The sequence below is a fragment of the Gossypium raimondii genome, chromosome 9 (genome assembly GCF_025698545.1).
Source record: "Gossypium raimondii isolate GPD5lz chromosome 9, ASM2569854v1, whole genome shotgun sequence".
NCBI lineage: Eukaryota > Viridiplantae > Streptophyta > Magnoliopsida > Malvales > Malvaceae > Gossypium > Gossypium raimondii.
The window spans coordinates 37,658,831-37,720,808 of NC_068573.1; the positions used below are offsets into that span (position 1 = coordinate 37,658,831).

Below are 61,978 nucleotides of genomic sequence, written 5' to 3' on the forward strand. Positions count from 1 at the left end.
TGTAAGACCATATTTGGGATATGGCATTGTACGAGTTTTATATGATTTCCGTATGATCTTAACAATTCTGAATGTGAATTTGAGTTGACTGGTTCAGGTATGTGTTAAGTTATATGTTCATGCAATATTAAGGTAAGTTTAGTACTTAATGTGATAATATGCAATTATATGAGTTAGTTAAATGTTTATGTGTTTGAGATTTATTTGAATTCCACCTAGTTGATTGAATTATAAATATCATTAAGATGATTGAGAAAGAGGTTAGTACGAGACGATACAGGTACGTACAGAACCTATTCGAGTATTTAATAGAGAAATATAATGAAATGGTATTTGATCATGTTTTAATACATGAAAAAGGTTTGTTGTAAGTGTATATATGGTGATATATGTACAATTAGTTGAATTGTATGTATTTGATGTATTGAATTATTCACTTACTTCATGATAGAGCTCATAGCGAGTAGGGCAAAAGAGTCAAGTTTTAAATTTAGACATTTTGTATGCTAAAAGTGAAGAGAAAGTGAAGAAACCAAAAGTAGCAGAGGCTATGAAAACAAAATCCCTACTTCGCCACGAGAGGTGTTAAACTTCAAAGAAGCACTAAGAGGGTTGTGATTGATAGTAACCCTAAAGGCATCATCATTGACTGGCATTGGGGGTTGGTAATAAACTAAAAAGAGACAAACTTATAGTAGGAGTAATGGCAATAGGAACAGCACTGTCAGATGCTTCATCGCGATCACTTTTCCTCTTTCGACGAAGCTCTCCCCCAGGGTTGCCTTCCTTCTCACTGCTTAAAATAATGTTCGCAATGCTTGCATTTGTTTTATGTTTCTTTATATTGCCTTTGCCAATATTTGTACCAAAAGGACCCTCTTGCAAAATTTTCATATAAGAACACACGTCCATGTATTGGTCAATTTCCTTAGACAGGCTAGTGAATTCTTCAAAACTGTCTTCGGTACCTTGAGTTATGCTTGCACCACTAAAAAATTGTATGTCAGCACCAATAGTTGGCATAAGAGGGTTCGAATAACACTCGATGTTTGGTGGAGGTTGCAAAGACCATGAACGGGGTTTTAGTTTACAAAAAGTAAATAAAAATCTCTTAGGCTCATCTTTTTTCCCCTGCAGTATAAGAGCCAACTCATCAGTTGCTTTGTTCGGCCATGCGAACTATATAGGAACAAGGCTAATGGTATTTTCCCCAGCATCCGCACCAGCTTATCTCCATCCATTAGAACTCAAACTCAATAGGCAATATCAAAAGATATTCCTCACAGTCAATGTCTCCTCTAAATCAAGCATGCCACCCTGGCGAAGTCTGTAATGCTGCTCCCAGCCTTCTTCTATTATAATGTCTCGCCTCCTCATACATATATTATTATTTGGTAGCAACCACTGAGTAGGGAAAAAGAAACCACCGTTGAGCTTGTATTTAACTCGTATATATTTACACCAATTAAGACGGAGATTGGTACACTTATTAGAGACAATGGATTTCACATTCTTGCGAGGAGTGAAGCAATAAAGACCTATTAAGCCCCATTAATTGTGAGCCCTTAACAGATATAAAATCTAAAACACAGCGAGCAATAGTACTTCGTTGTGTCGACTAGCCTCAATGAAGTATGCCATGGCTAGCCACCAAGAAAAGTCAGATGGTTGGTCGGGAGCTATCCTATAGTCATCAATGAGATGACAAAAGAAGGGATGGAGGGGTAAATGGGACCCTGCTTTAAGTACGTGTAGAGGAAGTAGGAAACTGTTGTCGCTGGTGTCGCTCAAGCGATATGCCCCTTCGGGAATTGAGAAATCATACACGAAATTCAGAGTTCAAATCCCTCGCACAACTAAAATTCGATTCATCTTTTCTAGTTTTGTCATAGAAACATACTCTTGAGCTTCTACCACATTCCTTACTCCCTCGTGTCAAAGAAGGGTTCTCTAAGATAAAACAACCACTATCTCTGGTTCTTGCCATGATTTACCAACGAAAATAGAAAAAAAATTAGAAAGTGAAAGAAATTTTAAAAGATTACCTTTAAAATTGTGCTTCTTGTCTGTTACTCTTCTTCGAAACTTTTGAATCAAAATACTGTGATTTCTAGGGCTTTGTTAACCCTTTTTAAAGGGTTTCTCTACAGGTTTAAGCGGTTCAAGTACCCAAGAATAAAAGCATAAATAACAAATAGCTATATCCTCTCCAACACGTGGCGAACCCCGTGACATTCGATGAAGCATAAAACGTGATTGGTAAGTTCTATTCATCTCAACCAGAGTCACTTTATGACTCTCCCTTTTAATCAAATAGGGGACAAATTATTAGGATAGTTACCATCTGTTAAGATAGTTACCACCATTGGCCCAAAATCTATTTGGGTTTGGGCCGGCAACCCACAAGAATACGTGTTAAATTCCTTTTAATCAAATAGGGGACAAATTATTAGGATAGTTACCATCTGTTAAGATAGTTACCACCATTGGCCCAAAATCTATTTGGGTTTGGGCCGGCAACCCACAAGAATACGTGTTAAATTTAGAGTAGAGTACGTGTCTGTATGTATGGAGCCTACTTAACATATCATCTCAATGAACAGTACCCATTTCATATAAATAGGAAAACATAGAGAAAAAAATACCTCAACAACAACAACAATTATTATTATTATTATAACAACAATTGTTATTATTATTATTATTATTATTATTATTTTATTATTATTATTATTATTATTATTACTATTCGGCAAAGTCATTTATTAATACAAATTTAAAAGTTACAGAATCCAAAACGCCACCAGTATTAAAGCTGGAGTGACAAACACAACTTTAATATTAGAAGCGTTGGCATATATTAGAAGCTTCGCCACGCTGCAGTTGTTGAAGAAGATGTTTTTCTTCCATTTTCCCTGGGAAAAATATAAAATGTATTCCAACACAAAACTTCAAGTGCCGACTGACTTCATCACAGCCTATATGAACTCTTAATTGCTTCATACTAGTTCAAATTCAGTGCAAGGCAACCTTTAAATTTCTTAAATTTTTGAATTTTTTTTTAAATTTTAAAAAGAATTAAATTCTTTTGGATTTCTAAAATAATATTTAAATATTGGAAACTTCTTTACTTTTTTTAATTATTTTAATTTTACATTTTCTAATTTCTTTTTAATTTTCAACAGCTTTTTTCATTCTTTTTGAAATTATAGATTTTCTTGTTACTTTTTTTTTAAATTATTTTTGACATGACATTTAAAATAAACTAATGTCATATCAACAATAAAATATCAAGGGTCAATTTATTTCAAATAAAAGAGTATGAGCTAAATTGAATAAATATGTAAAGTTGAAAGTCATTTTTATTATTATGTCGTACATATAACACCAAAATAGGCATTGACCCATGCAATTTAACGAAGGGGCTATTTTTATCTTTCATTTAATGTATAAGAACCAAGTTGCTCCTTTTTTTAAAAAGAGGAATCAAAATGTAATTTGGGGTATAGTATAGGGGGCTTCTATAGTAAACTTAAAAAATACTTTTTTATTTATTTATAAAAAGCCTACTTCTATCTATAGATTCTTTCAAACTCTTAAGTCGAAAGAAAATATTTAAGTGTACTTGAATCCACGTATTACTTGTTGTTGCAAAGCAAAGATGCGAACAATACAAATTTATATAGTCAATTATCTATATCTATATCTATATATTAATATTTAATTTTTTTATTTAGCTGGTGTCATGAGTTAATTAAATATCTACATAATTGAAAAATTCTAAAAATTGTTTTTTTTTAAAATAATTTATATAAAACCGCTAAAAGAAACTAGCTGAAAATGCAATATCAGGTATCAATAAAGAAGGCTTGACCAATGCGATGTTCTTTTTTTTTTTTACTGAATGTGATGTTAATTTTAAAGGTAAATATATATGAATTTGGATAATTTTTGGACTACCACTTAATCTAATATATTAATAATGCATTTCTTCAATTCTTTATATTACCAAATATTTCAAGTGGGAGGAGTTAATTTGCAAGCAAAACGAAATTTATTTTCTTTAAAAAAGTTAAGGATAAAAAAAAGATTCTAATAATGAAATTGGTAGAAATTAAAGATAATACAAATTTATAACTATAATTTTAAAATTTTAGAATAAATTTCAAAGTAGAAGACACCAAAACAACTACCCTTAATCTTAAATTCGCCCTTCTATACTAAAAATAAAAATGAAAACATTTAAAAATTTTGAACATTTAGGTTATAAAATTTGTTAAAATTTAAAATATTAAAATAAATAAATAGAATCTACATTAGGTGAAATGTTACAAATTTTATAGAAAAATCTATAAACTTTTGAAAATGAGTAGAGTTGTAGGTGTTGGCTGGTACTAAGAAAAGGAAGAATATTGTTTAATGCTTAACTAAACAATAGGATCAAAGGGTTTATAAGTAAAAGAGGTGTATGAATTTGTATAATTCAATTGGTGGACCCTTGATTAGGCTATTGGACCATTAAAACATTTGGATATCTCTTTCTCCAAATTCGCCTTGCAACCCAAACTCAGCTCCACCCATTTCTTTAATTATTTATTATCCCACAACAATATCCATTTCTAATATTAAATAAATATTTGTATTTTACTTCAATTAAATTAAATGTGTTAAATTTATATTTAATTTAGTTATATATCGACATTGATACAATTTTATTAAATTAGATTTATGTAAAGTAAATTAGTTACTATCATTTGGAAGGTTTTAATAATAATAAAAAAGTAATTGATTAAAATATAAAAGTGAAAAAATTAATGGAAGAAACAAAACAAAAGAATTCATCTCAAAGCTAATCGCCTTAGCATCATAATGTTAAGGCACTAAGAATTTTATAACATCTCATATTCAAGTTTCACATGTGCAAACCATATTTGGTCCATATGTATATTGGTTTAGGCATGGAGACATTTCGGTTATCAATCTAATCATGCTTTATAATAATTAATTCTAGTTGTAGTTATTTAGATGCATTCTTTGTAATTGCATTTATGATTGTACTTGTTTTCTTTTCATGAAAAAATAATTTCACTACGTCAAACTAAGAACGCATACCAATAGCAAAGAGGACAAAAACTAAGTCTCAAGTTAACAGGCTTACCCCATACACCCGATACTAACATCCTCTACTTTCATTGGCAAGATTAAACATAGCATCATGGTTTAAAATAGAGGAAATATTGGAAGGAGAACTTTCCCATTCAGAGTGGGTCGCATAAGATAAGGTGAACTGTCACAATTCGTTGTAGCAGATTAACCGAGTTTTCATACTTAAAGAGCTTGAATATAGGCAATTTTATTATGTTTTATATAGTTTTTCAATTATAGTTTTCGATTAATAAAAAGTGTGACTTGAGTCGTTTATATTACCTTAAGGGCCAAAGTAGGTCTAAGGGATGGCTAACATGTTTGGTGAGTGTGCATGACAACACTCGGAGGCATGAAAACACGAGACTAGTTGCCATGTTGTAACACAGAAGTTCGACATAGAAACATAGTAAGCAGAATACCAAAATAGCAAGACTGCCTTCAGTGTCGCGACATAGCCAAAGGATGTTGCGACACAGCCTTGAATTTAAGCCTGAGCCAAGTAAACTGCCTTTAGTGTCGTGACACAAGACAGAGGATGTCATGACACCGACCCTATACATGAAAAATTAAAGAGTTGAGAGTGTTTTGGTCCGCACAATAAACTTTAATGTAAAAACGTCAGCCGAACTAGGGCTAGGGACGACGGCCAACCCTAAAGCTATAAATAAGCCTCATAAAACACTTCAAAATCATCTCTTCTGTATCTTAGAACTTTTCTTTCAGTTTAGGTTTTAGTTTTTAGTTTCTTTTGTACATAGGATTTCTTTTCAATTTTATTTTCATTCATGTTCTTCGGAGAATTTGACTTGTGGATTCAACAAATTCTTTTGTAGATTTCTGCATTTCAATATCAATACAATTCAAGATTACTCTTAAACTTTTACTCTTGACTTATTCTTCATGTTTATTTTCTTTATAAAGTTTATATCGTTTATGAGATCCATGAGGAACTAGTCCTTTTATTGAGGATTAGCAAGTGGACGTGGGAGTATTTAATTTTTATGTAGAGATTCTTAGCTGATCAGCTGGTTGAGATAGGAAAAACATAAACCTTAAGGTCTGGCAACCTTTAGAAGTCATCTACGTAGGAATTAACCTAAAATTGGTATTGTTTATCTGTGAACCCCTTACCTCAATCCGGTCTAGACTGTGAGGTTGAGAGATAAATAGTTCTTTTCGACTCATTACTTTAGTGGAAGATCTAGATATCCTACTAGGTTAGTGACTAGTTGATTGAATAGAACCCGACATAGGAATTAGTTATGACCATCGAAGCGAGTTAGTCTCTTATGCTTAGATTTGATTGAATTGATAATTTAGTTTTTCCTTTTTATTCTTTTATGCAGTTTGTTTATTTTCTTTATAAAGTAATTTCACTTCAATTTATAAAGTAATTAAAATACTAATTCGATCTATTAACGTCTAAGTTATTATTAATTTAGTACTCGCCTCCCTTGAGTATGATCCTTGGAGTACTTACCTACTTTGTTGTAAAAACTATGTTACAACCTAACCCATATACTTGCAGAAACCACCTAACTTTCATATTTGGTTGCAGGAAACTTACTCTAAACGTTAGCACGGCCGAAGGCAGCCAAGTTGTCGGCGTCGTTGCTGGGGAGGTAACGTTATTGAATTAGTTTTCATTTTTGCGTCTAATAGTTTTTATTTTTATTTACTAACATTTTTATTTTTCTTTGAGATTTTAGTGTTTGACTCGCAGTAGGGGCACACCTATAGAGTCACCCACTAATCTAAAAATAATAATTCGTAAAAACGATCGATAGTAGTAACAGCAAGAATAAATGCAAAATAACCCACCTGTTGCGGGCAACCCACCATGAGAAAACCCACTGTTCGACGAACCTAACGAAGTTAACATACAAGATTTACCACCACCACCATTGCAATTACTGTTAAACCCATCAATAGCATGAGAAGAAAGAACATTAAGAGACTATGCGCTACAAAACCTGGACATGGTATAGTGCAGTATTGCAAGGTCAACATCACGACAAATAACTTTAAAATTAAACCGGTCATGATCCAAATAATCCAACTTACGGTCTCTTCCAATTTAGTCCTCGTATTATCTCAATTTTTCAGGTATTTAGAAATCCAGGTGTTACACGAGCCATTTCTTAAATGGCTTTGTTCTTTCTTTCCACTAAACCATTCTATTAGTGTGTCTTAGGAGTTAAAAACTCATGTCTCATGCCCTCTTCATCATAAAAAGTTGAGAAATCCTCATTCCAAAACTCTTTGCCTTGACCACTTATGCTTACAATATTCTCAATCAGCTACCCCTTTTCATTCATAAGCTTTTTGTATAGCTTTCTAAACCAACCAAAAGTTTCAGATTTTTCTCAAAAGAATCTTACCCATATATATATTGAGTAATTATCCTCACACACTAGTATATAACGCTTGCCCCTAAGCTCTTTATCTTCATTATACCACTCAAGTCCATATGAAGCAATTCTTATAGAATAATGGTTTAAATAAGTTGTAATTGTGAATGAGACTCCTTCTATAATTTTCCTTTTAAACAGACACAACACACTTTGAGGATGGCTACTTTTAACTTAGGCATTCCCCTCCGGACATTATAACGAACAAGGTGTTGAAGGCCTTTGTAATGGATATGCCTCAACTTCTCATGCCAAAGTTCAAGTTTTGAGATTTTTTTTTTTACATTAAGAAGGTTGTATTACCCTACAATAGTTGTCTAAGGTTTGTACCTCTTCCATCACATAGTGATTTAGTTTTGTAGTTACCAAACACTTACCCTTAGTAAAATTGGCAAGCATGCCTTGACCACACAATTAGTCGATACTCAAAAAATTGGCTTTTAGGCTCTCAACCAAGAAAACATCTTCAGCTTGGCATTCCTAGAACATTGAGAATTCATTTTCTTAGTATCTAACCTTCATTCATATCTCTAAAAGTAACCTAGCCTTCATTATTTTCTTTAAATTCAAATAAGTAAGATTTGTTACCAATTATGTGGTAAGAGCATCCATTATCAAAGTGCCAAACATGATCCACAATAGTCTTCAGGTATTGATAAGCTACGAGCATACACCTCTAGTCTTTTTTCCTCCAAATAATTTTTGTCTTCGGCCTCAAGAAGTGTCAACGATAGTTGGCACTAGTCTTGGAATTGCTTGTTTCAGCCTCAAATCATGTAGCATATTGGCTTAAAGTGACTAGGTAGTCCACAATAATGAAAAATAATCATGTGATTGGAATTCATCTTTTTATCAACATAGATCAAAATAAGCTTTCCTTGAATATTTACCATGATCTACTATGTTTGTATCTTTAACAAGAACAATTGGACTCCAACCATAGCTTTTCTTTTCTTTTCAAATCTTTCCAAGCCACCTTTTCAATGACTTCTTCTACCAACAACAAGAATTTTATCTAAATTTCCGCTACTTGTATTAAACTTTTCAAGCATGGACTGCATTGAAATAAGATCTTTTTCCAAAGTCTCTAGTCGAGCAATTTTATCATCAAGACGTGAATTTTTCCCCCATCAACTTGGTCAGTTTTAGATTTCTTTCCTTTAAACTTGTGTCATCATCTACAAGTTTAGCATTGACATTGCAAACCTACTTTCATTTTTCCAACATTGTCTTATAAGTCTCAGCACCTGACTCTTCTTTAGAATCATTATCAATTTTAGAGTCAATTGAAATAGGAGCATTGATTTTTGTTGTGGAAGCCACATAATTGCTAGCATGCTCTTAATTAGAATCTAAACTACTTAAATAATCCTAATTACTCCAAGTTACAAACAGTGATTTCTTCTTTTGCTTTAAGGTGTTACCACACTCAACCTATATTTGGCCAAAACTATGACATTCATGACATTGAATACTCTTTTTCTTCTTCTTGGTAGTCTCCTCATTGATCATAACACCTTTGTCTTTTTACTTTAGAGAATTTTTTTACAGCATCAAACTTTTTATTTTTCTTGGAATGCTTTTTGAATGCTTTGTTAAGGTTCTAAGCCACCATAGCTATCAGCTATTGCAATTCTTCAATGGAAATGGTACTGTCAATTGGAATTACTCTTGTCCCTTGTCAGAGAATATTGTACTTGTTAGAAAAATTGATTTAGAAAACAATATTTTTAGAAACAGTGAAAGTTTATTTATTTTTCTTAAAAATAAGCCATTGTGATATTTATAGTAATAAACTTTAACCAAAATTATACTTGTGCTTTGTGTGAAGGCGGTCTGTGTCATTTCTTGACTTTCAACCGATCGATCTTCTCCACTATCCTCGAACCCCGAATCACTTTGAGTGTGGGCTCAAACGAATAGAACCAATGCACATAGTGAAAACTTTATTTAGCTTTCAGTAGGAAAGTTAATTCTCTCAACAAACTGAAAACTACGAGTATTCTTGCAAAAAATAGAATTTATTTTTTAAAATAAATTTCCATTATTTTTCAGCAGAATATCTATGCTAAAAAATTTATATCAATAGGTTAACTCATAGCTCCTATTTATAAAGAATTGGTACAAGAGTTATGTTCAAATAAGGTTTAATTAAATAACAAAATTTTAATGGAAAATTTAGCATTATAGTATATCTAGAATACAAGGGTGGCGGCACCACTTGAAAATATTACAGTTTGCTTCCCTTATCATGTAACAAGGCCTAATAGGGTTTTTCATGTCTTGAGTTCAATTATATGTGTTTCCTGGACTTTTATCCAACACTTATAATTTATCCAACCTAATAATTATTTTCTATTTCCAAATTATTATTTATTTAATTTACTTAGCTAAATTAATTTCTCAATTAAATTATTTTATTAACCCAATTCTGATTCCGTTAAAGTCATGGCAACTTTATTGTATTAGAATCTATGAGAAAATTAATTTAATTGTCTTATTCAACAAATTTATGATGACTAATTAATTTATTTTTCATTTTGAACTTTCATTATTTACAATCAATTAAATAATACTTGAAGGTGTGAAATTAATTTCTAAGACATCTTTTGTACTTGGTGAGAAAACGTATTCGTTTTCGGGTAATGATGCATGCAATCTATTTCTCTTACTTATCATTTTCATTCATTCCACAATCTATTGATTCTAAATGCAATTCATTTTGGGTTATCTCGAGTTAGCAAAGGGATCGATTAGACATATATAATTAGGGCTCAAATATTTTTTAATTCTTCGCTTATTAATCACAACTTATTCAATCATGGAGTCATTCCACTATAGTACCATGAGTGAACTCTCTCTTATTATATATTATTACAAAAGCTACTTAATTAAGTGTTCATCCAATGACCTTACCAAAAGTGTGTTGCCCTCATAGGATATCATTAATCTTTTTGGGATAAAATTCATTCCCCAGATATGATCCTATTTTATCTCATGGTTTCCATTAGGACTTCAAATATGACCGTTAATTATTAACACATAATAATTAAATCATTTGTCTTATGACAAATGACCTATGGTCACGTTCCTTTTTCATCAATCATGTAATGCCAATGATAGAATATAATTTATCCTTTATTGGGCTATGAATTCCATTGTTGTGGAGTGATGTTACATCATGTAGAAGTCATATACCCAATGCATCATCTTTTGGTTCCTTGTCTATTTGAACTTAGACTTTCATTTACATTCAAGTATACGAGTCATGCATACATAGTCCATCATCCATTAAGGATTAAGGCATGTCACACTATAGACTTTACAAGTGAATGAATCTATAAATGAATCTAAAATAAATTCAATTTGGGTCATGTCCGATGTATTATCAGTCCAGATAATAATATCTATGTCTCTATCTTATAGGAGACATATGTTCCAATAACCAAGACAAGGTATCTCCCCGATTGGACTTGATAGATGACATATTAGTCTTTCAATCAATTTCCTCAATTCTAATTAGACTAAGAACACGTTTAGATTATCTACTAATATAAGTTATTTTTGTGTATTACGATCCGACCACGTAATATTGTTTAGCATTAGTTAAACATTAGATAATCAATAAGTCAATATTTGCTTTCATTTTGCTTTGCGTGTAAAAACCATTGAGGACATATACAAAGATATTAATGATACTGGTAGATATTTTATTAAACCAATTTGTTCGAACAATTGCAAGTACACATAGACGAAATCACTACACTAAGAGCACTAGATCTCAACACTTCTCTCCTTTAGATCTGTTTCTCTTGGACTAATTTAGGTTGATCTCAAAAGTCAGAAGGTATCCAATAAGCTCATCAATTTTCATGTTATTGATGTCCTTTGCTTTCTCAATGATAGTTACTTTTATTGCAAATCTTTCAAGTAGAGATCTAAGCATATTCCTCACAATTTTGTAATTTGAATACTCATTTCCACACTTGGATATCCTTTTAAACTCTTTTTAGGGATGGAAAAATTCAAATTGCTCAATGGATTTCGAACCAATTTGCTTCGAATTAAGTGGATTTTTTCTTTTAAAAAAGTGGACGTGGGGTAGGGAGGGGTGAATTTTTTTATAATGGGTATGTTATGGTAATTGCTTGCTTTGTACCCCCTCACTCCACTATATGAAATTATCATTTTATCCTTTTATATATATAATTATTAAAAGGGTAAAAATGAAATAATAATGTGGTATAAAAAATTCATATGTTTTATGTTTAAATATATTTGTTTTGAACATTTATGTTTAAAAAACATTTAAAATGATGGAAAACATTAAAGATAAGTAGAAAAAATAAATAAATTTAAGTGGAGCAGGGTAAGGCAAGGATGGATGCATCAAACATCCATGGAGGTAGTAGTGGTTTTCAAGATTATATGCCCATAGTGGAGCGGGGCAGGTAATGGTGCAAAGCGTGCTAATTGTGGAGTGATGATAGATTTATCAACATCTGCCCCCTACCCCACTCCATTTTCATCCCTAATTATCTATCTAGACCACAAAATATTGCATTTAGTGCTTTTGAGTTAGCATTTGCAAGCTTCTCCTCCTCTATGGTCTCTGTTAATTCAAACTTGGGTATTTTCACTCCAAATGTCTCAGTAACAAAAGACTCCCAACCAGCAAGAATAGTACGCCAAGCTTTTTCATCCATCAACTTGATGAAATTCCTTCATTCTAACCTTCTAAAAGGCATAGTCGGAACCATCCAACATTAGGGGATGAGACATAGATGATATGTCCATTTCAAGAAAATATTGACACCATAAACTTCACTAGATCCGTTTAAGTGGGAGGTTTTAATGCCAATTTGAGGAACATAGTCAATAAATAAATGCTAGATTACTTGAGAAGTGCTAAGAGCAGTGGCAACTACTATTAGAACTACTATAGAACAAAGATGAACACCAAAGAGTTGTTTACGCAGTTTGATTTCCCTAAATGTGTGGAGCCTTACCTAAAGAGATAATCCACTATCTTTCAACCTCGTCCAATAGTGATTTATCCTAACACACCTCGATAAAACAACTACACATTGCACCTAAGATCTAAATCACTCTCCTCTAAGTACAAAATGCACTCACAAAAAAGTTCCAAATGAGCAGTTAAGTACTAAAACTCCAATGTCTTACCTATACAAATCTCAAGTATATATATCATTCTTCAATTTGCTAACATACAAGTCTCAAGTGAACACATTGTGACATTGCTTTTACAACTGCCTCAACATTGCTAAACTAAAAAAGACTCCAATAAAAAAAAATGACCCCATCCAAAATCATCTTAATCCAAAAAATTTAAAGTGATTCAAACCTAAAAATATTTAAACTCAAAATAATCCAAATTCAATACATTGGAAATTCTTGCTATCCCAGCTTCTAAAAAGTTTGTAACTCTTTTCTTATCGCATCAATGCATCGAGTCAGATTTTTGTATCTGACTTTCAGTTTTTAAGTTGGGATCAATCAATTCAACAGCTCTCTTTTCTTCTTTTCTCTATTATGGGTTGGAAAAAAAAGTCTAAAAAAAAGCAAGCACTCCGCTTTCGTCAAATATCGTTTTCCTTGCTCTAATTTTTTACCTGTCGCCAAATCGAAAAATATGAACACATTTCTCCAATCATAGCTTTGCACGTAAAGTGCGGAAAAGTCACTCGTCAACAAAATGGAAAACAACAAATAAAAAGCTTGCATGATTCCCCTCCATGTTTATCAGTCAAATAAGCAAAGTTGTTAATCAAAACCTACAAAACCCAACAGGCCAAACATTCCTACACCCACATTCATTTCTCTTCTGCTACTACTAAATATTCAACGAAATTTACGAAACAGATGGCTGAAACTTCGGTTTAAAACCGGAACACTTACTTAAAGCTTTCTTTTAGGTGCAAAATCTTAGAAAATGAAAGTTGAAAAGTCTCTCCTTCTGTCCGTTACATAAATATTTATACAGCTGTTAAGACCTGCAAATAAAGTTTTGACGAATAAAAAAGACCAATCAAGTTTGTCTTTTTTTTTTTTTTTAATAATGGAACTAGCCATGCAAATTAACAAAAGAAAAGGTTAAACAGTCACATAGTAAATAGTAATAAGGTATTGAAATACGTAGGGAGAAAGTGAGATGTGATGGGTATTATTTTGTTGATTCCAAATGATTTGACAAACAAGGGTTGCATGTGAGAGGTGATGTGATGTAGACAAATGATCTGACTCTTCAAGCCAGTCCCAGTCTCAGCCTCTCAGCTCAGCAAAAGCCCTAACACAGCACCAGAAGCAGGCAAAGGCGGGGGCAGACGAGAGTAGAGAGAGAGAGAGACTCTTTTACCAAGAAAATGGCTAAAACCCGTACGACCGCGGATGAAAACGGTCCACATGGCCCCCTACTACCCTTATCTGCTCAAAACGTGTATCAAATTTATCAGTTCTTGTCTAATCTTTTAGGTATTTTTACTGACCTTCGAACTGTTTTGCAAAGACAATGACATGCTCCACGAGTGGCCACTGGGGACACTGATTCCCACGTGCCAACGATGAACACCTGACACACATAACTCGGTAAAACTATTTGTTTCTCCTTTTGTTTTTGATTTTTTAAATGTAGTGTTTGGGTTTAATGTAGAGCCTTGGATGACTGCTTGATGTTAAAAAACAATCACATCTCTTTCAATCCTCTCTCATTCTTTTTGCCCTTTGGATGTTCAATTCTCAAACTCCACAGCATGGATCTCTCAATTCCCTTTCTCTTCCCAATAAAAAAATGGAAGTCACTGATAATCTTTCTTTTTACCTTGGCCTGAAAAGAAGAGAAAAAAAGGCTCAACTTCTAGGCTTTAAATATGTTGTATTGGAATATATGTATCAAATATTAATGTTTTTGACGTGAAAACTGTTGAGCCAGTGTCAGTCTGTGCGAAGAATGGGCGTGGTTGGTCATTGGTGTGAGGGATTCGGAGGGGCATTCATCATCATAACAAGGGGGATCATATTCTTTTTATTTTTGAGTGACCCCAATACCTTTCCTTTTTATACTTTTTTTTCTTTTAATTATGGGTGTCTCTTTATTCATTTTAGTGTAGAAATCAATTTTATTCGGTATTTAAATCATTTTTTTAATAATGATGATTTTAGGATTTGAACTAAATCCAAATTTCCAAGAAAAAAATTCATTATCTTAAAATAATTCATTTATTCTTATTGATTTAATTTAAAGAAATGTGAAGTAAGATAAACAAAATTATCTTTAACTACTTATTAATCGGATCCTAACTCAGATCAAGCTTTTTTTAGATTTGCTTGGGCCTAGGCTTTTTCAAATTCGAATTTTTTCAAATTCAGGCTTGGATTGAGCTAGACCGACTCTAATGATTCAAATAATTTTATAGTTTCTAGTTATAAATATTTTATTTTTATATGATGACAGTGCAATTTAAATTTACCTTATAAAAAGTATAAATTATATGCGAGTTTTTACATAAAATAATTAAAGTCTTTATTGCATGTAAAATTTATTTTATGTGATATGCATATGAATTGACGAAAATATATTTTATTGTTTATTACTATAGTAATTGAGAATTGGATAAATTTTATTTTTATTATTAAATTCATAAACCTAATACTCATATTCTAAAATATTTATTCCAAAATCCATATATATTATACTAAGCCCAAACCCAAATAATATACACATTAACCCAAAATAAACTAATTATATCCAAAACTTCAAGTCCAAAATAAAAACAAATTAAACCCAATATCCAAATATAATTTTGGAAAAATTAAAACCCAATTCAAAATTTAATTTAACAAAATAATATTTTTTAAGATATTAAAATTTTAATAATATTTTATATATTACTAGTAAACATGTATTATAATATACTAAATTACACATAACTATTAATACAATAATGTGTATTTATATATTATGGATACTATATTGTCGTATTATAATCTATTATATATGTAGTTTTGATAATTAACAAAATGTAATCATTATATCAACTATTGAACATATATTAATAGAGCCTAGAAGAAGATTATGCCACATCCATTATATGAACGAAAAATTTTATTTATAAAAGTTATTTAAAATAAAAATGAGGCTTTAATTAAAATGGTTAATTGAAGCTTTGGAAACTACGATGTCCATGTGTTTTAAAATTATTTATTCTAGATTTAAATTAATTTTATAAATTCTATATAAAAAATGAAAAAATCCTCACAATAATATCTATTATTGTGTAAAATGAATGGATTTTAATCATTTTCCAACTGAATTAGTTTTCTAGATTAATTTATTAATTTAATGAGTGATTCAATGAAAATCTCTCATAGTAAAACTACTAAATTATGTGACACCCACAATGTGGGTAGAAAACGAAAAAGAATATTTATTTTTAAAATTAAAATTGTCAACACACTTTGGAGTAATGGTTAAAGCTTCTTTATTGACACTTTCGGTCTTGTGTCCAAACTTTTATATTTTGTCTTTAAATAGCTTCTTTTAAAGATTTTAAATAAATTATTAAAAGGAATAAATATTTACTAGAAATCCTATCACGCATGTATGCATCTGAAACTACGGGTTTAAAACACGATGTGTGTTTAAAGAAAACATACAATAAATAATGAAAGGTATAGTTTGAAGCTAATTAATCATAATAATACATTAAATATGTAAGATGTTAAAATAAAAATTAGATTAAATTGTAATAACAGTACTAAAAGCACTACAATTGTTAATCATGATGTCGTCATCAATACTAAAAGTAACCTCAAATAATATAACTTATTTTAATTAGGGAAGAATATTTTTATAATTTCTCCAACCGAGTTGGCATCCGGTTGAGTAAGGAGCTTAAGTAATAATATGTTCATTTGTGACATTAACTCAATCAACAACATTATTGTTTTAGTTTCAAATAAATATTAAAATTACTTTAGTTCGAATGATAAGTAAAAACTTTTATATGCATAGTATCCATAGTTCAAATTTTATTATGGATATATTTTTTATTATTTATAAAAATATAAAAAGAAAAATAAATAGGATAGATGTAACAATATTTGTCATTTTTAATTTGATATTCAATTAACTCGCACCACCATAAAAAAAACTGCCATGATATTGTGAAAACGCAAAATGAGGAGAAAAAGTATAGTATCCTAGAATGGGCCATTATAGTCATAAACATCTATTCTAATTTTGGTGGATTGGGCTTCTATTTTGAATATATTCTCATCCAATTGTATTAGATGATAATGCGTTCAACGCTTATATCCTACATGGCCAACACCTAGGAGACCAATGGGATCATTAGGGAGTGGTGTGTTTAACGCGTAGAACGTATATGATGTTGGTATATGCACAAGGTTTAGGGGTATAAAGTAAGTATATGCCCTTAACACACAGGCGATGGAAACCACAATACATCTTGAACATCAGACACAAATACATTCTGGTAAATGCTGATGATATCAATGACCTCTTGGCCGTAAATCTCCTCCCCTCTGTTTCAGCTGATCAGAAAATAACAATAACTTTCATTGTCTATCACTCCGCCAAATTTTCAAAACTTCATTAACTATAATAACGATGAAGAATATGCTTAGCTTAAATCCTCAGGCATCCATCAACCAAATTGAACTTACTTGTCTTACTACAATCTTGTCCTTTTTTCTGCTTCAAATCAAAGTCGGCCATTCTGCAGCAGTTCCCATGCAAAGCCATTAGAGTAATGACTCAGTCCACTTCCACAAATGAAGTGCAGTCAATATCCTGAAGGGTAATTTTACCCATGTATAAATCATTTATGTGATCAGGACAGAGTGGCAGGCATTTTTTATTCAAAGTTTCATGAATAGCACCCATACCCTTGACCCACTGAGCTTCATCCAGGGGGTTCAAATTCAGATGATTTTGCAGTAACCTAACCCTATACATGGTTGTATCAATTCTACCACAGAAATGAGCAATACAAGAATGTGATGACTCGTCAGAAGCCAATCTGATCAAAGCCAAAGATATAGCTCCATCCACGGGTTTCGGGTCTGAAAGATTTTTATCACCCATCATCTTAACATCCCTCTCAGTTGGGAAGTAAATTTCCTCATATCCATTCGTATCTGAGACCTTCAAATCTTTACTGTAATGTTTAATTGCTTCAAGTTTGGTGGATTCATGCTTGTGTGCCAGTGTTAAAATACAAGAGAACCTAAGGTGATAAGAAACAATTGTTTTCACCATTCTGAAGTTGTGACAGCAGCAGAAGAAATCCAGCCATCTTCTGCCAACACCAGCATACCACTTAACAATATCAGCATCTTCTAATGCAAATAGTACGCTGATTGGCCTGGGACGACCCATATTATTCGTAAAACCAACCATTCTGACAGCCTTCCGAACAAGTTCTATGGGTGCAGAAACCTTCATACACAACTTGGTCAGATCATCTACTGTGCGCTCGGAATATTTCTGTTCCTCTTCTTCTCTTACCCTCTTTTCTTCTTCCTCCAATGCCATTCTAGCTTTGGTAGGTGCCAAATGCTTGTCTACTTGTTCTTGGAATTTGTCATAAGCATCAACAAGATCTTGTGGCAACTGATCTCTAACATGTCTTAAAGATAAAAAATCACCTCTAGAGAGCAGCCGATGCCAGTTCCATCGTTCTTCCAAGGACCCCATGAACTCTAGGACTACTTCATCAGCCCAAGTCCTAAAGATTTCTCTGACTTCACTCTCAATTTGATATTCATATCTAAAACCATTGTTACTCTGCTTCAACTTCTTAAAAACATGTCTTAATATTTTCAGACCTAACTTTTTCCTATTCCTCTCCCGAGCATTCCTCAATTCTAAAGCTTTAACTTCCTTCTGTCTATCATACTTCTTCCTCGCTCTAATTGCCTTCTCCGACATAGGGGGGTGCAAAACAGAAGGAGGAACAGCCTGCAGCTCCATCCCCAAAAACATAATCTTCTCTGATACAGCACTATGGATGGCTGTTTTAACTCTATCCACCTTCAACCCCAAATTTCGTTCCAAAAAATCCAAAACGTGGTCCTTCAACTCCCTTGCTAACATCTTTGACCCAGATGTAATTACCAATATCTCATCCAAATACCTAACAGCATAAAGTTTCACCGGCTTATAGAAAATATTAGAATTATTCAAATCAGGCTCGGTTAACTCAAATTTAAAGGTCTTTTTATTCATTCGAAGCCTCATTTCTTGAATTTCTCTATCAAAACCCCCAAAATAAACATTAATCAAAATCGAACACAAGGCGCTTTCTTGAGGAAGCCCTCTCCCTAAATAGCAACCACCAAATTCAACTCTAACCACATCACATTCAAGCAACTTCTTTATCACATCAATCAACATAGCATCTTTAATTTTCTCTCCAATAAACCAACACAACTTATCAACATTAAACTCATCAAACTTGCTAGAACAAAAGGAAACATTAAACCACCAACTTGGGTTTGTTACATTGTTCTTTAAGTACCTAATGGCAGTGTGTCTGCCCATTCCAACACGTCCACCATAAGAAAATGTCACAAACTTTTCATCATAAACAATTTCCAGGACCATCCTAATGGCTTCAATCAAGACCTTTAGTTTCAAATTTGGTAAAATCAAAGGCTCACCTGAAGGACTGGGCGGGTCCATTTTGACACAGCAAGAGGAAACATCGAACTTGTTCTGAGAAATTTCATGACCCATTTGATAAATGGAGAAGTGGTTGGAAACAGAGGTGGGAAGCGCCGTCGTTGTTGTTGTTGATGAATGGGGGGAGTTGGAGAGGTTTTGGCAGGCGGTGAGAAGAACAGAGGGTAAAGCGACGACGTTCTGGAGGAGATTGGAGAAAGTTCCATTAGAGTATTGGCTGAGAACTAAGGATTTGAGGTGGGAATCTGTCAAAGTATGGGAGGACAATGGTCTGAAGGGGATTGAGCAAGGATGGTTAAGTCCTGTGATTGTTTTGAGGGTCTTGAGCATTGAAAATAAAAAGATCGATAACAGATTGCACAAAACTTTCCCTACCCAGCCTTTGAATAAAAGAAAAAGACCCACTAGTGCCAAAATGCAAGGATCCACAATGCTCTTCCAAATTATTTTCTCAATCACTCCTGTTCCTGTATTAGGGTACAACTAAAATAAAAAAAGAAAATTCTAATTTAAGCATACATATTACATAATTTGATCATTTTGGTCACTCCATTCAAAGCTGATATGATGGTTAAAAATCAGTATAATAATAAATTTAGCTCTCAACTTTTACATATTATATCAATTTAGTCATAATTTTTAAAGTTAACTCTCAAAATTTTCAAATATTCTCAATTTGATCCTAATTCTAAAAATCAAAGAAGTATATAAATATACATAAATATTTTCAAAATCGATAATAAATATAAATATTTTATTTTTATTTAATATTAATATTAATTTAAAATTTAAATTTATTATTATATTTTTGAAAATATTTATGTATATCTATATACTTCTTTGATTTTTTAGAATTAAGATCAAATTGAGAACATTTGAAAATTTTAAGAATTAATTTTTTAAAATTATGGCTAAATCGAAATAATATGCAAAAGTTGAGAGCTAAATTTATTATTATACTATTTTTTAATTATCATATCAGCTTGTTGTTTTGTGATTTTAACGGGAATGAACAAAATGACCGAATTATGTAACGTGGATGTGCTTAAATTGAAAACTTTTATTTTGGGTGCCTAAAATGATAATTTTTTTAGTTAAGTGACTATCTATGTAGTTCATCCATCACTTTCGTCCCTTGACCATTTCTATTTAAAAAAATCAGACATGGTCGTTTAAGCCAATGAAATGTGAACACGTAGTGGGTCAATGTGATAATTTCACTACAAGCATGTGAACACGTGGGAGTTTTCTTTTAGGATAAACTATCAAAATTGTCACTTTTATTTACCTCAGATTATATTTTAGTCACTTATGTTTAAAATGTTACATTTTAGTCACTTACGTTAACGTATTGTAACATTTTAGTCATTGAACCGTTAATTTTCATTAACAATGTAATGGTAAAATGACGTGACACGTTAAGTCATCATTTCAAACAAAAAATTTAAATTAAATTATACAATTAATCTCTATATATTTTTTTCTTTATTTTTCTTTCTCTTCTCCCTTTGTTTTCCTCCATTCTTTATCTCTTTTAACGTAGTCTTGTTTATGTTTTGTATTTATTAAAACTAATCCCTAGACTTTTTTTTGAACAATTTAATTTATTTCTTTTTTTCTTTATATAAAAGTGTAAGGACTAGTTTTAACAAAGGAAAAATATAAATAAAAAAACCAACACTAAAACAAATTTCAAATTGAATTGGGATAATAAAATAAGATTTATAAACTTGATTATCTCGAAATTTTTTTACTCGATTCGACTCGATCAAATACTCACCCCTGGAAACAACCATACCGATTCAAGTTTTACTCGTCTAAGAAATAGCCATGTTCATCTTTTAATAACTTGCAAATTTATGGCGTAACTCATCACTAAAAATCTGATCTCACCTATGCCCTTTTTCTTTGTAAACTTTATTTTTGAAAAAGAGAAGCAATAATATTCAAACCAAAACAAATTCTCAATCATTGAGGTCATATAGATAGAAAGGGGCCTGCTCATAGATACATACATACATACTATGAAAGAGGATTCAGTATACGTAAAAGAAGAAAACAAAAGACGAATACAACATAAAATTCAAAGACCATAACTGATGAAGAAATTAAGTAGAACCCAGGAAGTGAATAACATCTTCTTGGCCAGACCACCGCCATGGATAAATCAACTGGAGTCAAACCACAACACCGCGGATTTAATGACCACCCACACTACTATATATTGATAGCTACACTAGAATCTTGCAGGTAAGTGTGAAATTCGAGAGTTACGTGGAAATGAAGCGCAAAGCAAGAAGATAAATGAGACTAGGAAGAATAGTTGTCAAGGATGATCTAACTAAATGGTCCAGAAAAGATGTGAATTCAACCAAGAAGCTACACAGCATTTAGAAGGAATGCCAAAAGTAGCCATGGACAGAGAGCAAAAACAAGCTGTACACAAATAGAAAGAAAGAAAGAACACATACTGCAGGCATATCATAAAAAAGTATATCAGCTTATGGTTCTTGCTCACGCTTCTTGTCATTGTCAGCAATAATCTTCCCACATAAAGCATCATTCTGAACCTTGAGTACCTTATTTTCAATTTTTAGCTTCGCATTCTCCTCCAAAAGCTGCGGTATGCGACTATTAAGATTGGCATCCTTCCTTAATATCGCATTTTCTTCCTTCAGTTTCTCATTTTCGAGCTTCAATGGATCAGACTACAATCAAAACCACTGAGTTAAAAAATCTATACCATCATATGTGAGCTCTAAAATGAGCAACCAAAGTTTTAGAATGACCACTTTTAGTAACAACGCTTATTGGCAAAACTCATAGGAAACCAGTAAAAAACTATTATGAAAGTCTGGGGTTAATAATACTAATATGATTTTGTTTAACACCTGCATGAGTGTAAAAAAGTAATTACAACAAATTAAAAAGTGTAGAAGTGGCAAAATGTTGTGGGCAAACACAATATTGACAAACTGAGTTTAAAAAATTATACTAATTCATCTGCAAGAACAAGTTTGGTGTAATTCTTTTACCTTATATTTGATTAATTTGTAAGCTTGACACATATAATTGGAAATTATTATTTTGCTGGTCACCAACTCAGACTTTCTCAGTTTCTATGCATAGAGTAGTAGAAATGCCAAGTAACTAATGTGCTATTTGCAATTTATTCTTTTCTGTTGGATAACCTCATGCAAATGTTTTAGTGCGATCTTGTTTTGCTTACACCTTCAACTTCCTATTTTTCCATTTTCATGCTCTTGTATCGAACAAAGTCTAAAAACTTTACTACTTACACTATCTTGACAAATTTAGGACATAAAGTCTAAAAACTTTACTACTTACACTATCTTGACAAATTTAGGACATAACAAAAAAGTTAGACTATGTGATTGATTGCTTCTAAAATACTATCAACTGAGCCAAGGTCAGATTTTGTTCAAGTAAGGTTGGGCCTCTAAGATACCATCACAAATTGATATAATCAAATTTAAAGTTAAACTAATGACCCCTGTTGCTTGGAATTCTTTGATTTTGCCCATGCACCAATGTTGACACAAGTATGGGATCCGTATGATTGATATTCATTGCACACAGCAGCAGTAGCAGTAGAAACAGGCAGAGTTAAGGTTCAAAAACATGGATGCACAGTAATGAAATTCAGAACACAAAGGAATAAGAAAATGTTAAAAGTGGTTTCCCTCCAAATTAGTTAAATCTTGGATAGCCTGTACTATTTACATTCAACTTGAATCTTTTCACCTACAACTAATCGGTTTAGCTTGATGTTCTGTTCTTATTACATTTTGTCCTAACAAAAAAAAAAAGTTGCCGCAAAAGAAAGAAACAGAGGTACAAGCGGTTGCCAGAAATATGAAAATTCATAAACAAAAGAAATTAAGAGACCAGGCTTTTTGGGCTTAAAAACCATAAAATCTTTTTAATTGTTAAATAAATGAAATGTATAAGATCCTATGTTTCTTGGACATGGTTGGTGAGTGTTGGATATAGACATATCTCCTACAGAGGCAAGTTCAAATCATTACTAGTTTTCTTCAGTTATTTGGATGATAAAACTACCTCTCTATATTCGCCCGATATGTGTTGCACAAAGTACTTGATTAAGAATGAAAAGTTGTAGCAACCATACAAGCATTTTAAGCCAATTTCCTTTCTCACTATTATAACCAATTAGGAGTCTATCCATTATTTTCTTCAAGCAAAAAAGGAAGGAAAAACTACATGTATATGAAGAGAGAGACAAAAGAGACTTACTAGAAGCCCTGAAAGTGTTTCCAAAAGAATATTTTGCTTCTCATGGTCTTTCTTCAGCTGCAAAAGATCACTCCTCAACTGATCAATCTCTTTTGCTTGATCAGTCAAGGTTTGGTTCATGGAAGCATTAGCCGCTTTTAAGGATTGATTCTCTTTCTTTAGTGAGTCGTTTTCTCCAGTAAGGGTCTCCAAATTTGATTTCATTAGCTCTTTGTGTAACTGTTTCCAGAGGAAAAAGACTTGTCACTCAAGACTCAGACTACCCATCAATTGGAACAAAATCTTTATGTACATTGGGAATTCTGCTCTTAAATCTTCCTTCATAATTTCCCACTAACATCTCTAAACTCAAATGCTTCTTCATTGACCCACTTTGGAAGGAAAACAAGTGCTTGTTTAGAAATGCTTCAAGCTATCAAAAAGTACTTTTTGATGGTCAAATCATTGCTAAAAAGATTTTAGTAGCCAAAGCTTTTCGACAAAATACTTTTTTGAACCAAACCAAGAAGACGCACATTGATGCTTTTGCTGTTTGAAAATATGATTTTGAAAAGAAAAATACAAAAAAAACCTCATTTGTCTCGTCTATCTTCTAACATCATGTTTTAAAATTGACATTTTAACTTTTCATAGCAATAGTTAACAGCAATGCTAAAAGTTTAAATTTCCCAAACCATAATTTTTTAAAGCAACATTTTCCAAATGCACTTTTTTTTCAGACCAATTTTTTTCCAACTGCAGCCGTAATGCTAAACTAAGCTACAATAAAGGTTGGACTAAAATGATAGATATATTACGCAAGATTTGATTTTGCAATGACAAAAGCTAAAACTCAAAGAAATCAACTAGAATATTTACGGGTTTGATTTAATTCACTTACTAATTACTATTTTTATTCCACCGTATCCAAATTCATTCAAGAGAAATGAGATGAGAGATGAGATAGTATTCTAACCTTAACTCTTCCTCGATATGCCTGATCGGTCATCCTTTTCCTCTGAGCTCGTTCAGCTTGAGATAAAGTAGAATAGCTTTTTCTCAAAACAGGAGCATTGGAAGTGTTTGGGGATTGAGAGGCTTGGACCGTGCTTCCATTAGTCTGGCTTAGGATAATCTCATTGCTGATTCCAGATTGATTTTGTGCCAAGGACATTAAAGATCCTGGATCCCATTGCTGTAGCTGAAAGAAGGGGAAAACAAGTTTCCATCAAATCAAATTGAAATACAACTGCAACAAAAATTGATTAAAATTCTGCTATTAGTCTTGTACTTTCTGCAATCCATGTACTTTAATTTAGTCCTTTTAAGTTATTGTAGTTTATCAAATTTTAAAATCTCAATCCGATAAGAGTTAAATTCATTAACTTCCAAAATTTGATGCTACAAACATATTATTATTTATTACTCACTAAAAATCCAATAAATATATTAACAACTGTCATTTAAGGATTTAGAATGATCCAACATGATACAAGGCTAGTAATTGAATTTAACAAAATGGATTTAACTACTACTATTTAGGGCAAGATTAAAATTTAAAATTTTTAAAAATAATTGGTTCCCAATTTGAAAAGTACTAAAACTGATCAAATTAAATACAAAATTAAATCAACAACTTTCAGAGGGACTGATAGCAGAATTTAAACAAAAACTTCACCCAGAGCCACAAATCGCTGGGATAACTTGATGGGTTATCTGGCAAGTTGAAGATATTAAGTTTACAGATCTATGCTAAAAAAAAAAAGAGAGAGAAATCAAACAGAAAAAATAAGAATTTAATCTGTTATTTACCAAGTCAATGGCACAAGCTAAAACTTAAAAAGAAAAAGATTAAGACAAAAAAAAAAGAATCTTACATCTTCTTCATCATCGTCAGTCGAGTTGAAGCCCTTCCCGAGGGAGAAATAATCCATCCAGTCCATGTATTGTATCGTTTTAGCAACAAAGAAATGGCAAATTGCTGCTACTCTATATCTCCATTTATAATGAGATTTTTGACGACGCGCGACACATGGAGAGAGAAAAGATATACTAAAGCGCGCGACACAGAGAAGACATAAAAGAAAGCGCAAAATTAATTATGCTTAATTTCTTTTTGTCACCGAGTTACCAAATGGTGATCTAATTGGGATTTTTTTTTTCAAAAATGGGTATAATATTAGTTCTTAATTAGAGGTGATCATGGGTTGGGCTATCCGGCCCGGTCCGATGGCTCGCCTAAAAAATAAGAGAGTTTGGGCAAAAAAAGAAGCCCGTAATATAGGTTTGGGCAAAAAAAAGGCTCATTTAGAAAACGGGCCGAGCCTCGAGTAAAATTTTTTGGCCTGGGTCCAGCTCGGTCCAAATTATATATTAAATATATTTTTTTTATTTTTAATCAAATATATATTTTTTATTTTTAATCAAATATATATTATATATTAAATATATATTTAATATGGGCAGGGCCGGGCCGGGCTCGGGCTTAGTAATTTTCTTTCGAGCTTGGCTTGGACAAATTTTTAAACCCATATTTCAAGTTGGGCCGAGGCCAGGCCTAGAAAACGGGCCTAAAATTTTGTCATGGCCCAATCTGGCCCATGATCACCTCTATTCTTAATGTTTTAAGATTGTGTTAATTTTATCATGATTTGAAAAATAAATAACCTTTAACATCCAAAAAAATATTTTTTAAAATAAAAAATACATTAATATTTTAAATATATAATAAATATAAAATAGGGTAAAGTACACCAACAGTCACTCAACTTTCAAAAAATAACAAATTAGTCCTACTGACCATTCTCCGTTATAGACATAACAAAAAAGTGACCCGTCATTTAACCAGCTGCGTTGGAGTCCTTGGCTGCCATTTAACTGGCCACGTTGGAGGGTTCACTGTCATTTAAACAACCTTATTTAAGAACCCTAGTTGGGCAGTAGAAGAAGAAAAAGAGAAGCCAATTTCCTGATATGAAAGGCCATTCAATTATACCAAGAAGGTGCAAAAAAGAAAAAAAAATAGTACTAACTACTAACCATTAAAGATTGAAGAACAAAGAGGAGCATTTACATCACCAGTAAGGTCGTCATTTTATACACCAAAAGAATCTGCTAAACAAATGTAATAGAAGCCAAGACGCAGAAAAAGAGAACAAAAAAAATAGAGGCAACTAATTGAAACTCGGGAAAAAAAAAGAACTTACAGAGATGAGAGAAATCAAAAGAAAAGCTAAAGAAGTGATGAGCCAATATAAAAGCACAAAAAAGAAGAGAAAGTAAAAAAGAAAGAGAGATGTTTAGGCCTTCTTCTCCTGTAATAACTAGGATTCGTCTACACGAAAACAAGGGTCCCTACCTCTTCATCTCCACCCTTTTTTCAACTGATTGAAATGACTTAACCCAAAAACAGAGAGAGGAAATCTATAAAAGCCCCAATTCCCAATAGAACCTAACCCTAGATTTAGAAATTGTTAAGAAAATCTATAAAATTAAGGTTAATTCACAGACGAAACATCGTTAAGGAAATCTATAAAATCATTAAAGAAATTTATAGATCGATTAGAAGCTCTTCTTCACTAGGTTAAGTGACAGGAAGTTGGAGGGGGTGAATAATCAGTGAGGAAGGAAAAGTTTGGATCTTTTATGGTTTTTCTTGTTTCAACATCTCCATTTCTTCACTTCTTGTTCTTCTTGTTCTCGTTTTTGTTCTTGTTCTTCTTTTTCTCTTCTTTTTTTACTGTTTTGTTTGGTTCTTAAATTGGGTTTCTACTGTGGCAAGCTAACTGGTCACTCTAGCTAGTTAATTGGCCATGTCACCTGTCTTGTTAGGCCTGTAACAGAAAATATTAATGGATGATTGATTTGCTTATTTTTCAATAATGTTAGTGACAGATTTGTTATTTTTTGAAAGCTGAGTGACTGTTTTGTTGTTGAAGTCAAAGTTGAGTGACTGTTAGTGTACTTTACCCATAAAAATATTTTAAAATTTTACATATTTCTCCACCGCTTCCCTACTGTTTGTACCATCGTTGACTCCACTCCACTCCATCTCCTCCAACATCCCACAGATTCCCCATTTTCCTTCAACATCCTCTCAGCATTTAATCGATATAAAATAACTAAATCTTAGGTACATGTCAAGGCTAAAACAATGTGTAACGTCTTTATGAACTAAGGATTGTGGAGAGTCTTTGCAATGTTTTTCGATTACTAGCTCACAACCTATAACTTACGCACACAATTAAAAATCCAAACATTGAGCTTTTTATAGCTCAACGGCAATCCAATACATTTTAAACTGCCAATGGATGTAATTAAAATTAAAAGCATTCTAATCACATAGAAATATATATTTATGCAATAATTCAACAAGTGACAGTGACATTCAACAACAATTTTCAAAGAAACAATGCAATCATATATCAATCAATTTGCCCAAGTAACATTACGTGGAAAGTCATTCAGGCACCTGATTTTCTATTTGAACACCAAACGATCAATGGAGCGCATAATGCTTATTAAACAATAGCAATATTGTGTGTTATATGTGATTTCATCAATAACCAACCGAACACCAATGCACAAAGTACAACAATAGCAATACTCTCGAACACACAAGGCAATTCGCACAATATAACAATGTGAGATCCTTATACTCCAAGGCATGCCAACTATATCCGAAAGATTTCAACAACTTTTACTAGACAATTATAATAAATTTCAAAGGAAATTTAATATCACAATCACTAAGCTAATAATTTAACTACAACATTAAATAATTTAAAATGTAGGGATCACAAACCATGATTCTAAGTGTTCGATGCTTAAAAACAATCAATCTTCGATAACCTTCGGTTTTCACAATTAGCCTCTTTTGCTTCAGTGTAAAAATAACACGTGAATTTATTAAAAAAATAGACCAATGAAAAAAAAAACAAGCGTTATGTGTCCTTAAAACTAAATTCTAAGTTAACCTAATTTAACCAAAATTTTAATTTATTTAAACTTAAATTAATCACGACTCCAACATAATTAACCCTAAAATTCAACTTAATCAAATTTTGATCTTAACTTCCATTAGTTTTAATATAATCTAAGTCCCAACTCAAATTTTCACCCCAAAGTAAAAATAATTCCATACTACTGGTTTAATCTAAATTGATAATCTTAGTTTACCTTACACAAATTAAACAAACTTAATTGACCTAAAATTAACCGTACTTAACGCAATTAATCGAATTACACTAATTTGATTTAAATTTTCAAGCTTACATTAGACTTGTAACACCCCTTACCCGTATTCCTTAACGGAACAGAGTATGAGGTATTACTAGATTTTTTAAAAAAATTGACATTTCGCTTATTTTACATAAAACCTCCTGCAATATCTCAAACACAATTTCAATATTCCCAAGCAAATTCAGTTGTATAATCATACACAATTTAACCATTAATAAACACCACAATTTAAACCGAATCATAACATATATATATATACATGGTTACTCCACATTACATAAAGTCGTCTATACATGCCATATTTCCGGAATACTAGTTGCAAAATACCCAAATGTTGATGATAGTGTGGATGATTGTCTGACTCCGTCCTAGTTCCGGGTTGATGGATATCACTATAATCAAGGGGAAAATGAAAACGAGTAAGCATATAGCTTAGTAAGTAAACATATGACAAATAAATAAATTTCTCACATGATTCCACCATCAAACAATTTTAGTCACAAATTAAATCTATTGTTTGTTCAATTTCCAGCAAACTGTTTTTCTGCATCATGGTTACCAATTTATTTTTATCTGGAGCTACAGGGCTCAAAATTGAATTCCGTAAATTTTCCCCGAAACTAGATTCATATACCTTTGTACCATAAAATTTTCAGAATTTTTGGTCTGGCCAATTAGTACAGTTTATTCATTTAATCTTCCCCTGTTTCACTGCCCGACAGTCCTGACCTTCCCTTACTAAAATTCACATAACTCTCTGTACAAATTTCAAACAATGTTCTCGTTTGTTTCTATTAAAAATAGACTCAATAAGGAATCCATGAATATAAATTTCAAGCCATAAATACTTTTGTAAAATTTTTGGTGATTTTCCAAAGTTGGAACAGGGGATTTCGAAATCAATCCAGCCCTGTTTCAATAAAATTCAAATATCCCCAAATATACAACTCTTTTGATTACTCTGTTTCTTTCATATAAAATTAGACACATTCAGATTCAATTTCATATATCATTCAGCCTCTAATTAATTTTCCACCATTTATGGTGATTTTTCAAAGTTGCCCAACTGCTGTTGTTCAAAACAGTTTTGTGTTTACATTGTTTCTTTTGTACTTTTGATATTTCCTCCTATCACATACATGGGTTGATTAAATATCAAACCCAACATTCCTCCCATAAACTCGTCCACCATATACATATGTTCACCTTCCCAATTTACTCGTTGAACACTCGGAATGTTAACCGTTATCGGTGGATTCAGCACTTAGCAACCACCAATGAATCGGGGAATCAACACACAGCAACCCCTCGGGGGAATCAGCACTTAGCAACCCCCTCTCACATTTAAAATACGGTGGAATTAGCACTTAGCAACCACCAATGAATAGGGGAATCAACACTTAGCAACCCCTCGGGGGAATCAGCACTTAGCAACCCCCTCTCACATTTAAAATACGGTGGAATCAGCACTTAGCAACCACCAATAATTAGGGGAATCAACACTTAGCAACCCCTCGGGGGAATCAGCACTTAGCAACCCCCTTTCACATTTAAAATACGGTGGGATCAGCACTTAGCAATCACCAATGAATCGGGGAATCAGCACACAGCAACCCCTTTATATGCAATATGCTCCGGCCTATTCCGAGTGTTCAACCAAAACCCGTGTTTTACCACACCTTACCACCTTTCCCAATTTAACAACATTTTTAGAATTTTGCCAAACATTTATTCTATGTTCAATTAAATCTCAACTTATATTGAACGATATCCAAATAATGCATTAAATCACATGTTTACTTACCTCGGTGCAAAATATCGTAATTTTGCACTTTACTCCACTATCTTTTCTTTTCCTCGTTTGAGGTAATCTTCTCGTCTTTCTTGATCTATAATAGCAAAATTAACTCATTTAATGTTCACATTTATTAAAATAATCCTCCACCCAACTTTTTGAAAAATTACAATTTTGCCCCCAAACTTTTGCATATTTACATTTTTGCCCCAAGGCTCGGAAATCAAACTTCATCTCATATTCTTATGTTTTATGACATGCTGAACACTTTTCCCTTCTATGGAAACATCAAATTCTCACTCTAACATGTACTTATGAACATTAGGTATTTTTACCGATTATGTCAATTTACCCGTTTTGTTTAAAATCGCTTAGCTAAAGTTGTTTAACATAATTTCTAGCTTCATATTCCACCATAAAACAGCAAAATAAACACTTTTCACCTATGGGTATTTTTCCAAATATAAACTCTAACACGAATTATTGCTAGAATAAGCTAAATTAAGCTACCGGATCTCAAAAACGTAAAAACATTAAAACGGGCTTGGAATCACTTACTATCGAGCTTGGAAGCTTGAAAACCCTAACTATGGCTTCCCCTTGCTGATTTCGTCCTAATGAAGAAGATGATGATTTTGTCATCTTTTTCCCATTTTATTCTTTTATTACCAAATGACTAAAATGCCCCACTTAAAAAATCTATTTCACCCATTTCTTATGTCTATTTTTGTCCATCAACCACTAATGGTCTAATTACCACATAAGGAGCCCCAAGTTATAATTTCATAACAATTAGACACTTCTAACATGTAGAACTCAACTTTTGCACTTTTTACAATTTAGTCCTTTTGACTAAATTGAGTGCCCAAACGTCGAAATTTTCGAACGAAATTTTTACGAAAATTTTCCGTGAAATTGTAGACCATAAAAATATAAGAATAACCATATTTTCCCTCGTCGGATTTGTGGTCCCGAAACTACTATTCCGACTAGGCCCAGAATCGGGCTGTTACAAGACTAATTTGAATTATGCTAAAGGTTTGTTTGGACATCACAAAATAATTGAATAAAAGTATAGTTTAATTTTTTTATGTAATGTTTGGTAGTACAAATTGTAATTACACAATTTATATTTTTTAAAAATATTAATTACTATAAAAATTATTAGTATGATAAAAATAATTTCTAAACAAGTAACAAAAATTAAAATAAAATAATCATATATATTATGTTAGTCTAAACAAGTTGATTAAATGTTAAAGTTACATATTTTATGTAATTAAATTGGTTAATTTATGAGAGTGCACCACTAATTTTTCCATGTTTTTGTTGAATTTTGTGCAGGGGTGCAATTTGGGGCTAAATAGAAGAAAAATGAAACAATTGGGCTAGATTGAAGAAAGGAGCAAAGAAGGAGGGCCAAAGCAGAATTTTTCTAAGATTAATTAGCTGAAATTTTTGTTGACTTAGTGGGAGATTATGTAGGGATTTTTAATATTTTATTCCTTGATTTTCTATACTAGTTGGCTCTTAATTTAGCAAAGCCACTAGTATAAATAGTGGACTACTTTGTTCATTTTATCATCAATTCATAAATCAAGCTCTCATCTTTGAAAGCAATCTTTTCTTTATTTCTCACGTAGCATTTTGTTGTTTTTAATTTCTTTTTCTTCAATTTATTAATTCCTAGTTAGCCACCAACTTAAGCCATTTGCAATTCCTTTTTCAAATTCCCTTTTCATTTCCAGTAGATAACCATCCATTTCAATATATTACTCAATATATTACTAAATTCCCCATATTTAATCACGCCTCCCATCCTTTTCACCTATTTTACCTTATTTAATTTATCCAATTTCAATATGCCCCAAACCCTAGTTAACTAAATCTATTTTCAGCTTTGGGTCGGAGTTAGCCTCGTAAAAACCCGTGAGTTACGAACCCGAGCAATTTAACTCCTACATTCCAGTACTTATTATTTCTCCGGATTAAGAGTATGATTTTGTCAACTCACAAAGTCAGATCAACACTAAGTTAAAAAGACGTCGTTTTAGTTAGTGTGGTTAGACGTACAGTTGGAATTCCGAAAGGATCGATTGTCTGATTGGTTTTCCGTGAACACATTGGCGTGCCAAGTGGAGATTGCTGTTTGGTTCCGTCAAGGGAAGTAGTAACCGGATTTAAATGTCCCACGCGGTTGAGGGCATTAGTTCGAGCTAGGCTCTTCTAGAACGCAAAGCTGCTGAAGTTTTAAATCACGAACGTTTCGTTGGTTGTTCGATCGATAAAGGTTAGTTATTGGACGTTCCATAACTAATTTACACAAGGAAGAGTTGGTGTCTGAGGCGTCCTTGGTAGCTATAACTAGCTTATTGGAAAAGAGGAGTTCATCTAATTTAGAGGATCGGTTCAAAGACGAGGAAAAACCCGTGCCTAAAGCTGAGCTTAGTTTAATTCATTTTTCTTTAGATTTATTTAACTGCTTTTTATTATTTTATTTTCAGCTTTTACTTTTTACGCAATTTATTTATTTATTTATTTCAGGTTTCAAATTTTATCCCCCCGGACTTCTTGGGCACGACAACTGCCCCGACATAAATCTGGTCAAGAGAGCAACAATTTGCAGTAAACCCAGTCTCTGAGGGATCGACCCTACTCCCTAATCTGCTTAAATTGCAAATTAGGCGTAGGTTTATATTGGTGGAATCGACACCCATCACAAGTAGTTGATAATATGATTACTAATAAAAGTAACAAGAAAAATAAACATCATATGCAATTTTATCTAATTATTCTAGTGTATATTTGTTGGGTTACTCTCTTTAATATTTAACATATGGTCCTTATCATCATGTGTTGGCCATTGACTAACACCATGTTTGGTTGAGGGGAATGGAGTAACATTCCCCTTTATTCATTGAATGGTAAACCATTCTTTTATTTGGTTGAACGTAATAGTCATTTAACGGAATGATCATTACTTCGCTATTACTTGTCTTCCCGTAATAGTTATTCTTTGGTATCTCCAAATAATGGCTATTCCACGTAACATTGAATAACCAAAAAAAAATCCAGATTAGTCCTTTAAAACTTAGACTTAAAAAATATAAAAATAAAACATTTGAAATATTTTAATATAATTTAATAATATTTTTATAAATAAAAATATTATTAAATTATTTATTTTATTTTTATTAAATTATATTTAATAATAATTATATTAAAACATAATTAAATTATTTATTATTAAATTATTTTTAATAATAATCCTATTAAAATTTAATAACAATAACAATAATCAATGAATGTTGACTGGTAACGACTGGTAGCATGAATGTCGACTGGAAGCATGAGAAAATGCTCCAAGATTTTGGCGATTTTCTTTCTTGTTTCGATTTTGCTTTTTCTGTCCGTCTTTGCTCATTTTAAAAGAATAATTGGACGGTAAGTGCAGTGTTTTATGCGCCCCTATTTTGTGGGGTTTTCAAAAACTTCAAATGAGGGTTTTTCGGGACAAGTACGGTGCTATTATGTGGAAAGTGAAGAAGTGAACACCTTGCTCTGGGGTGAAAAAGGGAATAGTGGCATTCTTGATCGGTGATTTCTGTCGTTTCTCTGTACATGTTCTCTTTTCTTGCAAGTTTTTACGTTTCTTGCATGAATCCGTTGTATTTTGCATGTTTTCTTGACCTTGTGCTTTGACTTTTCTTATGTTTCTATTTATTGCATGCATACTTCTTTTCGGTTTTCTTTAATCTTCTTTTATTACGTAGAGTTTACTCATTAAATTTCCTCATGTTTCTGTGTTTCTATTGTACGTAGTTTTTTCTTAGGGTTTTGTCAGTTCTCATTTTTTATTTTATTTTCCTTCTTTTCTTTTTCTCTTTGGCTGGTTAAACGGTTTTAATGTTTTCCTTTTCATAAGTTTTCTTACCATTAAGAGCTACTTGCATTTCTTTTTGAGATTTTCTATTCCGAGGGGCTGCAACACAGATGGTTTTTTTTCTCTCGATTTTGATTTTTTTCTAGATCTTTTATGTTTAACTGCTCCTGGTTTTTTAAGGTTTCTTGCCTAATTTCTTTAGTCTTGTGGGACGGTCTCGTTTAACGCTTTTCAAGTTTTTTTTAAGGACTGGCGATCTTGCTAGTTTTGCATTCTTTTATCTGCTAATTGCTTGTACTTTTTAGGAGTTGTTTTTTATTTGTGTTCCTTGTGGTTTCCCTCTAGCCTTAGGTTTCTTTGGGTAAAGTGGGTCTATTTTTCTCTTGGCGGTGGTGTTTTCTGCTACTCGATTCTCTGGCTTCACGCATGGTTGAGAATATCAATAATTTGCTGGAAAGGCTAATTTTCACTAAAGAAGAATCAAAACGGGTGATCAATACGAATAGGAATCTACCAAATATATAGGGTCACAAGGCGTGGGTAGTGGGAAAGATTATGTCTGGGGAAAACATCAATAAAGAAGCCATGTATCGTGTTCTAAAATCATTATGGTTTACCAAGGAAGCAGTCAATTTTGTGGTTTTAAATGAAGGGGTAATACTTGTGAAATTCGGGAATATTAATGACAGAACAAGAATCCTAAACCTGACTCTATGGCTTTTTGATCAATTCCTGTTTGTGATGCTACCGTTTGTTAAAGGTCGAGATGGATGACTATGCATTTAATATTACTCCATTTTGGATTAAGATTTACAATATCCTTTTTGAGTAAATGGATAGACAGGTTGTGGCGATTGACTGGCGGGATATAGATGGAGGTTAGACTAAATACATCAGGATTAGGGTTAAAATTGATGTTTTAAGGCCCTTTCGACGGGTTGTTCACTTGGTTGGAAATGAGGGGACCGAGATTGTATGTGCCATCAAGTATGAAAGGCTTCCCATTTTCTACTACATATGCGGTCTCATTGGACATACTACATAGAAATGTATTAAAAGAGAGGAACATCTCGAAACGAGTAACCTAAGTTTTCAATATGGTAGCTAGCTAAGAGCTCAACTAGGAAGGTTAACTCACAATAGAGGTAACTAGCGAAACATGATTGAAATCTTGGAGAACAAAATAAACTCAAATGAAGAGAATAATGGAAACAAAGTTGGGAACGAGGTTAAAAATAATATAACGATTCTAAAGGGAAAAGGAAAAGTCAGAGTCGGGGAAGATGATTCAAAATCTTGCTCTCATATGGAAAAATGTCCAATACGATCAACACGTGATGGAGGAGGCGAAATGAAGTGTAAACGAAAAACAACAAAAGGGAGTAATGGGGAAAACAATGAGGAGAGTTCTAATAGAATAGTTCAAAGGAAATTAATTGGTAGTATTTCACCATGTAAGACGATGGTTGATGACCAGCCCCGCCAAGAGTAATGAAGTTTTTTTGTTGGAACTATCGTGGACTTGGGAACCCTGTGACAGTTTGAGAACTCAAGCAACTCCTTATTGCAAATAACCTTAATGTTGTCTTTTTATGGGAAACAAAATTACATTCTATGAACTTTTCCCGTGTGCGTAATATTTGTAGGATGCCAGGTTGCTTTGCTATGAATTAGAAAGGTCAGCATAGAGGTTTGGCGTTGATGTGGAAGGAAGGTGTTGATGTGGCTATACAAAATTACTTCAGTCACCATATTAATTCTCTTGTTAAAATAGAAGGGCATAACAGATTTAGGTTCATAGGGTTTTATGGTCATGCTGATCCGAACTTAAGAAATCACTCTTAGGATATCTTTAGCATGGTGGAAAGCTCGGTTAGGAAGGATTGGATCATAACTGGTGTATTAGTCTGGTTTAGACCTTAGTCAGACAGTGGTTTTGGAACCACAAATTCGAGTCAGAAAAATATTTTAATATTATTTTCCGTGCTTATAGTATGTGAATTGACGTGTGTAAAATTTTCGTGAATTAACTTTATCGTTTGAGTGTCGATTTATGAAAAAGGGCTTAATTACAGAAAATGCAAAAGTTGGGTGCCATTTGTTAAAGTGTTAAATTGTTGATGTTTTTATAGCATGAGGTATTTATGATGCAATTACACCATTTAATTCATGCATGGACACTTTTGGACATGAGTTAGTGGAAATAGAATAAAATTTTAAAGGTTAAAAATGGAAATGAATAATTTCATGATAATTAAATAAAACAAAAGCATGCAAATGGCCATTATCATCTTTGTTCTTGCCGAAAATACAAGAAAAAGAAAAGAGAAAAAGAGTTCTAGGGTTCGGCACTTACATTGGCTAATTAGGTATGTGTTTTTGATTTATTTTCAATAATTTTTATATTTTTGTGATTGTTGATTAGCATTCTATCTAGCCCATGCCTCAATTTCGAAATTTGATTATGATTTTGAGTTATGTCTTGATGCTTTTGTAAATTTTGTGATGTTAATTGATGAATTACTAAAGATAGGTGTTGGATTAATATGTTTTATCTTTGGAATTTTGATGAATTTGTATAATTTGGGCTAAATTGTGAAAATAAAATTTTGAGGGACTAAAATGAAAAATAAATGAAATGCATAGACTTGTATGAGTATGAGGAAGATTCGGCCTAAGCATGGTGTGTGCAAATTTTGCATGTTTTGTGTTTTGTGCAATTTAGACTAAATTGTAAAAAGTGTGAAATGTCAAGGGCAAGAGTGAAATTTATTTATTTATGCATTTTTGAACAGAATTGAATGAAAGTATGTTTTAATGAGTTTAATTTGAATATGTTTAGATCAAGAATTAAAGAAATCGGACCTGGATCGGGGGAAAACAAAAGTCATTGATTAATCATTCCGTTCCGGTTTATCGCTGTCCGAGGTAAGTTATAAGCAAATAGATGTTATAAGTTATAAATAAATATTAATTTTATATGCTGAAATGAAATTATGGAAAAATATATATATGCAGCCAAATGTGTTTAAGTTCGAGAAGCAGAAATAGACGTGGATGTGATTTATTGATATTTAGCACTGAGTGTGCGAGTATGGAATAGCTATGTCTATACGAATGGCACTAAGCGTGTGAAACTAAAATGACAATGGCGAATAACGGGTACTAAGTGTGCGAAACTAAAACGACAATGTTGAATAACGAGCACTAAGTGTATGATACCGAGATCAATTTGATTAAATGAGAGAGAGCACTAATTGTGCAACTTCATTATGGCCTCGATAAATTATTTAGCACCAATTTATGCGGATCCGATGAATGATAAATGTGACATATAAGTACATGATAGTACAAGTATTTAAGAGTTAAATAATATATGATATCAAGGTAAGTTGATTATTTCAATTGTGATACAAATTATATGATGCAAATGAAAGTATGTGTGTGTGAAAAGCCTATATTCGGCCAAAGGGTAAGTGTATGTGAAATCATAATTATGTTTTATAGGCTTTTATATATGAATGAATACATTTGGTAAAGAATGTGTTTATGACTTAAAGGTGAAAAATAACTATAATATTATTTACGTGTGAATTCGGTCAATGAAATTTGATTCATAGTTATACGTTGGATATTTACATTTTGCAAGCTCGACTATGTATATATATATATATATATATATGAATATGAATTGAATAATTCGGTTAAGTGATATTGAATTACTAAACTTTGATTGCTTACCATGCATATGTGTTTGCCTCGGTTTTATATTGGAAGCTAATTATGGGCTCGGGGATCGTCAGTGAAATCAGCCACACTATCGTCCGTTATCGGTATCTATAAAAGTTAAACTTAAACCTATGGCATGTATAGATGATACCACCTTTTTGAATATATTTTGAATGATGTATATATATAATAAGCCATGCGAAAATGGCTTGTTTATTTTGATATGTATAGTTTCATGCTTTGATCAAATATTATGGTTGGTGATTTGGCTATGTTTCGTAAATGGTTGTGATAGACAAGTAAAGTTGATTGATATGATATGATATTGTGTGAGCTAAGTTTAAGATCGTGGGTGGATATATCTTTACATTTGATAATTGAGATTGAATGTGGATTATCACTTGATATGCGAAAGTTATATGATGATTTGCCATGAATATATGGTAGTTGGAATTGGTAATTTGCATAATGAGTCTTGTTTATGTGTTGGGTCTTATAGATGACATTTGACATTGAGGATAAATAGTATTAGCATATATATATACAGGATCGGCTTTGGTATGTTAAGCATGAAAATGTTGAGTATTGATGAATTTGACATTGGTTAAAGCATAATTGCATTTGGCTAAAGCTTGAGAAATTGACCATATGAATAGTAACTTTAATTATTTGATGAATAAATAGTTGTATGCAATTTTGATAAATGGTTTTGAGTATTTGATTAATAATGAGGAATATATTATGAAGGTATACAAATGCTTATGCCATATTCGGCCCAATGTATATAATTGTTTGTATTTATAAGATTTTGTATATGTGCATATGTTAAAACATAATGGTTACATGTAAAATAGGCAAATTTTAAACGTAGTGTTTGAATTATTTTAATAAAATAATAATAATATAATGATATTCTGGATATTTTTATTTATGAGCTATGTGATTACAAATATGTTCGATGTATGATATGAAATGACTCGTTATAAGTTTATATTACCTTTTTGATTTAAGCCTTGGTTGGTTTAGTAGTTTGAACATGTGTATATTTATGATTGTTACAAGTGGCAACTTTAATGCTATCATAAACAATGCTGAAAAAGATGGGAGTAGAAAGAAATCCAGGGTGACAATTGATGAGTTTAGAGAAGTGATGGAGGAGTTGGCTCTTGTTGACATCAAACTAATAAAGGCTAGTTTATGTGGGTTAATAATCGAGAAGGTGTTAATATGATAAAAGAGAGGTTGGATAGATTTTTAATCTCTGCTAATGTTGTTGATAATCTCCATTTTCTTGCGACAAATGTGGTGAGACAAGCAAACTCTGATCACGATGCTATATTGTTGGACATTATGGGTCGAAAGCCTAGAGAAGACGTTAAAGACTCGAGACTATTTTTTAAATTTGATGCGTGCTGGGGGAAAGAGAAAGAAGCCAAGGATATTATTAAGCAAGCTTGGAGCAATAATAAGACTAACATCATCGAGAAATTTGAGAGGAAAAGTGAGGTGCTTGGCCTTTGGCAATATCGACGGTATAGAAGAATGAAAAATCGTATTCGTCAGCTGGTTGCTTGGATCGACAAGCTCATTTGATGGTCCTTATATGGAGTTTAATGCTGATATGTTGAAAATTTCTCGTTTCAAGCTAGCGCATCTTTATGTTAAAGAGGAAAGCTACTGGGCTCAAATATTGCGCATTCAATGGCTTAAAGAGGATGATAGAAATACATGTTTTTTCCATGTTCGGGCCACTAGCAGGTTAAAGAAAAATAAAATTGAAGGGTTGAAGGATTCAAATGGTAATTGGGTGAGTGATACAAATAACATTTGTAGGGTTGCTTGGAACTATTTTCACAATCTTTTTAAATTCGAGACTTCCAATCATGATAATTACTTGAATTACATTCAAAGGAGTGTCACTCAGAATGTTAACAACATGGTGGCTGGGCAAATTATGGATGACGAGATCCTTGAAGCCTTCAGTCAAATGGACCCCTGTAAAGCTCCTAGTATATATTAATAGGCTTCAGGTACTTTTTTTAAAGAAAATTGGGATGTGGTGGATAAAGACATTCTTACTCTTTGTCGTGATATTTTACATAGTAATAAGGACATTTCAAGTCTTAATGATACGATGATCGTCCTCATTCCTAAGATAAAGGACCCGACCCGAATGATATGACTAACTTTCGACCTATTAGCTTGTACAGGGTAATTTACAAAATTATTTCTATGGTTTTAGCAAATCGATTAAAGGTGGTTGTTTCCTTTTTTTTTAATAATGTTTTTTATATTTATTGTATTTTTTAAAATTATTAATGTATTCTTCTAATTTTCTTTTTATGTTTTAGAATTAAGGTTAAATTGAGGCAATATGTAAATATTGAAGATTAATTTTAAAAAAGTGTAACTAAACTGACATAACATCTAAGTATTAAAGTTAAATTTATTATTATATCAAATTAATAAAAGAATGGATGGGATTTAATAAAATTATAAAAAAGTGTGAAAACGCAATTAATTAAATAATATTTTGTAATTTATTATAGCTGAATGCATGTAATTTATTTTTTAAAAAAATGGAAAAGATGTCCTGCGTCTCATCATTAAGGGGTAATGAAAGTTGGGGGGATACATTGTACAGAAAAACAACAGCTAGGGATCGCGCGATTTTGAAACGGCTATGGTTTAAAGTTGAACACAATGTCGCACTTTGTCCATACAACGGGACTAACAATAATTTAGATTCCAATCAACCTACTTATCCCCATCCAATCACAATTCACGTCTTCTTTTCTTCTACCCATTAGGTCTAAATTAAAAAGCTGCAAAAGTTTTTGTATGGTAAACCGTGGTTCAGGCAAAATCAAACCGAGAGGGACGGCCATGATGGCGCGACTATTTCTTAATACTCGCGCTACCTAAATTTATATATATCGCTTTTTGTCCACTCGCATTGGTGGTTAACAACCCAGCATACAAGTCGGTGGATTGGCTTTGGACGTTCGGTTTAGCTCTATTGATTTTGTGAATGGGTTTTGATTTCATATCTTTTTTGAATTTTGTCCATAGCCTCCGTAATCCGTATATATACTAATTTCCTCATATTATATAAAGCATTATATCAATACAAATAAATAAGTAACCTTTCTTTATTTTATTTTTCTATATGCATTTAAATTTGAATTATTTAAAATCTGAAACTTATAATAAAATAATTTTAAAACTTATATTACTTTATTTCTAACTTAATTTTAACATAAATATATATTTTCAATTAGATATTATACAAATAATGATAATTATAAAAGTTTCAATTATATTTTATTATCAATTATTTATTTTATGTTTTACTTTATTTATTATTTTATGCATAATATTTTCCACTTATATTATATATATTATTTAGGATAAAGTACAGAAATGGTCACTAAACTATTGTTTGTATTCTTTTTGGCAATTAAACTTTTAATTTTGACAAAAGTGTTGATGTGAATTGATCTAATTACAATTTTAACTCTCTAATGTTTGCGCATTCTATAAATTTGATCCTAAATATAAAAATAATTCTGATATATATAAATTTATTATAAAATATTATCTCTTTATTCACCGTTTTTGGCATTTAACATATAATGTTGATGGTGCATCTCAATTAGACTATGTTAGGTAATTATTATTATTATTTTAGATAAATAAAGCCAAAATTTGTAGACTTCTTGTTTATTTGGTTTAAAATCTTGTTTCTCATCTTGATTTATTACAATTTTATTTGGTATATACAAACTAATTTTGTAGTATTATTTACGTAATTTATAAATAAAATTATGAATTTATATTTTAACTTTATTTAAAATTGATTTATTCTTGATTATAAAAAACATTGTTTTTAGGTAAAAACTATTTTTTAATTAATAGAATAGTGTTTTTATTTGCATCATAAATGCAGTTGCAAATGCAAAACGAGAGAAAGGACTGCCGAAAATCAGAGGGAAAGTTTCATATAATCTCTTCTTGCAAAACGGAATGGTGAAAAAGATAAACTAACACTATTCGTATCAAATTCTGTTTGGATGCAAATACAATGGGCTACTAAATAGTTTGTAGCCCAAATTTTCACTTTCATTTCTGCTTAATCCAATCCATTCTATCCATTTTGAGCCCAAAGCCTAAAGGATAGATAGACGTCTCCTTTATTTATGGGATAATATAATTTTTGGTCCTCAACTTAGTAATTAGGTTCATTTTGGTATTTGTACCTTTGTAGTCTACTTTGCTGCTTGAACTTGACAACTAGGTTTATTTGGTCCCTAAACTTGAAAAATAAATTTTTTTGATGATGTAGCACTTTGAGATTTTACTACATTATCACTTGAAAATTAAGTAAAGTTATATACATTTTTAGATGGTGATGTGATACAATCTTAACGTGTTACGTCCAATGTTTTTAATAACTGGAAACGGTCAAAACATCGGTTCCTGATAATCAATTTGATTGGTTCAACCCTTTTGTTTGGATTGTTATGCTGATTGATTCTTGATCCAGTCAGGCTGATAGAATAATCCGATTCTATTTCAATAACACTAGTCACATTATCAGATCTTGATGAAATTCCAGTTTAAGGATAAAAATGGATCTAATTGTCAAATTCAGGTACCAAAGTAAATAAAAAATTAGAAGTGCCAAAATAAACATAATTACCAAGTTCAAGGTTAAAAGTTATATTATCCCAATTTATGTTTTAAATAGTCCAACAAACATTTCTCACGCTAATAGTACCAACGATGCAACTGTTTAATCAGCTAGACAGTTCACTTCCTTATATCAAACAACGATGGATAACACAGAATTCAGAATAGACTACGTAAATCTTCGGACCAATCATAAAGTGTTATATCTCAAGTTGAATTTATGATGGGTTGAGTTGAAATTGTGATTGCCTAAAATGATGAGATTTGTAATAATTACAATTATAGTTCTGGTTTAAAACTACTATCAAGTTGTCTCAACTTCATTGCTCTACTATTTTGGTGTGTTTTGATTATCGACTTACATCACCTCATATCGATTGGTATAAAATTTTAATTAATTTTTTATAATTATATTGAAAATCATTTAATTAAGCTATTAAACTTAACTGACAATTTTAAAATTTATATTTGCATGTAAATAATTGAAGTATTTTTAATGTATAAATAATATATAAAAAATATTTTAAAACATCAGAAAATCTAAAATGATACACTTAAATACACTCGCATTCAATTCACACCAATACTAGAACAAAAATATATGTCCACCAGTGTGATATTCACTACATTATAATCATGTCATACGTTGTTGTAATATACATAACAGTGCACAAGTGGATTGGTAACCAAAATATATTCAAACATCAAATAATAATGAATTTGAACAAAATCAATCTCTTTCTTATATTTAATTTATATAGTTTTATGCAATGTTGTTTGAACTGGACTGACTAAGTTAAAAGACATTGGACCAATTGGCCCAAAAATTGGTATAGACCAATTGAATTAGAACAAAATTAATTGGATCAGGCAGTTGAATCGATTGAACAAAATTTTTAATAAAATCTTAATCAAACCGACGAAACGATAGCTTGATTAGTTCGACCACCTATCCGATTTAAAAAAAACATGGGTTTTATGTTGTAATCAATTCTCGTAATAGTTAAGCAATATAATGGGTTGAGATGATTTATTGTGATGATTCAATTAATAAATGGTGCAAAGAATCACTAAACAAGAAGGTTTTAGGATAATACTTTACGAAGTGATGGCTCATAATTGAAAGAAGAAATATTTATATAAGAAAATGGGCTTGAAGTAAGCCTAGACTCTCATAATACAATTATCCCTTCAATACAACCCAATTTAGTTAACTACCTCATTATTGAATGTATTTGTCTCTCATCAATCTTTTTCGAACCCATGTTCTCGTGTCGATGCCGATTAAGTTAAATCAAAAGAATTGAGGCATTGTAATGCTCCAGTAATACATATGTTGGTTATTGAATTTTATTATAAGTTTGAGTTCATTAATTTTCTAATTAAATAACAAAATTGAAAAATAGAATAAAAATATTTAATTAATACAATGTTATAATGTTGAGTGAGGAAGTTTTATGATGATCACTATTCAACACTTTCCCATCACTTGCTTTCTTCTCCTTTGTTTTTATTCACATGCCATGAATTCCAATTTCCCTACTACTTTTATATTAAAAATAAAATAAAATTCCAGCAAAAGCGCACTAGCTGGTAATAAGAAAATGTGTTTTTTTTCTCTCTACCCGTCTTATATATTAATATGCACCATACGACACGTGGACAACATTTTTCTTCAGATCAATCAATCTACACCGTCGGATTAATTGACTTCAATTCAGGCACATCTTAAAATAGATTTTTTTTTAAAAAAGAAGAAAAAAAACCAAGACAAATTTTCATTTCTGTATTTCCTCAAATCAAGTGCATCTCTTATCACATGATTGTCAAGCACAAACGGATAAAAACCCATAATCAAATGATCATCGCTGCAGCTCCATCATTCTGGAGAAGTCCTCGAAGCAGACAAATCCATCTTCGTTCTTATCGACACTCGCTATCATGCGCCGACAATCCTCTAACGTGCACCGCTCATCCCCTATTTTGTCCTTAAAAAACGCCATCAACTCCTCCGCCGTGATCTTCCCGTCATGATCCGTGTCAAATATATCAAAAGTCTCCCTCAGTTCCGGTTCGCAGGCGGGTTCGTCGCAAGCCGGCCCAACCACCTGGTTCATCAACGTTTCCAGGTTGATGTAGCCGTCGCCGTCACCGTCCACTTCGCTCAACATCAAGGAAACCTCGATCCGGCTGGGCGGCTGCCTTGCGACCTTGCCAAGCAAAGCCTCGAGCTCGCTTCTTGATATAACCCCGTCGTTATCTTTGTCTAACATTTTAAACGCCTGACAAAGTTCTAGATAAAAATTAGCGGGAAAATCGGACCAGTCACCTGATGTTTGGGGCAAAACACTGGTGGGCGTTACGAAGCCAGCGGTAGCCGCGGAAGGGTACTGATGTCCTTTGAGGGTGGAAGAGACGGATTCGGAGGAGGAAGAGGAGGAAACGGCGGAACCGGAACTATAGGAGGAGGGGTCGAACTTGGAGACGATGGATCTATCTTTTTTATTAGATCGAAAGAGACGCTTGGGGCTGAGCCTATTAATGAGATTCATGATGGTTTAGGAGAAAAAGAAAGAAAGAGGTGAAACAAAGGAGGTGGGTGGAAGGGAAGCGAGAAGGGAGAAAGAAATTGAGGAGAAAGAGGGGAAGATGTGGGGGTGCTTAAATGCTTGGAGAAGTGCTGTGCTGAGCTTCTCCATTGCAGCTTCCAGGAAGTTTCGTGTGATGAGAAATTTTATGAACATTGATATATTTTTATTAATACGACTTTTCCTTCCTTTCACTGTTGGTTGAGTCAGAATTTTTTAATTGCACCCGACCCAACATTCAATGTTTTATTTATTTATTCTAATTTTCCTACTTACAGAATTTTTGTTTTTCTACCTCTACTCCATTCAACTTGCACCACCTGTCTAATTTTGTTAATTAAATAATCTTTTTTATTATTCAAAAAAATTTCAAAAAAAAATTAAACTTTACCAATTTTCTCCAAAACTTTCCAACTTTTCTCATATTTTCGTACAAACCAAACAAATATTTTTATCTACTTAATTTTGGTTTGGTTTGAAAGTGCCTGATTTTGTCGTGTCTATTGCTGCTCGAGAACAAAAACAAGACTGTCTTTTTACATGATTTTCATATTCCTGTTTCAAAAAGGTTTTTTTTTTTATTATGTATTTTCGAAATTCACTCAAAGAATATTAGTATGAGTATTGTAGCCAAAGACAGGTTTAACAAAGAATATCCAACTTGCATCCTTGTTGAGATTGATTGAAAATATGGGCTAAATTAGTTAGAAAATGAGGAAAGATGGTTAACCTTACTTATTATTAAACTAGCACCAATTAATTATGTATATATCAATTAAAATTTATTCAATTTATAATGATGATTTAAAAGCAAAATTTAAAATAATTTTTTAAATAAAGTACTAAAATGATTAAATTTAATACACTAAGTGTTGAGTGCAGTGGCAATGCACATTACGCTCCTAGAGAAAGAATGAGAATATTATTGAGAGAAACAGCCCCAAACATGGATCATAAATCATAAAGCATGCTTCTACCAAACATACATGATTTTAGTTATACTAATAAACATGATGTGTTGAAAACAAGAGAAAGGGATAAAAACATAGTACATAAATGAGATATTTGGAAGTAGTAATCCATGGGTGTCTTCTTTTAAAATTTTTGTGCCTTGGATTCTTCTACTACTATAATTCCCGAAAATTATGATAAAATTATAATTGGGAAATAAAATATTTTGATTCATATATAAAAACATCGTTATATTTAAAGTTGAAATACTATATCATTTTAAAAACCATTTACCTTCAATAAACACTTTGTATATCTAATTACCAAGAATTAAATATGGAAATTATCTATGCATTTCTTATAAATATGGAAACTATTTCATATAAATGTCACAATTCTCACACCATATTTGCAGATAAGCAAGGGGAGCTCAACTACGTATCTACCATTGTATTTGATTTCTCTTTCTTTCTTTTTCTTTTCTAGGCTCCGTTTGTTTGTTAGTAAAATGTTTTCTGGAAAATAATTTACTTTTTTGGTGTTTGGATGAATCTGTGTAAAATATTTTCTCATTGTTTGATGATTTCCTGAAAATATTTTTCGGAAAAACTGTTTTTACATATATTAATAGATTTATATTTTAAATTGTTTTTACATATATTGCAGTTGATTTATTTATAAATTAAATTAAATTAAATATATAATAATACTCAATTCTTAAGCTAGAATATTAACCGTCATAAATTGAAAACAACCAAAGTCAAATAAATTATTTGTAATTGTGTTATAAAAATAAAAAACAAGGATTGAATACTTATAAATTAGCTTCCAAACCACAATTAATACTAGAAATTAATAATATTATTCAAATGCATAATTAGTAGTACACCACATAATAACAACAACATTGTCCAAGTGCATAACTAATATTACACCACATTTAATAGTTGGAACTCGGAGTTATCACATATGTCCCAAAAATAATTACTTACTAGACAAAGTCCTTTAAGCTTACATTTTTCCATGCATAAAACTTGAAGATCCTTCACTCCCATTCAGCATTCAAGATAAACTTGCAAATGCAAAGAAAAATGCATTTGAAAAGCATTATCCTCCTATTTAAGGATTGGGGTGGAACTATGAGTAGTTCTAGACATTGTATAAAAAATAACAGATAATGAGAAATAAGCACAAATTTTGGATGAGTAGCCCGAATTATTTCTTGTTTCAGCTTCTCCACGAACTCGATCCGTTTCGGTCCACCAACAAGTGTAATTGAAGAAAACTAAACTTACATACATCATACTTCAAAATCAATATGTGACTAGAAAATAAAAGGGCAATCTTCTAAGATAAAAAAGAAACTGAAGCTTGAATGCACAAAGGAAATAATTTCTCGGCCTTTCTAAATCCATATGTTTAATGCAGTTCAACTTTGTGGTTTCCTTGTCTTGGAAGATGCTAACGGAAATTGGAGTGATAGAACTAACAACAGTTTTCGACCAGCTTGTTTAACCATTCGCTCACCTTCAAAACAAGTAGTTGAAACTGTCCTACTATACATCATCGTAGTAAAGCCCAATATATCATCTCTGAATCCACATGTTTTGAAGAAGAACCTGAAATAAGCTATACATATCATGCTTTTCAAGAACAATTAATACAAATCATTTCATCAATGACCCTGCCAAAGTAACCTCATATATATGTGTGTGTGTGTATATATATATATATATATATATATATATATAAATATTTCAATCCCAACTTTCCATGTAACCAAGCCACTGGTGTAGTAGCAACTGAGAAATGACTTATGTTGCTTTCAAGTCTTGGTTGACACTAGGTTGAGGATTCAAACCTCGACAACCCCCTTTTCCTTGATTATCTCAAGTTTATACATAACTTGTTTGCAACTAGTCTATATGATGATGTTTATTGAATGAGATAAACTATGCAGTTCAATGAAAGAATGAAAGCACCTATCTAATAAAATTTAAGGCCTTTTTAGATTTGGTGTGAAGGTAGAAGAAGAAACCATTGAGCCAGATATCATAAAAACCAATCAGTAAGATGCCAACCAATTGTAATACACCTGGCCAGCCTTTGTTAGAAGGACTTTGCAACATGTTTCAAAGCAAGAAAGAGAGGCGACATCTTGGTAAAACCAATAAAACCAGGGGATATGAAACAGACTTCTTGAGGACAACACATAGGTTATGACATTTCAGCACAATGACAAGAATTACCTCTCCTTTTTGGAACAACGAGCAACTATGTCATAAATATCTCTACTTGTGAGCATTCTGGAAGCAAAGGTAAGAACAAAAATGTTAAACTCCTATATATAAGTTCAAGTAACTACAGTATACATTTCACAAACTGCATATTAAGAATAAAGATTTAACAAGATAATGTGATCTCCATTGTGCATTTCCTGACTCGGACTCTTAAGGCATTTATTTTATATTAGACAGCTAAACTTGAATAAATGCTAGAACAAATAGAATTTACCTACTATTCAACTATAAGAATTATGATTCTGAAGCAGGTGACATGATACTCATTTTTAGAAGAAGTAGGTATGTAACAACCCAATTTTCAGTAGTGTCAGAACAGTGATTTGAGATAACTAAATTCGATGAAAAAAATTAGAAAAAGTTATTAATTAATAATTATAAGTTAAGCGTGATTTTAGAAATATTTTTGAATTAGTGAATTTTGTGATTTAAAAGAAATTATTAGGTAAATTGGGTCGAAAATGAGGTATCGAGACCTCGATATTATAAACTGAGCCGTAAATATTTTTATAAATATTTACGGTGTGTCATTAGGTAGTATTAAAGTTTCGTTAAGAAATTTCAATATTTTGATGGTTAATTGATTAAAAGGATAAAATTGAAAAAAATTCCGAGACTCCATTTTGGTAAATTGGATTCTTAAATATTTATGATAAATATTTAGGAAGTTAGTTGTTTAGTTAATTAAGTTTTAATTAAGTGAATTTGTCTAAATTGAGGTTAATTATGAAAAGGATTAAATTGCAACAGAGATAAAAGTTTAATTATAGATTAAAGAAAAGTTAAAAGGACCAAATAGGAAATTATGTCTTTTCTAAAGTTGAAGGCGACATAAATAGATATTTTATTTAAAAATCTAAAGTTAAAATATATTATAATATTATAATAATATTACATCAAAGTTAAGTTTATATATTATATTATATTATATTATATTATAAAAGAAACAATGAAATAAAAGATAGGAAAAGAGAATAGAAACAGAATATCAAAACGAAAACAGGGGAGAAAGAAAAGAAAAAAAAGAGAATTGGGATTTTGAGGTTCAAGCTTAATTTGGTAAGTCATTTTAATCCCTTTTCTTATAATTTTGATGTTTTGGAATCCTAGAACCAAATACTACTTGTTTTAAATTGAAAATTTGAAAGCTAGTAAATTTTAGATGTTGCTCATGTTGAATTAATTGATGAATTAGGGGTTAAATTGATTGAATTTTAAGTTAGGAGTTAGTAAAGGATTGATTTGTAAAATAAAACATAATTTTTGAATTAATAGGGATTAAATTGAGAGAATATTGAAACTAGGGATTTATGGTGAAATTAGAGAGTTAAATTAGTTTAAAGTGGGAAGGAATGAAAATATGAAATTAGTTTTGAGAATAAAAGTTAGTCTCGGTTCAAGGACTAAATTAAAATTTAGGAAAATATTGAGTAAAAATTAAAATATTTAATGTGAGATTGAAATGTGTTGTATTGATGATTTTTAATTGTTTTAATTCTGTAGCTAGAGTTGTACCGGAATTCTCGACTAAAAAGGGGAAAAAATATAGTCGACAAGGAATAGCTCGGAATTCCTGGTTTGTATTTCTATAATCCGAATCTAATTATTAATTGTTGTATTTTGATTAAATGTTATGGTAAGTGATTGAAGTGAGAATTATTGTGTTTTACAATTGAAATGGATTGTCTTGATATGTGATGAAATTATATTAGTTGAATTGATTTGTGATGAAATTATATTGGTTGAATTGAATTGGAATATATATATTATGAATATATATATATATGTGTGTGTGTAAATGTGAAATTGGGCAAATATGATAATTGAATTATTTTTTATATGTATAAAATTCAGCCTTAATGCCCAAGTAGATGGAATTTAGAACTACTGGGATATTAGTGGCATGCCATTAAGGAACTATAGTGCGCTCTTTGATTATTAGCACGTTAGTGCTTTCTGTTTAGCACATCTGCGCTCTCTGTCTAGCACTTCAGTGCTCTCTGTTCATTAGTGCATAATAATGCACCTCTGTATTTGTTCCCCATATCCGGTGTATTCTATAAAATCTACTTTGGGCTAGGAATAAGAATATGAGATTGCGAATTGAAAATAGAATGTGAAAAACAATAGTGAATTGAAAATAGAATGTGAAATATGTTGTAAATACATGTAATACACGAGTTATATACTCATGAATTAAATGTGGAGTGGATAGTGCCATTGTTTAAATGATATGTGAACAAATTGTGGAAAACTATTATATATAGCAAGTATTGATAATTGAGTATTGTATGGTTTTAAATGTTCAATTGTACTTGACATTTTATTATACATATTTTATTGTTTTATTTTTAAATATTAGGATTATAGAAATACCACTGAGTTTATACTTAGCATGCGGTTTGTTTCCGTGCGGAGGTTAAGTACTTAAGTTTAATCGCTGATTCAGCATCCAACAACGATCCTGAACTCAAATATGGTGATGTTTATTTCTTTGTGTCGACATGTACCTAGAGTGTCTAAATAATAGTTATTTTGTGGTTTGATTGTAAATGAAGTTATAAGATTAATTTTGGAAAGTTTATAATTTGGATTAAAATGATGCTTTGATGTCTTGTTTCAATGATATAAAATGTTTGAGATTTCTGTTTGTTTGATCTGTAAATTCCGGTAATGCTCCGTAATCCGGTTTCGGCAAGGGATACGGGTTGGGGGTGTTACATTTATTGGTATAAGAGCTTTATAGGTTTAGCCGATTCTCGGACTGAATTGATCTTGAAATTAAGTCTAGAGGTACATGCCATAATTAAGTCGTATCGAGTCGGGATTGGATGCTGATATATTTGTTTGTTTCTGTTTTATAATTGAAAATGTCAAATGATTATGATGATTATGTTGATGATAAATGTTATGTTATACGTGTGTATATATGAGAGTCAAATTTTGAGGCTTTACGACCTTCACCCCTTCACCTGTACAATGAAATTTACAAGATTTATATTTATTAAGTTTACAAGTGTGAAATTGAAGAGTTCAATAATTGAATGTATAATAGTGCGGCCAGAGTTGAGGATGGGATAACAAGTAAAGGGAGTTCTAGAAAATATATCAAAATTTTTTTCTAAAGATTATTCGGGATATGCAATGTCATTATTACGGAAGAAGTTATTCACGAGTAATTGACTTATTTGGGTATGGAATTTAAAGAACGGGTTAATCAGAATTTCTTTTAAACTGATTTCTTTAGTGATTGGGATAATGTGAGATCATTGATGACTTTAGTAGTCAGTGGGATAGTGTTGAAAATTGCAAACATATCTGAATGTAGCTGTTATAGTAGGGTATCTTACAACAATTTCTTCTAGGTATTCTATATGTTCATTTATTCTCAGAGGTATATGTAATAATTCATATTCAGATGTGATTTTTATCATATAGCAAGGTTGGCTAATCATAATGTTATGTTATACGTGTGTATATATAAGAGTCAAATTTTGAGGCTTTAAGTGTGTATAAAATTCAGCCTTAATGCCCAAGTAGATGGAATTTAGAACGACTGGGATATTAGTGGCATGCCATTAAGGAACTTTAGCGAGCACTTTGATTATTAGCACGTTGGTGCTCTCTGATTATTAGCATGTTGGTGCTCTCTGATTATTAGCACGTTGGTGCTATTTAGCACTTCAGTGCTTTCTATTTAGCACTTCAGTGCTCTCTGTATAGCACTTCAGTGCTCTCTGTTCATTAGTGCATAATAATAAACCTCTGTATTTGTTCCGTATATCCAGTGTGTTCTATAAAATATACTTTGGGCTAAGAATAAGAATATGAGATTGTGAATTGAAAATAGAATGTGAAAAACAATAGTGAATTGAAAATTGAATGTGAAATATGTTGTAAATACATGGATTACACGAGTTATATACTCATGAATTGAATATGGAATGGATAGTGCCATTGTTTAAATGATATGTGAACAAATTATGGAAAGCTATTATATATAGCAAGTGATGATAATTGAGTATTGTATGGTTTTAAATGTTCAATTATGCTTGAAATTTTATTATACATATTTTATTATTTTATTTTTAAATATTCGGATTATAGAAATACCACTGAGTTTATACTCAGCGTACGGTTTGTTCTCGTGCGCAGGTTAAGTACTTAAGTTTTATCGTTGATTCAGCATCCAACAACGATCCCGAACTCAAATATGGCGATGTTTATTTCTTTGTGTCGGCATGTACCTAGAGTGTCTAAATAATAGTTATTTTGTGGTTTGATTGTAAATGAAGTTATAAGATTAATTTTGCAAAGTTTATAATTTGGATTAAAATGATGCTTTGATGTCTTGTTTCAATGATATAAAATGTTTGAGATTTCTGTCTGTTTGATCTGTAAATTCTGGTGGTGCTCTGTAACCTGGTTCCAGCGAGGGATACGGGTTGGGAGTGTTACATTTATTAGTATCAGAGCTTTGCAGGTTTAACCGATTCTCAGACTGAATTGAGCTCGGAATTGAGTTTAGAGGTACATGCCATAATTGAGTCGTATCGAGTCAGGATTGGATGCTAATATATTTGTTTGTTTCTGTTTTATAATTGAAAATGTCGAATGATTATGATGATTATGTTGATGATAAATGTTATGTTATACGTGTGTATATATGAGAGTCAAATTTTGATACTTTACAACCTTCACCCCCTCACATGTACAATGGAATTTACAAGATTTATATTCATTAAGTTTACAAGTGTGAAATTGAAGAGTTCAATAATTGAATGAATAATAGTACGGCCAGAGCTGAGGATGGGATAACAAGTAAAGGGAGTTCTAGAAAATATATCAGATTTTTTTTCTAAAGATTATTCGGGATATGTAATGTCATTATTAAGGAAGAAGTTATTCACGATTAATCGACTTATTCGGGTATGAAATTTAAAGAACAGGTGAATCAGAACTTCTTTTGAATTGATTTCTTTAGTGATTGGGATAATGTGAGATCATTGATGACTATAGTAGTCAGTGGGATAGTGTTGAAAATGGCAAACATATCTGAATGTAGCTGTTATAGTCGGGTATCTTATAACGATTTCTTCTGGGTATTTTATATGTTCATTTATTCTCAGAGGTATATGCAATAATTCATATTCAGATGTGATTTTTATCATATAGCAAGGTTGGCTAATCATAATGTTAGATGGAAGTATTGTTAATCTGGTTGGGTTGATTCATGATCAGTATTGCTTTATATTTTTTTAGTTTTCTAATCTATTATGTTCGATAGAAAACTTGATGATAAGACTCATATAAAGCTATTTTCTACTTCTATTGATGTTCTGAATTACACATATATGCAATTTACATTGTCTTTATCACAACTATTTCTAGTGCGTACGAACAATATTCTTCTTTTGGATTTTTTTCTTCTGGGATATCATCGATCTCTTTATCATTCAATGTGGTTTTTAATCTCGAAAATTTGGTATAGCTTCACATCTTGGATTTCATTATCTCAGTTTTCTTATTATTCCTATGGTCTAATCATATTTGTTAACCATTGTTCGTCTGTAAAAGATATTCATTGGCCGGAGTTAATTATATTTATTGGTATTATAAATCTTGGATCGATCATGGGAGCTCAGTGATATGGATCTCAGATTATAGAAGTTGTATTATTGCACTAGTTGTTATTGGGACTACTTTCGGTTTTCTTTATCTATTTTGGAGTGCACTATTGATGTTGAGGTATTGTTCCATCTATACGGTTCGAACGTCGGTTCTATTGTAGCACAATGGTTTTTAATCTATCTGATGGTTGTGACTTCGGTATAGTTCAAAGCTTCGATGATTATAATTGAAATAGTTTTATTATATATAATTCCTTTCCAGTTTTCGTGAAAGAGTTGACATCGAAAAAAGAGTAGATGGTGGAAGGTTGAGCTTAAACTTGTATTTTGGTTTTCACTTCTAAGGTAATCTTGAATTATGTCAACAAGTCAATAATGGGATGTCATAATTCGTTTGAGATAATGCAGTTTGTGGTAATTTTCGGTTGATATTCCGAGAGGATTTTGATATATGGTATAACTGGAATGTTTTGACAACAAGAAGAATGGATTATTCTGAAATGTTATTGTCTGATAAATAAAATTGACTTAGTTGTTCTAACCAGAGTGGGTTATTCATTGAAAGTTAATTGAGTTATAATCAGTGATGGAATCAGTACATTCTGGTTCTCCACAATGGGTTTAAATTATCTGCTTTCTACTGGCTGGATGGGTTTCCAAGGTCTTCGTTTGAAGGTATTAGATAAGATGGTTCGGGTCCAGGTTCATAGATTGCAGGAGATGACTCTGTTACAATAAAGGTTGAAGGATAATCCGTAGGCAACTGGTTGTTATGCATTTGAGTCTATTCTCAGGACCGGGAATAAATTTTGCGCATTCATGGGTAAATAGACGGACAGTCAGAATGAGAAAATCAGATTCTAGAAGACTTGATATAGAATATATCTATCAGGTCAGTTCTAACCGGGAAATGTTATTATGGGTTAAAGTCGTCTCAATTGTTGAAGTTGTTGCAGTTGTGTAAAATGATATTACTTGACGCTTTCATGGAAAAAGGGGAACAAATGTCAGTTGAAAGTTACAAAAGTAACCACGTTTGATAATCTAGGTTTCTCAGCTATATTTCGACAAATGATTACTGGAAATTTCTCGATAGTTATCCTGCTAGTGAAAAAACTAATGATAGGAAAATATTAAAGCTACTCAGTTAAGTTCAGACATAGTATTAAGTTCTAAAATGGGTTCTGATACGAGTTCGGAAATGATGTGAGTTATGATTAATTTTTATGGACTTCCATTAAAAAAGTGGAAGAAAGATTTGACTTAATAGCTTGTATCAGGCGAGAAATTTCGAGGACGAAATTTTTTTTAAGGGGGAAGAGTTGTAACAGGCCAATTTTTAGTAGTGTCAGAACAGTGATTTGAGATCACTAAATTCGATGAAAAAATTATAAAAATTTATTAATTAATAATTATAAGTTAAGCGTGATTTTAGAAATCTTTTTGAATTAGTGAATTTTATGATTTAAAAGAAATTATTAGGTAAATTGGGTCGAAAACGAGGTATCGAGACCTCAATATTATAAACTGAGCCGTAAATATTTATAAAAATATTTACGGAGTGTCATTAGGGTAGTATTAAAGTTTCGTTAAGAAATTTTAATATTTCGATAATTAATTGATTAAAATGATAAAATTGAAAAATATATTCGAGGCTCCATTTCGGTAAATTGGATTTGTAAATATTTATGATAAATATTTAGGAAGTTAGTTGTTTAGTTAATTAAGTTCTAATTAAGTGAATTTGTCTAAATTGAGGTTAATTATGAAAAATGATTAAATTGCAATAGAGATAAAAGTTTAATTATAGATTAAAGAAAAGTTAAAAGGACCAAATAGACAATTATGCCTCTTTCTAAAGTTGAGGGCGGCATAAATAGATATTTTATTTAAAATCTAAAGTTAAAATATATTATAATATTATAATAATATTACTTAAACGTTAAGTTTATATATTATATATATTATATTATATTATATTATATTATATAATAAAAGAAACAATGAATAAAAGATAGAAAAGAGAATAGAAACAAAATAGCAAAACGAAAACAGGGGAGAAAGAAAAGAAAAAAAGGAAAATTGGGGTTTTGAGGTTCAAGCTTAATTTGGTAAGTCAATTTAATCCCTTTTCTTATAATTTTGATGTTTTTGGAATCCTAGAACCAAATACTACTTGTTTTAAGTTGAAAATTTGAAAGTTAGTAAATTTTAGATGTTGTTCATGTTGAATTAATTGACGAATTAGGGGTTAAATTGATTGAATTTTAAGTTAGGAGTTAGTAAAGGATTGATTTGTAAAATAAAACATAAGTTTTGAATTAATAGGGATTAAATTGAGAGAATATTGAAATTAGGGATTTATGGTGAAATTAGAGAGTTAAATTAGTTTAAAGTGGGAATGGAATGAAAATATGAAATTAGTTTTGAGAATAAAAGTTAGTCTCGGTTCAAGGACTAAATTAGAATTTAGGAAAATATTGAGTAAAAATTAAAATATTTAATGTGAGATTGAAATGTGTTGTATTGATGATTTTTAATTGTTTTAATTCCGTAGCTAGCGTTGTACCGGAATTCTCAACTAAAAAGGGAAAAAATATAGTCGACGAGGAATAGCTCGGAATTCCTGGTTTGTATTTCTATAATCCGAATCTAATTATTAATTGTTGTATTTTGATTATATGTTATGGTAAGTGATTGAAGTGAGAATTATTGTGTTTTACAATTGTAATGGATTGTCTTGATTTGTGATGAAATTATATTGGTTGAATTGAATTGGAATATATATATTATGAATATATATATATATATGTGTGTGTAAATGTGAAATTGGGCAAATATGATAATTGGATTATTTTTTATATGTATAAAATTCAGCCTTAATGCCCAAGTAGATGGAATTTAGAACTACTGGGATATTAGTGGCATGCCATTAAGGAATTTTAGCGCGCTATCTGATTATTAGCACGTTGGTGCTCTTTGATTATTATCACGTTGGTGCTCTCTGATTATTAGCGCGTCAGTGCTCTCTGTTTAGCACATCTGTGCTCTCTGTATAGCACTTCAGTGCTCTCTGTTCATTAGTGCATAATAATGCACCTCTGTATTTGTTCCGTATATCCGGCGTGTTCTATAAAATCTACTTTGGGCTAGGAATAAGAATATGAGATTGCGAATTGAAAATAGAATGTGAAAAACAATAGTGAATTGAAAATAGAATGTGAAATATGTTGTAAATACATGGAATACACGAGTTATATACTCATGAAGTAAATGTGGAGTGGATAGTGCCATTGTTTAAATGATATGTGAACAAATTGTGGAAAACTATTATATATAGCAAGTATTGATAATTGAGTATTGTATGGTTTTAAATGTTCAATTGTTTTATTGTTTATACTTAGCATACGGTTTGTTTCCGTGCGAAGGTTAAGTACTTAAGTTTAATCGCTGATTCAGCATCCAACAACGATCCTGAACTCAAATATGGTGATGTTTATTTCTTTGTGTCGGCATGTACCTAGAGTGTCTAAATAATAGTTATTTTGTGGTTTGTTTGTAAATGAAGTTATAAGTTTAATTTTGGAAAGTTTATAATTTGGATTAAAATGATGCTTTGATGTCTTGTTTCAATGATATAAAATGTTTGAGATTTCTGTCTGTTTGATCTGTAAATTCTGGTAATGCTCCGTAACCCGGTTTCGGCAAGGGATACGGGTTGGGGGTGTTACAAGGTATGCATGCAAGCACTGGCTTTTGTTTAAAAGAAGAGAATATTACAGTTGCATGCTTACATGGAGCAGACATATATGTCGAGGGAAAATTTGATAACACTACTACTTCAGTTAAAAGTTTCAGAATTAGTAGAAACATAAGAGTAACAAACCTTACAATCCTTTTAACTATTATTGTCCCAATTTCCATGCCTTGTAAAGTAGGAACAACCTGGAATGCAGAAAACAACAATTATAAGAATATAAACAGAATGCCATTTACCTGAACCAAAGGAACTCAGAGTACCTTAAAAATTCTTCATATGAATCATTAAATTTATTTTCTAAACTTCTCCAGTCATTGGGATGTAAAATTTATCAACCACCAAGAAAAATAATCCAGAACTACTTTTTCCTACATAAAATACTATTTGCCTGCTTAAACTTGACGAAAAATATTTTTATTACCATTACAAAGAATATGGTTTCATAGAAATATTCTAAATATAAACACATTGTTCAACCAACAAGAGATAAACATCACAAAAACTATGATGGACATGGTCACTCAGATTTTTAATTCCAAAAAATTATAAACATGAAAACTTGGACAAAATGGCCAGGTGAAATTGCATAAACATTATAGATAGAAAATCCAATATTTAATGGAACAATTATCCTCATAATCATGGAAAAATTAGTAACATAAATTCAGCCATCAACCATAAAGCATAAAACCCTTTACTAACTAATAATTCAAGGACAAAAAGAAGTAAACTCAAAGAAACAAAAAAATGAAGTGATACCCAGAATCGATGAGACACATGCTGAGGTGAAGAAGAAGAAGAGGAAGAGGAGAAGGAAACTCTGTTGGTGTTAGCATCAGAATTGAAATCCAAGAAGTTGGAATCGGCAGAAGCGACCAATGAAGAAACTTCATAAAGCCAGCCAATCGCAATTGGTAACTCTCTTCAGTTTGCTGAGCCCAGCTTTTATTGAAGGACTGATTTGCAACCCAAGGAGAAGGGGAAGGGGAAGAGGAAAGGGAAGAAGAAGGCGTCATTTTCCCGTGTTTTGGAAAATGTGTTACCGAAAAAAAAAGTATAAGACATTTTTCCAGAAAAAGACGTCATTTTCCCGTGTTTTGGAAAAGCTTTTACAGTGGGAATTTGTTTTCCACCAAACAAACAGTGGAAAGTGATGAAAATATTTTCCAAAAAATAAAATACAAGCAAACAAACGGGCCATTAGTTATATTTTATCATGTTTGAGAGGTGTCTTTCGAGTATGGATGTATTTAGACCTTTAGGTTAAGAAAATAGTATATAAACTGTAACAACTTTTACATACTGATTTCTCTAATGATTATGATTTTTTTCGATGAAGAGAATATTCATCTAAATTCTATATTCGTTTATTTGTTGTAATTAATCTAGATTTATTTCTCAGTTTCTCAAGCGTCAAAGTGGAGGTTTGTCGCACCAATTCTCACCATTAATGGTGGAGAGCATTGTTGTGCGTAGTGCTCTCCATTTTGCCAAAGAGTTAGCTTCTACAAAATCATAGTTGAAAAAAATTCTATCCGCCACCCACCATGGAATTAACAGATCTCCTATCTCAATTATTATTAAAGATAAAAAAGTTGAGGCTCTTATATAAAACACACTTTGGATGCTGATTAAATTTGAGGATTTGTGTTATCAATTGAATACGATTTTCTTGATTGAATTGGATATGGAATTAGTTATTGGATAGGAATTAGATTTGGATGTTTTGTATTTTTTAAATCTCATTGGAAATAGTTTGAATGGTTTTAGATTTTTATTTTATTTAATTCTTAAATTGTTTTTACTTAAATTAAAATATTAAAGTTATATTTACAACACATTTGGTTGGGGTGAATGGAATAAAGTTGTAATGGAGTAGAGTCAGTAACCGATAATTCAATTATTTGGTTGAATGAAATGGAATACAATTGTAATAATATTCTTGTATTTGGTTGAGTGGAATAGATTTGTAATAACATAAAGAAAAATATTGATATGGCCAAAGTACCCTTATAAAAAATTAGTTAGATGCTTATTATTATTATTATTAAATTTTAATAAAATTATTATTAAATATAACTTAATAAAAATAAATTAATTAATTAATCATAATTTAATATAATTATTATTCAATATGTAATATGTATATTCATATTACTTCAATAAAATTGTAACACTCCCTACCTGTATCCATCGCCGGAATAGGATACGAGGCATTACCAGATTTTACCAAATTAATTTTCTATTATTACGAGTTTAAATACTATTCATTTATCGAAACATGTCATGGCGTCCCTTAGATGGGCCTCCGAAGCCCAAAACATACATCAGGACCAAACTGATATTAAATCGAAACCATAAGAAATTTTTCGCAAAATCTCAAAGTTATACTTACTCTAGCCATGCCAATAGCTAAGTTACAAACATCCATTTCTATGTAATATTGGTATTTAGTCTATACATGCCATTCTTTCAAAATAAGTCATTTTCATATACCAAAAGATATGAGTTGATAGTGTGATAAAGCTCCGACTAATCTCCAACCTTCGAGCTCCCGAGCACTACAAAACAGGGAAAAGGAGAATGGGTAAGCACATGGTGCTTAATAAGTTCATGCAACAGGAATTATACTTACCATACTTATACATCCATCATTTAATAATACAAGTACACATCCAATTCACATAAGCATATACCTATCACATACAAACTCAACTTTTGCATTAGTTAAATAACATCATATAAATTCATTACAAAGATAAATGATTGATGAGCTCATCAGTTCAAGATTTTTCATTCCCTTGTTAATTTTCCATATTTATCCCATTGAATTTCTCGGAATTTCGATGGTTTTTTCAGAGGTACACTTTAGTGTACTAATCCGGGTCTTTCAATTCGTATTCATGTGCGCGCACATTTCTATTTCAGAGAGCACACTCCCGTGAACCTCATCCTTACAGTGGGATTACCAGTCCAGGCTAAATCTCCTGCAATGACAATTACTCTAATGAGCTTGGATCTAAATTACCAGTCCAGGCTAAATTCAGACCCTAATTCGGATTACCTGTCTGGGCTAAATCCATTTTCCACACATTCTTCGGGAGGGCTATATTAGGATAGGATCACCCGTCCGGGCTAGATCCTTTTTACTGTCAATTTCTTTTCAGAGATCCATCGAATTTTCCTTCCATTCAACCGGGATTTCTTCCCCTTTTTATCAAATATATCAATGTTTCATAAATTTTCATACAATGAACATTCAAATCATATTCACATCAATAACATAAATTTCAAGCATTTAAGACATAATTCAAGTTACACAAACTTACCTCGATACTTGTTCGTAAACAAAAATATACTAATCCCGAACTTTTTCTTTTCTTCGATCTAGCTTCGTATGTGAATTTTCTGGATCTAAATAAATAAATTTAATCATTAATCTAATACATTTCATGTTCATATGTAACATTCTCTATAATTCCATTATTATTTATAGTTCATTCAAAGCTGTCTCATTGAGTCATAGTCACTAAATTATTTATATCTTGAGCTACGGAACTCTAAATTAAGATCCACTAATTTTCCCCAAAACTATACTCACATATCTTCTTACCATAAAATTTTTAGAATTTTTGGTTTAGCCAATAAGTACAGTTTATTCTTTAAAGTCATCCTTGTTCTGCTATCTGACAGTTTCGACCCTTATTCACTAAAAATTAATTATCTCATTGTACGAATTAGATGATATTTCTGTTTGTTTCTTCTAACAATAGTCTTATTAAAGATTCTAATCATATAAATTATAACTCATAACCATTTTTTTACAATTTTTAATGATTTTACAAAGTCAGAATAGGGAACCCGAATT

General features: G+C 31.5%; 3 protein-coding genes and 1 long non-coding RNA gene across 4 annotated transcripts; 1 reads left to right on the top strand and 3 right to left on the bottom strand.

Annotated features, from left to right (window-relative positions):
* Positions 1 to 16,944: 16,944 nt before the first annotated feature.
* LOC105799457 (nuclear intron maturase 3, mitochondrial) lies at positions 16,945 to 19,736 on the bottom strand. The gene has a single exon (XM_012630038.2). The coding sequence runs from the start codon at positions 19,612 to 19,614 to the stop codon at positions 17,356 to 17,358; it is 2,259 nt and encodes a 752-aa protein (XP_012485492.1). The 5' UTR covers positions 19,615 to 19,736; the 3' UTR covers positions 16,945 to 17,355.
* A 1,493-nt stretch (positions 19,737 to 21,229) lies between these two features.
* On the bottom strand, positions 21,230 to 25,632 carry LOC105799458 (uncharacterized). Its single transcript, XM_012630040.2, has 5 exons — positions 25,419 to 25,632; positions 24,518 to 24,742; positions 23,563 to 23,781; positions 21,756 to 21,992; positions 21,230 to 21,455 (listed from the first exon to the last, which is right to left on the bottom strand). Exons 1-4 carry the CDS (start codon positions 25,482 to 25,484, stop codon positions 21,786 to 21,788), a joined length of 717 nt encoding a protein of 238 aa, XP_012485494.1. The 5' UTR covers positions 25,485 to 25,632; the 3' UTR covers positions 21,230 to 21,455; positions 21,756 to 21,785.
* Positions 25,633 to 36,761: 11,129 nt separating this feature from the next.
* On the top strand, positions 36,762 to 38,537 carry LOC105799459 (uncharacterized). The gene is made up of 3 exons (XR_001135574.2): positions 36,762 to 36,829; positions 37,303 to 37,388; positions 38,238 to 38,537. It is a non-coding gene; the product is annotated as an uncharacterized LOC105799459 (long non-coding RNA).
* Positions 38,538 to 44,475: 5,938 nt separating this feature from the next.
* On the bottom strand, positions 44,476 to 45,591 carry LOC105799460 (probable calcium-binding protein CML35). Its single transcript, XM_012630041.2, has one exon. The coding sequence runs from the start codon at positions 45,431 to 45,433 to the stop codon at positions 44,744 to 44,746; it is 690 nt and encodes a 229-aa protein (XP_012485495.1). The 5' UTR covers positions 45,434 to 45,591; the 3' UTR covers positions 44,476 to 44,743.
* Between the last annotated feature and the right edge of the window lie 16,387 nt (positions 45,592 to 61,978).

Bases quoted from the DNA above. Each gene is read 5' to 3' on its own strand.
- LOC105799457 (XM_012630038.2), bottom strand. From the start codon at position 19,614: ATGCTCAAGACCCTCAAAACAATCACAGGACTTAACCATCCTTGCTCA.
- LOC105799460 (XM_012630041.2), bottom strand. From the start codon at position 45,433: ATGAATCTCATTAATAGGCTCAGCCCCAAGCGTCTCTTTCGATCTAAT.
- LOC105799458 (XM_012630040.2), bottom strand. From the start codon at position 25,484: ATGGACTGGATGGATTATTTCTCCCTCGGGAAGGGCTTCAACTCGACT. The intron at 24,743-25,418 runs GTAAGATTCTTT...CCCTTCTTTCAG, and splicing joins CTGACGATGATGAAGAAGAT to CTACAGCAATGGGATCCAGG. The intron at 23,782-24,517 runs GTTAGAATACTA...CTCTGGAAACAG, and splicing joins CATATCGAGGAAGAGTTAAG to TTACACAAAGAGCTAATGAA.